Consider the following 57,019-nt stretch of genomic DNA (forward strand, 5'->3'; position numbering starts at 1 on the left):
AACTCCTTACCGTTGGAACTTTCATCGTGTTGCCGTACCTGAAAGAACAATTTTCATTTGAATTAATTTGTAAAAGGTCTTTTGAATAAGATGGACATATTCCATGTCTAATTTAAAAAAAAAGTTTAAATAGTAATTTTAGTAAATCTTTATACATATAGTATATTTCTAAGTGATTTTCGCAGTCATCATAGTTTAAATCAAAATCTTTGTACGTGAATTTTAGAGCTCTGTAATTTACTTTTTCAAACTTGTCTATGCTACCTCTATTACAAGAGAGCTATACTAAAGGACAAACATTAAATTTTGATTAAATAAATGCATTGCATATTGCTTTTCTCCATTTAAATGTAAGGTGATGCCCGATACGTTTAAGAACATTCATCTGCATGGACGCTTTATTACAGACATTTGAAATATGTTGTGAAAACTTTTGTAAATAGACATTTTCAACTTCCAGAAGTTTCACTGATTCCTCACCTGAAATTTTATTATCGCCAATACAAAAAAAGTTGGTTTTTGACAAAAATGCGTTTACCTATAGCTAGGACCTGAAATTTCTTAGGGTTTACCTACATTTGGCTCACATCGACATTCCTTTTCCAAATTTCTTTCGTTTATTGATAAGAATTTGCATCAAATAACGTATGGTCGTCCGCATAATTTAAAAGTGCAGCATCAATTATGGTAGAAAAATATCATTGATAAAAATATTGAAGAGTAAGAGTCCCAGGATTGAACCTTGGGGTACTCCTTTTACAATAGATTCATATGTACTATAAGAATGTCCTTTTATTACACATTGTTCTTCTGTTAACTATCTATCAATTTTGCAGCGTGTTCAGTAATACCATACGCTCTCAGCTTTTGGTGGATGATACATTGCAGAAAGAAGTCGAATGCCTTGGACAAGCCATAAACAGGAGCTCCAACCTAAACAGTAGAGCACGGCCTTAGCATAAACTGTCAAAAATCAAACGTGTGTATTTTTAAAACTGTTATCCACAAATAATTTACAAAAATATAGTCTTTATATTGCGTTTCCTGTTATATTAACACCTTAAAATGTGATTTGATATATATTAATCAGCTACATACCGAATTCGAGTGCGATACCAGTTTTGACGGTCAAATAGCCGAGGTGTTTTCACTTTTTTACAGGCCTGATTCAAATTCCTAATTCTGTGCACGAATAGAAAGAGAAATGACTTTATATCCGAATTATTGCAATATTGACTAAACAAGGAACATTCTCAGTAAGCAGACCTAGCACAAATTTCTCTCATCGTTGCGACGCAAAGCGCCATTTTCGTTGTGCCAGGGGAGAGCTAAGGCCGTGCCCTTCTGTTTAGGTTGGACCCCATGATAAGCATGGCTCCAATATAGTCATTTCTGTCCAGGACACGACGCCATTCCTCTGTTATTACAAATAAGACTGACTGGCAGCTGTAACCTCAAAAAGATGAGAGACCTGAATGGAAGACTTTGAAAGAAACCAATCAATTATTTAAGGATTTAATCTTGATTTGGTCGATTTCATGGGGTCATGAATTGAGTTGCTCCTGAGACAAATTTAATGAACTGCGAAGCAGTTCATGTTGAATTTGTCTCAAGAGCAACTCAATCCATGACCCCATGAAATCGACCAAATCAAGATTCAATTCTTATATTTCAATTGTTTTTTTTTCGAATAAAAAAGTCGGTCTAGATATGAATGTCTCGAAGCTTGTGCAAGTCCATTGCGGAAAAGCCCGAGGAGGTACGGATTGTGCATGTCTAGTCGGTCGAGTAAAATAGTCCGCAATTTTTGGATTGAAAATAGCATTATTTTGTCAAAATAGAAGTACCTAGCATATCTGGTCTTTCATAGAATACAAGAATACATTATAAATTTGATAATTTTAATAATTATTCCATGTTTATAACAACAATGTAGAAAAAGTGAAATCGTTCCGCGGAAGGATTTTAACCATGTATTCATACGCACTGATCAGTGTTAATCTGGTCAAATTCATGAGCAAATGAAACAGATTAAGTTTGGTAGTTTCATTGAGTCCAACTTGAGTAGAAATTGAAATATTCTGATATGGCTCTCTCCCAAACTTTTTGACACGGGTGGTAAGATACTAACTAGTATGTAGTATTTCTTACAGAGGGAGTCTTTTTTCTTATGGATTGGTGATATCCTGGTCAGTTTTGATTGGCCAGGAAAAGATCCCACAGTCAGGATCTGTTTATCAGAGAAGTGGTAAATTGTAGAAATTCATGTAGAATCTTAGGCAAGATAAAGTCAACACCAGTCGCCTATTTTGCAACATCGGTTTCTTTAACAGTGACGAAAAAGAAAGATTGTGACGGTTTTTGTAAAATTTTGTTTATTGCAATAATACTGTGATGATCTGGTCCAGAAGGGAGCAACGTGTTCAATATCACTAGCAATGTTTAAAAATAAGTAATTAAAAAGGAGCGGATTCGTGTGTGAATTCGATATGCAAGTCTGCGCTGAAGTATTTCTCGTCTGTACATATATTTCATGTTCCTCATGTTTTTGGAGTCGTTATCTATTCTTTAGCCGACCGATTACGTACGCTGTGATTAGCCCGGAGTCCCGACTCCTCCTACTACAGTTGCTCACCAGAGGTGTGCGACAAGATTAATTTTTCATCAAAAAACTATCAATATAGAAAGGACCATTATAGACTTAGCCTGTCGTCTAATGCATTTATTTATACTGTTTGTAATTGTACAAATGTATTATTTGATAATAAAATATTTTGAAATGAAAAATCAAAACAAAGATCTGTATGCTGTCAAATGATCGTACATTCACAAGAGTAAGATTTGCTGTAAACCAGTTCAATTATACAGATATATTTACATTTGGATGGCAAAGCCATGATATAAACAAACTAAACAAATTTGCAGTCTATGAGAGTATAACTGACACCCAAATCGTGACACCATTCTATGCATAACTGACACCCAAATCGTGCATACAGGTGTTATTCATACGCGACCGGATGTACGGACGGGATCCCCCGGAACTACTTGCAACCAATGTAAACAAATGGCATCTTATCATTGCTCATCATGCTATCGGATAGAGTACGAGAACAGAAAACAAATCTTAAAATGTAAAACGAAAACAAAGGTAAGAATGGTTAACAATCACGAAAATGGAAATAAAACAAGATTTAATAAACACATATGTTGACAGATATTTGTTCCGGGGCCAGAGTGGAAAATCATTACACACCACATTGTTTGCGCGCCACCGCCATCCAGTGTTTGAATGACAAAAATTTTGAAACCCGACACATCATGTTTATGTCAAATCATAAGAACGAGGCTTCTCTCCGGTCGTACAATAGAACAGTTTCTTCTTCTCAAAAGAAAGCATCAAGTGGTGCATTTTCGTGTCTAACGCATCCTAAACTTGAAACAGCCATGGTACCAGTCACAAGCAACGTTGTCGCTGAAGCTCGTCGAACTCCCTCGGCCACTGTCACTTCTCTCATTGGTCGTATCCCTGACACCGGTGCTGTTGTAGCTACTATAAACTGTAATCAGGTTTCCATGCAATCAAAGAACATGTTTACATCTGGTTTTTTGGCGAATTCCACTTTCTCCCACTGCACATTCAACTTTCATAGTTAAACTCTGTCAATGCTGTCAGCCGTTGCGTGCGCGTGGTGACGGGTGAAATTTCCATCCGCGTAATTGTTCCGGATGGTAAATTAAAAAAAAATCCGAAATCGTTAACAAACTGAATAATTCATCCGTATATGCTGAAATACTGACTACCAATATTATTGATATTGTTATTAAAATATCTGATGATGTTTTCAGTATTTTTTAAATTATTTCCACGCACTATTTTTTTTTTTTGCCAATCAGCACGTGAATCACAATAGGCTGTTTAATTTGTTGACCTCTGACAATGGAAACGTCGGTAAAAGTAAGATTTTAAATTATAATGAAAATTAAAGTTGAAATCGAAAAGAAACTAATATAGAAAACGTAAATATAAGCATTAAACTGTCTTTTTATGGATTATATGGTCTATATAGATGCCAGAGCTTTGCAGACAATCATTTCATAATGCAACGGATATGTAAAATAAACTTTTAGACAAAGCTTATTCAAATTTTGAGGCACATTTTTAGCTATGTCATTTTTTTTACGAAAGATACGCCCACTTTCGGATCTTTTTTACCAATTTGTTTTTGTAATCATTTGGCATATTTCAGAAAAGTCGGAACCAGTAAATTTGTCACCTAAACGTCAAATTACCGTAAGCCAATTTTAGAATTATCCAAAGATCGCAGAACTTAGTTTTTGTTTAATAATCAAACAAAAATATCGAAAAGATTAATTTCTATCGGTCTATGCTATCACCGTCCAAACGGTTGGACCGGTTGTTCGTTTATGAAATAAGAACGGACCTGGTCATTTTTCTTGTTTTCAGACGAGCATTGTCAAAAACTTTTCAGGCGTGAATTAATATCTACAGGTCCGTCAAGATATATGCCTGAAATATTACATTTAAAAAACAGACGAACCGGTTTGTCCACATAAACGAACAGGCCCCTAGATATTGTGAAATAATTGAGCTACGCTTTCTCCATAACGAAACATTGCAGTATGCGTATTTTAAACTTTCTCGTGCTACACCCAATTCTGGCTTTTGTAATTAGTTGACACATTATATTGATTACTGATGGTGAAACTTTCAGAAAAATCAGGAATCGGTAAGTTTGTCACCTTTAAACTCAAATTCTAATAAGATCAATTTCTTTAAACAAAATCCACTGACTCATATGACTGCACAAACCTGTGCTAGATTTGAAAAGCTGCTTATATAGTCATCAGTTATATTTACATGTTGACCCTCCAACCAAATATTAATACCCTAGTACAATTATAAAGGGGTTTACTGAATCAGATATATTTCAACACTTGCACGAAAACTCAACACTAGATTTAACATGAAAAGTCTACGTCCAAATTTTTTTTCACAGTTTTTTATTCCAACAATTATTCCTTCCGACTCTGGGCTGTTATAGTTGAATCCGACAGCAACCCTGAAACCAAATATAGGACCCAGTATAATTATAAATAAGTTTACTGAAGTCTTTCAACACTTCAACACCAAAAACGTAACATTCATAAACCAACGCTGACACCGAGTGACAACATCGGCTTCCCCTCTATTTGAGAAGCGAGCTAAAATGTGCATTTAATACAGAAATATTTCGTTATTGAAATTGCGTGACTGAATTATTTCAGAACTAGATATATCTAACATACCTGATAACTTTATGAACAGATTTGAAAATAAGTTACCCGTTTTTGTGTTTGTTCAGTAAACACAAGCATAGGTCTGTACTTATTGGATCTCTCTGCAATTTGACGTTTCGATGACAAAATTACCGGTTCCCGATATTTCTGTAATTTAGGCCACCATTACCCAACATAATGTGCTTAATAGTTAAAAAAAATGAAAGAAACGTAGCATCACATATACGAAATCGTATTGGAAATTATTAAGAAGAATTATGAAATCTAGTGATCACTGTAGAGATCCCTCGACTGACTAATTCTTTCTTTGTTTTGGTTTAACGGCCCAGCGACTGCTATGGTCGTCAGGGTGATTCATTTACTATCTTATCATAAACGGACATGTAAGTAGCGAAGACAAAATCAGATAAAAAGGTTCATTTTTAAAAGCCTTCACATTGTATACTTTTGTAGACTTTTAAAATGAAAAGGGGCTTTAAATTTTCATATCCGGTACGCAAAAATGTTTAACACGATTGTGCTTAAAATCAGAAAATGGAACTTAACTTGCACCGCATATTGGCAGGCTTATTATTTTTTTTTAAAGAAACGAATTAATATAAAATCAATGCTCAATACGGAGCCGAACTTACTGATACTCTTATGTGGTATGTTTTAATATACTAAAGAGTATAACTTTTTGAATTTTTATTTTTTGTATAGGGCAATCCCTGATTCTTTACCGAGACATATTAAGCTAACATATTGAAAAATAGCAGATGTATCAAAGTAAGGAAATTCTCGGTAATAAGTCTCAACATACTACGATACACAGTGAAAACATATGTAAGCCTCTGCAAAGATCTAAGGTTTTTGTAAATACAAAATGTATATCAATTAAAAAAAACAAAAAACAAACAAACAAACAAAAACAAAACAACAAAAAAAACAGCCAAATCCGTTTGTTGACCGCAACTTATAAATCTGATCTTCAGGAGCATATACCGTAACCGCTGTTTTCGTTTAGTTAGTTACTGGTTGAGCGCCCTCATCAATCCATCCACTACTAGGGTTTTTTCTCATCGACTTTGGGTAGTGTTTTGTTTGTGTGAGGGAGTGAATGTTTCGGAACTGTCCTAGCTACGGTAAGTTTATGAGAATGTTCATGATGTGTTTAGTTCTAGATCTTATACATAGTTCAACATGCGCAACTATTTTTTTTTCGAAAAAAATTCTACGCGGAAAAATCTGACATGTGCATATTACAATTTATCTGTATATATACATTATATGGTTTGATTCTTACAATAACCGTCCCTGAATCTTCTTCAGAAGTTCAACTTTGTAACAAAATGAGGGTCATTATGCAATCATTGCATAAGTTAATTATAACTTAATTGCAATTACATAAGTTCATTAGTACTTATTAATTTGTTATAGGAACTTTTGATAAATGTTCATTTAACTATAAGGTCGGATACAGGTTAGATCATATGCCTGTAAGTTAAATGTAGCACTCTAGAGTGACCAATATGTAATGCTTGATAATCCCTTGAAGAATTTTAACAATTGTTGTTTCTGTCACCATCTATAGTGATATGGCCACTTAAACCGGCATAGAAGTCGCCATCTTTAGCGATATTTGGTCACTTAAACTGGGATAAACTTGGGTCCAGATGTCGAATGGAAAGTAGATATGACGTGGTCAGTTGACCCTGCGAAAGCTGGAAAACGTGGCCAGGTATAACAAAATATGGTCATACCTGGGTAAGAGACGATAGATACGTGGTCATTTACCCTGGTGAAAGCTGCCAGGTATAACCAAATATAGTAATAATTTTGGGCAAGAAGAGCTCTTAAATACTGAGGACCGCCGGGTGTCGTCAGTAGGTTCCTGGACCAGCGAGCTGACACCATCTTGTTCGCGTCCACTACTCCGAAGCACTACACATTAAGGGACATTTAGTGAGTGCGGGATTTTAAGATCTTTATTTTGTGAAATTGGAGACCAAGATATTATCGAACTCAATTGGAACCTGTGGTTGAACTATTATTTAAAAGATCGATAGTAGCCGGAGAGTGACCGTGTTACAACTTACCAATTATTATCCCCGAGTCTGGTGATGGTTAACTAAAATCAAAAGATCTTTTCAAAATGTCGAATACTGTCAAATTTGCCAGTTATCTTTTTTAATTAACCTCCTGATTTAGTATAATTGAATTGATGCCATACCAAGAATAATTAATGCATTTCATTAATACAGTAAGTAATGCGTTCAAGTTTAGTTAAGCATTGTTCAACGTCCTATCAACAACTTAATGTAAATCGGCAAAAGTTCCGAATTATCACAAGGGGACTTAACACGAACAGACCTCAGCCTCCCAAAATACATATACGCACTCACCACACGCATGCATGTCGCACGCACGAGAGGCCGTCCTTAAATGATGTTAGCTGTTGATAGGACGTTAAACAAATACAACCAAATAGCTAAGGTCAGTTGAGGACGCTGACTCAATCACAGGCTCTTGCATAGAAAATATCACTTTCGATTTTTTTTTTGATATGACAGCGGTATGTGTAATGTGTAAGAGGGAAGGTTGGCAACTACGCCACGAGCGAAACGGCACCCCATCTCACTTCAATCGACTAAAAAACACATTTATTCAAACTGACACGGCGCACATTACATGCGACCGTCATCAGAAAACATTCATCTTTAACCTACCGTGCCACTCAATACGAATTGTTACATCCAAAACACAATAATCCGTGAAAACATCGCCGAATTCCTCGCTCAGAACGCCATTTCTCAAACTGCTCCCTGAGCCTGTCCAGATTCTTCATTTACATACGGGGTTCAAAGGTCATGCGATTATATGATCGTCAGTCGTCAGGTGTACTTTTGGGGGTCATCTCCGCATGCATTTTGTCCGGGGGGCATAAATTGATTCACACAGAACGTCACTATCGTATCGTTTTCTGAATAATGAAATAATTGTCACAAAGGTAGAACAAAATGCTTATTTATTAATTAACTTTTGTCAGTTTACTGAAATCTGGACGAACAAAAAGAAAAGTGAATCACGAATAAGACTGTCATTAGGTTACTGAAACGTATACATGTGTACCAACATTACTTGCTTCAGACCAGTTCATTTATTTCTGCACATTTTACAAATATCATGTCGTCGTCAAATACGAAAACCATACTTCAGACCTGCCAAGCGATTTGTACGTTGTGATCTATGATCCATCATCAATTTATTTTCATTTCTCACGATGTTAGATTTAATGTTTGCTAGAAGTTCTTCGAGTTCAATCCAAATTTTATGAGTACATCTATCACTGTATGATAATCGAAATATTGAGTTCCTTCAGTCATTTTGTTTTAAACCCCTTTTTATTCAAATTTTCGAAACACTATTACTTTCTTACTTGATTTCGGTTTTAATACACTCGATATCATGCAGTTTGCCCCTTAGTGTCTACAATCAGGGGCGGACACAGGATTTTCAAATAGGGGGCGTGCGAAATTAAAGGGGGGGGGGGGGGGGCTTTAAATCCGCCAGTGACAATGTCAAAGAGTTTAACGCATTGTAAAATGTATTCTTTGTAATACTCATTATCCATTTATTCCACTTTACATCGCTCGCATATATAAAATTAAAGTTATTGATGAATTACCTGATTAATTGAGTGTGTAAGCATCACGCTACTCTAATAATAATCAAGCTGGCTGAAGTGCTTACAGAATTATGAAACTGAATTAAAATGAGAAAGAAAAGAGAATACTTGAGGGGGAAGTAGTGGTTATTTTGTGTCAACGCCAGACTTTTATAGTATTTTAGGGCTAACGCCAGAATACCCAGAACAACCTCTTATTCTTATCGGTATTGTGTGTGGTATATACATTTTTAACTAGTCATGTAGGGGAGAAGAATGAAGATTGGCATAGCCCTAAATAGATGGCAAGTACAATAAAAAATCAAAATATCAAACAACTATCAGCTATTACCCCATCAAAATTTTAACTTCGAAAAATTCCAACTGATACTGCTTGTTCATGGTATACGTATAATGTCCCGGCCCTGTCTTGAACAAGTTATTGAGCACCGTTATATGCAATCTTTTTGATTGAAAACGAAGTTCAACAACTACCGAAATGATGCAGTTGAAGAAAAGGAAATGATGATCTCATCGCTAGCATTAAAACATGCTATCTTATTAGTCCGTGATATCGCATACGACGTCCTGTGCATGCACCTGTGAAATAAAGTATGCGGAGATTACCCAAAAAAGTGCACCTGGTGACAGTCGATTATATAATCGCATGACCTTTGAACCCCGTATGTAAATGAAGAATCTGGACAGGCTCAGGGAGCAGTTTGAGAAATGGCGTTCTGAGCGAGGAATTCGGCGATGTTTTCACGGATTATTGTGTTTTGGATGTAACAATTCGTATTGAGTGGCACGGTAGGTTAAAGATGAATGTTTTCTGATGACGGTCGCATGTAGTGTGCGCCGTGTCAGTTTGAATAAATGTGTTTTTTAGTCAATTGAAGTGAGATGGGGTGCCGTTTCGCTCGTGGCGTAGTTGCCAACCTTCCCTCTTACACATTACACATACCGCTGTCATATCAAAAAAATATCGAAAGTGATATTTTCTATGCAAGCGCCTGCGGACCCAATGTCTGCCGCGAGTGCAAGTGTGTTTTTTGAGACTGCGGTATGTATGTGTTTGTGTCCTTGTGATAGCGCGGGGCTGATATCGACTTTATAGTGCTACCTCACTGAAGCATACTGCCGAGGACACACAGCACACATCGTCACATTATACTGACATCGGGCAAGCCAGTCGTCCCACTTTTATTAGACTGAGCACTTAACACGAGTAACAGTTAACATTTCAAGGACTCAATGTCAAGAGAGACACCAGGAAGAAGGAGGAGAAAGATAAGATCGCAAATTTAGTCGCCTCTAACGATTATGCAATTTGAACAGCATGTACATTTCTTACGCTCTACCTGCATGACTGAATGCGTTCAAGTGTTTTGTTTTGTTCTTATTCCGGATCAGTTGGCTGTAATCACGTTATATCGGATACAGGGTTCTTGATATGTAAAATTCGCAAGCTCAACTTAGTGAGATAGCACTAAAAAGTCTACACCAGCATACGGTGATAATACCGTAACATTTTAAAAAAGTGAGGTATGACATTATATCTGCCTCCTCTTAATGAAAAAATCGTTATCTTACTTCTCTACTACCATCAGACAAATCTATTAAGATGTTTCATTAATAAGCTCTATATTTTGTTCAGAACGTGCAAAAGAACACGGGTTTCTTGTCTCAACCAAGGTTAATAGGATGAAAGATAATCTCAAAAAGGGGTGGTAGGGAGTGGAGGTGAAGACATCATTTTACGTTGAATAACCACGTGATAAATGATGACGTCATCAGTTTTGATGCACATTCCAGGGAGCATTGTAGATGGCACAAAGAAAACTGTCATAAGAACTTACATTTGCTTGCAAGTATGTGAGAAAAATGATCAAACAGGGGTCTGTTCCGCGAACAAGGATATTTCAACCCTCTGGTAAGAGTTTGGCTGGCCAGCTCTCGGCAAGCATCGTGCTGACTGACCAAACTCTTACAATTGGGTCCACGGAACATGTTAGATTCTATTACTCTCATCCAAGGGTTGAGACAAGCTATCTGTGCTTTTTGCACGTTCTCAACAGTATGACAATCGCGCCAATAATACAATGAAGTCACAGCAGCAATATACTGACGTCACGTCGACAATTGGACCACGTTGTCTTGCATTGAGGTAACGTCAATTTTAGATACATACCATGGTAAACAAGGACTCATCCCCTTTGGGGTGAGACAGGGGGATATCAACCCTCGTGGTAAGATTCTCAAGCGGTCTCGTTTTTGGCAACTAAAGTATCTTCCCTCAGGTTCAGAACCCCCCCATTAGTATTTTAACTTGTTCTGGCCAGTACTATATTTCAAGACTGATACAATGGATATAAGATGTCACAGGAATTTAAATAAAAAATATTAAAATGATATGTCAGAGCCTATGAAGCCTAAATATCCGTGAATATGTCATTTTATTTAATATGCATCTAGCATTGATTGAAATACACATAAAATTCAGATGTTTTTGGTCTGCATTGCTTGTTACAGTAGTGTCAATGACCAATACGCCTCCTCAATGCTTTGATGGATCATCCCATGTAATGTCATAAGTGTGATTCTAATTGTCAGTTAGCTCTACCTCAGTATAGTACAGCGTATACGCACAATATTTTTATGGTATGTATATATTGGTTTTATTAAAATCTTCAAGTATGTGTTTTGAAATATAAAATATTGATCATATCAGCACCTGCGGCTACAAACGATATCCGTATTCATCAATCACATAGGCCTCATTAGGGACATAGGCGTGGATAACATGTGTATATATGTGTGTTTAACAGGTGTGGGAGCATATCGCTAATAACAAAATGACTCAAAACAACGATATAAATTGTAATGTATACGTTTTACAACAAGCTTCAAGGTGTGAACAAGTGTTATGTAATATATACAGTTCCAGTCTCCTAACCTATCTTTTTTTTTATCCATTTCGTATAAAACCCGATTGCTCTCTGACACATCCACATGTGCTTACTAAATAAAGTGTTTTGATAAGACTGAAAATATATGGTTGGGCTGCAAAAGACATAAAGTCAAAAAGTTCAGGATTCCGGGATTTTATCTGGACACTCCAACACTGGAAAAAATGTTATAAATGATCAACATATCAGTCAGAAATATAAAATCAATCTAGATACGATAGCATAATATAAATACATACAACGTACACATGTGATCAAAGTAGAATAATAATAATAAAAAATACTTGTGTAGATACCTTTCTACGGTGGCTGATTTAGGATACCCAAAGGAATAAATTCATTTCCTTATAACGACCTAGCATCTTGTTATAACGACTTAGTATCTCGTTATAACGACTTAGTATCTCGTTATAACGACTTAGTATCTCGTTATAACGACTTAGCATCTTGTTATAACGACTTAGCATCTTGTTATAACGAGTCAGTTATCTCGTTATAACGACTTAGTATCTCGTTATAACGACTTAGTATCTCGTTATAACGACTTAGTATCTCGTTATAACGACTTAGTATCTTGTTATAACGACTTAGTATCTTGTTATAACGACTTAGTATCTCGTTATAACGACTTAGTATCTCGTTATAACGACTTAGTATCTCGTTATAACGACTTAGTATCTCGTTATAACGACTTAGTATCTTGTTATAACGACTTAGTATCTCGTTATAACGACTTAGTATCTCGTTATAACGACTTAGTGTCTCGTTATAACGACTTAGTTTCTCGTTATAACGACTTAGTATCTTGTTATAACGACTTAGTATCTTGTTATAACGACTTAGTATCTCGTTATAACGACTTAGTATCTCGTTATAACGAGTTAGTATCTTGTTATAACGACTTAGTATCTTGTTATAACGACTTAGTATCTTGTTATAACGACTTAGTATCTCGTTATAACGACTTAGTATCTCGTTATAACGACTTAGTGTCTTGTTATAACGAGTCAGTTATCTCGTTATAACGACTTAGTATCTTGTTATAACGACTTAGTATCTCGTTATACCGACTTAGTGTCTTGTTATAACGAGTCAGTTATCTCGTTATAACGACTTAGTATCTTGTTATAACGACTTAGTATCTTGTTATAACGACTTAGTATCTTGTTATAACGACTTAGTATCTTGTTATAACGACTTAGTATCTTGTTATAACGAGTCAGTTATCTCGTTATAACGACTTAGTGTCTCGTTATAACGACTTAGTATCTCGTTATAACGACTTAGTATCTCGTTATAACGACTTAGTATCTTGTTATAACGACTTAGTATCTCGTTATAACGACTTAGCATCTTGTTATAACGAGCTAGTTGTCTAGTTACAGCGACCTAGTATATGGATTGAGTCGCAATGCTCATTATTTTCATTTCTTTATCGAATTTTCAAAGATAGAAGAGGGAAATGCGCTCATATGGATGTATAGATATATATGCATTATTCATGTACAAAATATCAATCAAGTGTTGCTGTACCGACATGAACAGATCAAGCCATAACAAAGGAATTTTTTTGCTATGATAACTCAAGTGCCATTAGGTCTGTCTCTATTTTGTCAATCGAATGACATCAGATGCATTAAAAGAGACTCGCAAAACAATACCCCCATCCACTCACCCACCCACACACCCACCCACACCCCTACACCCCACGACCCCACACACCCACCCACCCACACACACCATCACACACCCACACACATACTTACATACAGCTGGTAATAATTTGGAGTTTGAATCATATCAGCAGAGTGAAGTTGATTATAAGGATGCGTTGTAAAAGCAGTATTTATATCTCGACTCTATTCTTAACACAATCAATATCTTTCCAGTATAATAAACAATGCATAGCCTCATGTTATGTATATATCCCTTGGGCGAACCCAGGGGAGACAAAACGCCTTCTGGTTAATAAGATTTCATTAAATGATGTTGTGTATTGTTTGGTTAAATTTGATCTATCCATTCTTATACGCCCTTGTTAAATTTCTCCATAGGACGAGGAACAACGTTTAGTATTTATTGTATATATCGGTGTTAGAGGAATGCGACCGTACCCTTCACAATACAACCTGTAGAAAATTGTTCACTTGACCGACCATGCGAGTGTTCTCCTAGTATCCCGGTTTCCTGCCATAGTAAGATATATCGCGTACTTCTAACCGGTAATTGTTTAGACTAAAAAATGAATGGAATTATTATAGGGGATTGAACGGTGTTTTTATTGCGTTTACGGTGGTATGAACGCATTGGGATTTAGACATATTCAATATATAGAGCGTAACGCAATAAAAACATCGTTCAATGCATATATTTACATCAAACAAATCGTTGAAATACCGTATGAAGAAAACAGAAGTCGTGAAGTGTTGCGACGTTGGTAACTACGGCAGTCGTTGTTGCTAAGATCATATAGTTCCAGTGAATCTACGTTAAGACACCAGTATTGTTTACAAAATGAAAAGAAACAACTTAACATTTTTGTTTACTACATTTTACGTTTTCAATTCATTAATATATATTCATAATCCACGGTTTCCGTCTCGCACTAACTATGGTTGTCAAGCACAGCGGATATTGACACAAGGTTAGTAGTGACGTGGTCGATTGTTCTGTAGGAATTGTTAGCTTCAGCCAGTTGTTGTTAGCTTACCTCGTGGAGAAGTTAAATATTCACTCATTTCCGCAATCTTCAGTATAGTTTTTGACAAAGCACTCACTTGACATTAGCTTTTTGTACAAAGATCATCGGGTAACAGGAGAAAACAGTAAAATTTCGTAGATTAGTGCTTTGAAAATGGCGCCGTCTAGTTGACGTTCCGGTAACGTCACAAGTGACGACGACATGATTATGTTACTGCGCATATTAATCCGCTGAGCCTTTTTTCACTGCTTTACGCTAATTTTAACGCAGTCAGAGTTTAGAAAGCTGAAGAAGGGAGAGATGTAAATATAATGGTATGAATTAGCATTGTAGGACCGATTTGTTTTCTGTTCATAGAAGGCTTTTAAATTTGGGAGGCGGAAGGACGAAAGGACGAAAGGACGACGTACGTACACAGACGGACGAGAGTAAAATTATAGTAACCCGGATGCAATAAACAGAAGATAGCACAAACAAAGGCATTCCTTTTAATTTCCATCAAATCTATACGACGCTAGTTGGTAGTCTGTCAGAATCAAAGGAAATTTCAATCCCCAAATTTGAGGCCACCATGCATTAGCTTTCTTTAAATATTAAACGGAAAAATCCTAATATTATTGAACAAGACAAACATCCGTGTTATGAGTACAGAATAACAAATATATGTGAGTATTTTGGGTGATTTGATGGTCAATTCTAAAAATCAATGATTTTTTACGTTCTAACCAAAAAGTAGTCCAAAGTAATTCAAATTTCTGAATGCGCTGAGATTTTCGTTGTGGACCCTATGATCTCTTTATATAAAACCTTTGGTTGCTACAGTGCTTATGATTTCTGAGTGAAAAACAGTTATAGTTTTAATAATAATCCATGTGCTCTTTTTATGTTTTTGTATAATCATCTACACGCTATGCATTTCAAATGAATACATTCCCTTTTCCTTCGTTGAAAATTATTAACCTGGTCTGTTGATTATGAACAAGGGTCAAGGAATGAGTCATGAACTATATAAACACCACCGTCCCCTTGCAAACATTTGTGTATAAATATGAATATTCGCAGGAGATTTATAATCGCGTTGAATTAAATGACCGCGAGTATAGCGAGACTACATCCCCGCGAAGAATACCAAGTATATACAGTACATTGCGAAATAGTAACAACGTTTGTATAATTAGGCTAGTTAAACTACCGATGACAATAATTGATGACAATAGGTAGGCTTTCATTGAGTGACTTTGCTAATTGTTCACAAAACGCATTCACATATTGTACAAAGTTCTGATGACGGTTGGCCTAGCCATCCGAAACATGTAAACGCATTAAAACCTACAAGTTTACGGAATCCTTTGTGTTGATGCTCCATCCCTTATCTATTTGTGATTACCTTTCGTCTATGGAGCTATGCTAGAATACTTCGGTATCCACCTAGGATTCCATCACCGAAACATCCACCTACCTTTACTGATAGGACGTTGGACTCCTCCGCCTCCTGTGTTGGTTTTACCACACTATCTTTTTACTTTATATTGTACAAACAAGTTAAAAAAGGAGACGGATAAACATTTGTACATTTGTATTTTTTTAATCATTTTTTGTATGTATAAGTGAATACAATGTTGTTTAAACCAGAAAAGAAAATTCACAGGAAAGGGGATTGTAATGAAGTCGCTAGACAGATACATTGTGAATAAAAACGACGGCGTGCATAAGTGAAGTGGATGCATTGAGTTTACAACAAAACACTTCCTTTCCTTCATCCGTTTAATGGCCATGCTCTTTCCGGAAAGGATAACTTAAAAAGCGCTAAGTGGTATGTTATGTATCAGCATCTTCACTTGGGCGTGTTTGGTCCAAATCTGAGACAACATATATTTATTTATTCATTTGTGAGAAGAGGATGATACAACTATTTGCTCCAGGATAAAATTGTATGCATAAAGATGAAACAAAAGCGTATAATTAATTATAATTTTGTTCAAATTTTCAATACGAATTTCTCTAATAACCGACAACTGGTCGACTATGAAGGTCGAACTGGATATTTATTATTAAATTTAGAAGATAACCGATTGTCTCTAGTAGAATTCGTGTATAGGGAACAACCAACCAATTGAAAAAATAGATTTTTGAAACAGCCCCTGTGTATAGAAAGTTGAGCCAAGGAAAAAATGTCTGACAGCCACTGATTGGCCAGTATGTTATGAAGCGAGACAATAAATATGTAGCCTGACAGGTAACTATCATTAAGAAATGTTGATATAAATTTCGAAAGTCCGATTGATTTTTCCCCCAAAAGTTCAGGTAATAACAATTAACAGGTAAACATTTAAGATTTTTGAAAATTTTTACTGCGAAATTTACCCATTTTCAAAATGGCTACCCTGGAGAAAATTTGAGCAGAAGGACCCAACTTTTTTTTTGATAAGGTGTTATATCAGACCCTAAACTTTTGTTAGGTTAGCATATGGCCGCTTAGAATATTAAAAACTGCGAGTATCATTGATGTAAAAGAAGCATTGGGGTCAGCATTTGGATGTTCAGGATATAAAAACCTTTTTTATTTTTATTTTGGATGCATAAAAAGTTCTGATGTCAGCATTTGGCTGCTCAGCTTATAGTAACTGCGAGCGTTTTTTATGTTCAATATAACTGATTTAATTATTTGGATGATTAAAAAATGTTAATATGTTTGTGCAATATATAAATACTGAGGAAAGACATGACCTAGGACCTAATCTTGCTCTATATTGTTTAAAGGAATCTATATTGTTACCTGATAATGAATCAATAATGTTATCCCTATAATGGATATATTTCCCGGTAATGTGCGTTACAGATTTGGACGTCGTGGAAAGAGCTCCATAAGATAACCGTGTGGCTATTTTTTCAAGATGATATTATATTAGTTTCTTTCATAGTTTCATAATCTATGTTGTTGCAATGTTCATGGATTACATTCTTAATCAAAATGAAATGGGGATTATTGGACAAAATCATAATTGGTACATGATGTTAGCCTTTGTGCCAATGTTTACAGATACATGAATTGTTTCAGTACTACTAGCTTGTAAACAACTATCGGCCCATAGCAGTTCGTTTGAGATATATCAGTGTTACACTACTTAGTTATTTTCCTGTTGCACAGGATACTAGTCCTTGAAAATATGTCTGTCATGAAAACAGTGCTTGTGATTATCTTCCTTGTTTCAACACGTTGAATCAAAGTAATAGAAATACTTCTTTTTTAATAGAGAGAGGACGCAAAAGCGATGTTACGATATGAATATTACTATCCTAACACAATAACACAAAAGGACGTAATAGTACAGTAACAGATTTTCTACTATGAACTTCTTTTCCAGAGCCTGTTATTGGGATCACTAAGGGCGTTTACCATGGCGGCAAATTCTCGAAGGAGGGCTATCATTATTGCTGTCGTTGCTGTGGTCTGTGTGGTTGTGTTATTACATCGACATCAAATGACAGATTTTGAGCAGAGTGTTAATTATCCCTTGTCGCAAAAGAAAATGTTCTTTACTTGGCCAGATGAAGTAAGTATCATCATCAACTTTAAACAAAATATATTTTTTTATTTATTTTTTGTTGTTTGTTTGTTTGTTTGTTTGTTTAGTTTTTTTTTACGTTTTTGAAATAATCACAAAAAATGTGAAGAACTATTATGTTCATAGTGTGCTCACTATTTATTTCACATTTTTTACAACAATTTATTATATCTCCTCTATTATGTCAAAAGTTAATTATGAAATTGATATTGGCCTTAAGATGTAATTCAACCAAGTTTGTAAAGGTGAGGTCAACGCCTATGGAGATTTAACAATTGAGTGTAGGGTGTACCCTTACAAAACGGTTAATAATTTTCAGAGGCTAATGTAATGTAGATTTAAAAATAAATCATAACAGTTTTCAGTCACACCGGCTGTAAATGTGAATTTCCTGGTTATTTTCCGTCGCCGTCTCCGGCCGGAAAAGTGTCGTCAAAGTCTAGCGTCGCGACTTTGTTACAGGGGAGACAAAAACAAGTACAAGATATATTGTAAAAATTGTTTAAATTCCACGTGGTAATATTTCGCGTTTGCACAGGTTGGAGCACAATTTGGCGGGTAATAGAATAGAAGGGAACGCACAGTAGGAAGTAAACAAAGTACTAAACCACTTGGTTAGGACGGTGACATATATAAGTGATTCACAGTAAATGGAACCAACTAATCAACCATACTGCAATACTATTCCATTTTATAAAATCACATTGACAACAACCATACTTTATCAAAAATATGTTCATATAATATGTACAGAAATACCACAGCCTCCCAAAACACACATACGCACTCACCACACGCATGCATTTCGCACACACGGGAGGCCGTCATTAAATGACCTTAGCTGTTGATAGGACGTTAAGCAAATAAAACCAAACCAAACCAAACTGTTGATATACACATTTTTTCTGCAGAACCCAATTCCGGAAACAACTGCCCTCCAGAAAATGAGCATTGAAGAAATATCAAACCTATATTTCAAGTAAGTTAATATATCGTATATATATATCGTTTTTATTATCTTTATTAGAAAGATAATTAATGATATCAATTTCATTGAATTGTTTGTATTCACACTGTGCTGTGTTGTTTCACGATATGGAGTTAAATACTAAGTGTCTTCAGTAATACGAGTGGGGCTACTATTTTGATATTGAAATATATTTGGTATTAATGAAGATACTGTTAGATATTCTGTTTATTTACATTTTCATAGCAAATTAAACCGGATAACCTTTTAATTTTTCCCATTGTCGTTTTGATTGGCCAAATCATAAAAGTGATATTTTTCACTAGTGAACAATATCAGAAAAAGTTGTATTTTTCTGATTTTTCACAAATGAAAAATACTGGAATTCTCGGATTAGCCGAGACAAAGCCCCATGGTGCATGTATGCATGTTTGTATAACCTGCTGTTCATAATTGAGGGTGTAATACTTTAATCTCCCAGTTGTAATGCTTATCGCATACCGTACTATATCTTATATGATTTCTGCAGTATTTTTCGATACCCAAGATCACTCTCCACAATGTTTTATTACTGATGTATATGTCCTATGTATGTTGTAAAATCAGAAATAAATGAATTGAACTCCATTCAAGTTTTGATGCTAAACCACATATGAATCAACACATCATGTTACAAATTATTGATCTTCCCTTGGCTACACATATGGGATCTTCGAGATATTCCCAATTATTCGAGGTAGAAAGATAAATCTTAAATTGATGTTTTACCGTCGGAACTGAATGTTAACTTAACAATTTAGAAAGAGTTGTAACATTCGAGTTAAGAAGGCTTGAATGTGTATCAAAAAATGCAGGCAGTTCAAAAAAGAAATCGAAAATATACACTTACCATCAAAATGTTTTTTTGATAAAAAAATAAATAAATTTGGCAGTTTTCCAGGCTATGTAGGGTCAAAGATTGAAAGAAACTGATATTTGGTCAAATAGATTATTTCAGAAAAAAATATCCCAAAAACGTTTGAAAAATACTAAAGCGTTTTGAGAGTTCATACACAAAGAAAATATAAGCTCTATATATTCAACAGTCATATATATGAGAAACTGGGAGGAAACATAAGTGGAAGGTATAAGGAAAAAATGAGAAACACTACATTTACCAACTCCATACAAAGAACAGACATCACCCCGTACAATATCCGCCAATGTAATGTATGTTATTTGTACTGATGAAATGTTAAGCAACAAAATCATTAAAATAATTCGATTTTATAACTCACGCTGACACCGAAAATCACATCATAGATTGAACAAAACATAAAATAGATCAAAGAAGCCATCAAAATTGGGGAACCTCAGATTATTAAGCAAACTGAGTTTTCTGGATGACCCTATCCTAACATTACAGGGAGGGTACTTCAGTGCATAAACTTGATGGGAAAATTCCATTCAGAGATTGGGCTGCCTATTACAGGCAGAACAACTGAGGGTCTCTTCACATTCTTGTTTTTTTCTTCGCATCCAATATATGATTGACATGACAATGTGTCTCCCTGAAAACAATTTTTTCTGAAATACGGAACGATGCTTTAAAAATGAACAAACTATCATTGCACGTGCTACACCCAATAATAGGAACACTATTTGTGTCTTGTCAGGTAGGTTGACCTAATCGCACTTTCTGTAGACGACTTATAGATTCCACGAAGAGTTTAAAAAGGTCACACATGTGTGAGGGTATCCAAGCGATTAAACACTGACATTTTAGTTTGGTTGAACTATAATTGGGTCACAGTACTTTCATAACCTTTATGAACTGACAAGGAAGCGTTGCATATTTTTACTGACAGTGGTGGTGGTCGGGAAAGGGGTTTCGGGATATTTTCCGTGGCCGGTGGCATTTGGATCATGGCTACAAACTTGGGAGTGTAAAGGGTAAAATATCACATTCTTGGAATGGTTCTGGTTGTAGCTATGGTAATATGTGGTGCGGATTTGAGCAACCGAAAGGATTTGATTTATATTGATAACGGGACTGTGATAAGCATAATCAATAAAACACGGCAAAATGCCCCCCTAGTAATGAAATTGTTCCGACGGACGATTTTATGCTTAAATTTAATATTTGGTTTAATGGTAAGACAAAACAAATTTATATTAATAAATTAATATAATTTCGCTCACAACATTTCCCATTGGGAAGATTTTAGGACATAACCTCTAGGAAGGTCACTATTGCCGGTTTCCCTTCCTCCCCAAATAGAATCTTATCACAATGATAGAACATTGTTGATAATAATCTTTTTTTTTTAATAATTAACTTCTTGACATTAACAGTTTTAACACCATGAACACAATGTAAAATACATAACTTTCTCACACATACACACACACATACCAAGGCTTAATCAATTACTGAATTTGTATAAATTAAAGATATTCCAAATTACCGTGAGAAGATTATATACATCAACTATACTATTGTTGCATATCATGTACAGAGGTTTTTACAGTAGTTCATTAATCACATACACACATTTATACACACAAACATATACATGTCCCATACAAACACATTAAATTATTATTAAATTAATTTTTAATTTTCGAAGACATTTTTAATACATAAATACAATAATCTTTGGCAAGGCACACTTGGGACACATAAATAGGACAGGAATAGATACGCGTTTTCACATAGATTGATACTCACAGGACAACGGGTCCCCCACCCGTTCAATATTTATCGCATTTTTATCATTTAACGCATTGGCTGCTTCAACAATATTTATTTACATTAGGGTTAGGGATGTAAGTTTTGTGAAAGAAGTCACAGATGCAAGAAGAAGCTTCATTGTCTCCAATTTATTAGAGGGCTTTCGCCAGGTGAGAAGGAGACCAGATACCAGGGGTCCAATCGCACTGCCTTTTCTAGAGCACAGGGACCTGAGAATTTGTTACTGTGTAGGTGTATTTGGACCTTCCCTAGTGTATATAGCACATATATGATAAATAAGTATAAATAATATAATACATAACTGAAATCCAGGCTCTCAGCGGCCCTGGTTTGAAAACAAAATGGCACCTTACAAACCTTACTAATTATTTAGTATAAGGTGTGCTATACTTATTTATCATATATCTTATTAGAAACCGGGTCTGAAAATGTGCTATATATCTTCAAAAACTGATCAAAGGGGGGTAACCTGTATTCTCCTTTCGAGACAGTCGAGAGTCCATTGGTATCTTTATTTCAATACTTGAAGCACTAACCCTCAACATCTTCTCATGATCGGTTGTTTCTCCATTATAGGGTTCTCCCGTCATGCTATTCGGTATTTCAGCTCTTCTTGAGTTCCTGTGACACATGCGGCCGCTTACTGTCCATTTCAGCCAGCTATATATAATTACGATGACTGTACATTCTCTGCATACACTTAAGATATGAAATAAAATCTAATATTGTCGGCCACTACTTTATCTTTGCATTGATCGGAGCTGCCGAGCAGATCGTGAAAACAAATGAACTTTCAAAGTTACTCCAGGATTATGTAATTCAATCGATGATATATGTATTTTTTACCTTTCAGTTACAAAAAATAGCCCAATATTTGTTGTGTATCTGCAATAACTTTGTATTACAATTTAACAAAAATAACCCTGGCTCTTCTTGGGGCGATAAACCTAACCAACAAACAGCAAGCTCATACAATCGTTTTTGAAACTTTAATTTTTTTGATATGCTTTTTATTTGAACATTTCAGATAAACTTATTTAAATTACTTCTCGAAATGCATTTCCTAGAACGAAAGTTGTAACAGTTTTGGATATTTGATAACAAATATCAGCTAGCTTAAAAAGAAACAACTGTTATTGGTGCTTACGAAGACCTTAACATGTATTAGCAGTGATATTTTGTAATTTTCCCATCTGGTCATACAGTATTATATATGTATCTTGTAATGTAGTACAATGAGGTAAATTAATTCAAATTAAAATGTTGAAAAAATATAATAATTAAATTCTACATAGTGCGATAGAATGAATGCATCATTAAGGGAAAGTCTTTGTTAATTTATATATATTTACATTTACACTACAGCCCCACTATATAGCTATACCAAGCTCACTTGAAAGTTATGAGTCCATAACTTCCAAATATTTATTATGACGTCATTAATATAGTGACGTCATAATTGTCACGTCGGCGATAACGAAAGATGGCTGTTTAAAAGCTGTTCCGTCTTTGACGATGATAATTTGTTCATTCATTGTCGGAGCAAAATTCCTGGATAAAGTCTTTAAAAATCGTTGTCAAATGTAAATATAAGCATGGAACTGCTTTAAGTTGGAAGTTATGGGCTGATGAATGCCAACTGGACAAAGGCAAATTCAACATGAAGCGCTAGCGCGCCTCATTAAATTTGCCTTTGTCCAGTTGACATTCATCAGCCCATAACTTCCAACTAAAAGCAGTTCAATGCTTAAATATTGTTTTAAGTATTACACATGATAACATTTCCCAACAACGATTTTTACAGTTATATTCGCTATAAATAGCATTGTTACCCATTGTTTACATTACTATTACAGATATGTGAACACGCTTCAGGTTTTCTGTCCAAGGAAAAAGGTTTACGGGGGAGTGAGGTCTGGTTGGTACACATGTGACGTCATCAGGAAAGGGACCTCCTGTGTGGCCTATTTGATAGCGTAAGTTTGTCAAAACCTACTGGTTAATATAATTGATAAGCTCTTCCTGGTTTTTTTTATAGACAGTCGATATTTGGATACTGTATCATAAAACACGCCTGATTTGATATGTCATAATTAATATGAAAAACGTGTAATAACACTAAATTCTGACGTTATTAAAAATTACGTAAAATAATTGTCGATGTCATCAAGAAATAACGTGTTATTCAAAACCGAAATTTATATAAAATCTCAACTTGATTTGAAACACTGACATCATGTAAACGCTATTCCTGATAACTCGTGAATTCAGATAAAGACTATACTTGGTATTAAACACCTATATTAAAAAAAAGCTACACTTGACACCTATATTCAGATAAAGACTTTTCTTGATAACACCTAAATTCAGATAAAGAATATAATTGATAACACATATATTCAGAAAAGGGCTATACTTGATATCAAACACCAATATTCAGATATAGCCGATATTAGATATGTAATACCTATATTAAGATAAAGACTATACTTGCTAACACCCATATTCACATGAAGAATACACTATATTACATTTAGTTACATGTACCAGGGGTTACTCTGAGGCGAGATTTGAACCATGCTTTCGTTCTCATTAAAATTGAATGGGTTATATCACATAGTAAAATGTCCATGTACTTTCTCCGAAAACCTTAATATCACTGATGAAAATTCTATTATGCTTAACCTTTTATATTGAAATGACATAATACTTAAATATTTAATATTTTTGTTACAACAACAAAATAAAGACTTAATGTAGTACCTCTCAGTAACTTACACCTTCATTTTTATACCATCACGATAATTTAATTATATAGCTCAGTGTCGATGAAGATTATCAGCAAATTCCTGAGTTGTCATCATGATCAAGTTTTTTTCTGTCCGATATATTAAATATTTGTAGAAATTTAGCGTTCTTGCTTCAAAATTCGAGTGAAACCAAGACAATTTTTTTTGCAATATTACAGTCATTAATATCAATGCTAACGTCAATGTCTTGGTGCCATCGTCTAATCTTATTTTTCATTGTGGTATATTCACCTCTATTTGAATAGACAATACATCACCAAGAATTTCTTTGAAGAACTCAAGCAAGACTACGGATGCGAGGAAAACGTGATCAGAAAAAGGTAGGTAAAATAATATGAATTTGAATCAATTTTATTGCAAGCAATACACAAATGGATTGACCGCAAGTTATCACAACTTATCAATGTCCTCTCCGTAATACAATTATACATATGCAAAGCTTAGCAATGGCATAATGATCAACAGCATATATTAATTCTATCATAGTATCTTAAACAGGGCAGTAAAGGAAAAGGAAGGATAGGGGAGGAGAAATAGAGAGAAAGAAGTATACTTGCAGGTGAAATGAGAATACATTGTAAAAGATAACGGGCAGGGAGATGACATTATGAATATCAAACATGCATTTTTAATTGTTCATGTACTTATAGAAATATTTTCGTTATCAACAATGAAGTTTTGAACATGTTTACAAATAGCCTCGTTTGATTTTAAATCTATGGAACTATCATCATACATAAGGCATTACTATGTAATATTTCTATACCATAATAGATGTTTAAGCATTGCATTTCTTTGTACAATATATAATGGGCATTTAAAAAAGATGTTTTCAGTCCTCTATACTATGTATAGGACGAACTCTCAGTTAGGTTGACACGTCATCAATTAATATCTGGATGGGACCATTTTCATCAACATTCCTTGATTTATATTTCAAAGTGAGATTGATCCCGATTAAATCTGCAAAATTTTCACAGGGAAAAAATCAAGTTAAGGAATATCCTTGAGTTTAGGAACTTTGATGAACCAGGGCCCCGTGTGTTGTACTCATCAGAATGTCTGAATACTGGTACTCAAGACGCACAGTTACCAATATCAGAGCTGGAATAATACTTCAAATATCTGTTCTGGTTAAAAGTCTGATGACAAATTTTTTAAATGTGATACCTCATTTTAAAGAAGAGAATACAGAGATATGAAATTATCAAGAAAATCATATGTGGGTGTACTCGTTTTTGAGGTATGGTGAATCAAAGATTAGAATTTGACATGGAATTTGATTTATGTGAATTCTGCTGTTTTGACAATACTCACAACAAATCAAAGCAACATTTGAAAGTATGCTATCGGACATGTATGAATGATTTTAGAATTGACAAACCTAGTATACTCTTTTTAAATTTGGAAGTTAGATTGACATACCCAATTATTTTTAATCCGATTAACAATTCATGCAACCAATACCCATAAATTTTGAAGTCTAAAATAACCCAATTTTCACCAATTTTGCTAGATTTAACGCTTATTATAAACAAGTTCTGCTGACTAACTTTTTAAGATATTTTGCGGATCGAATGGGAAAAAGTAGTTCATTCTAAAACAAATATAAAAATGGGGGGTCAGTGTGCTTTCTTTTTTTTCCCGAACTAGTATTTGTTATTTTTCAGCTTTTCGGGGATGAATTTTAGAGTGCCCCAGTTATAATAAAATTTGAAAATAAAATAAAAAAAGAGACTATTTTCCCACTTTATTGTGCATTATTTTCAATGTCTTGAACATTACAAAGTTTTAAAGTAAAAATGAATTAGAAACATTCAAAATTGCCAACAAAATGAGGGTTTAAGTGAAAAAAGTTATGTCCAAAAATGTGAAATTTGAGCCATGCACAAAATGCAAGAAAAGTACATTTTCAAAATGACTGCTAAATTGGCCGTCTTTTAAATTCTTCTAAAAACAAATCTACAAACGTAAGAAGTCTGAAATTTTGACACATTTTTCAGATTCAACGTTGCTCTAAAATTGCCAAATTTTGTTACATATTTCAAATATTTTTTAGGCAAGATCGAAACAAGACTTCAACGTGACTGAAACCTCAGAATAGCAGATCCTTAATGATGAAAGCAAAATGGTATTTTAATACAAAATGACGTCAGAGTAACGCACGCGTTCTCAATAAGAATCTTCGCTGCGTTTGATTCCTCTGTAGTGCATTGCGACACATTTCCTTGACGCTGAAACAAAATGGCGTAACAATCATGCTATGTAAATCTAGACTGCTTGTATGTGCTTAAATGTAATTTGCTGTATATCAATTGCTATATTGACGTATATATATAAATCCATTAAATTCTTCCATGAAATGTGATATTTACAGTGTATTGGATGCTGCAAAAAACACTCCTACGACAGAAGGCTATTCTCAATTCACAAATCTACAATTAAAGGTATGTAGATATTGGAATTTTTATGATTGTTTTAAATGATAGGTATATGTAGCTAGAAGGACAGTTGTAAAATGGTTATAAGAAGATTTCATTATGTCTGTAAGATGATTTGGATTTGAATACCAGTACTGGAACCAGAATCTCGAACAACAAACTAAGATGAATTATTAGGATATATCCTGCTTGTTTATAGAAACACAACGATTTGCGAAAATGAAAAATCTTATAGTTGTACATCATTTCTTCAGGGAGATATCGATTATATGGCGATCGACATAGGTGGAGGCGAGACACAGCTACTTTCCTGGATGCTTAAACAAGACCTACTAAGGAACGTGGACCAGTTACTGGTCAGCTTCCATGGAATTTCTGCCGACAGCAATGAAACTGTCTATATAGAGCATATGCAGGTCCTGCAAGCCCTTTATAAAGGAGGGTTCAGAACGTTCCACTTCGCCAGAAATGTTCAATGCCTCTTCAAACAAAGCTGGAGAAAAACTGGTTGCTATTCTCTTTACATGGTATTTATTTATTTGTTTCCATCTGTTATCGTATATTATTATCTAACAATATCTAAAGCTTATAACAAAAATAAGATGTCATTGTGTTACATTGCTATTAAAGTTGAATGTTAATTTCTCAGAATGTCGGAAATGTTCAGTTGTGTGTGTTTTCATATTAGAACCGCTATCCATTTGGGGAGACACACATAAATTTGCCAGACACTTCTGGCGAAAATGTCAACGTATAACGTACATGTAAATAGAATAGGTTACGTCATATCTGGCAACGCAAACCTGGCCTCAACAAAATTATAGCTATCACATACATGTGAATGTTTTTCCGTGTCATAAGATCACGTCATCAATTTCACAAGACACATGTATGTGTACTTACGCTGTTGTGAGGTCACAATTAAATACCCGATGACGTCACATTGAATCTGTGACGTCGCCCGATTGATGCCGTAGGAAAAAATAAACCGGCTGAGTCGAAATTCGTCTGTCTTATATAGAAATATTATATTGTCATTCATGGGTATACATAAGTTATTAGATAAACAAACTCTTACACGCGTGGTTTTGTGATATAGAGTGACATAAAGTCGTTAAATTATTTTTATTGCACCTAAAGGCTCGTGGCATATAAAACCATTGTTTGATAATTTCCTTATTATTTAGCCACTTATGTACCTTTGATATGGCCACATCTGAACATTTTGTTTACAATCACCTTTTAGGCCTATCAATTTCTAGCAATAAACATTAAAATGATTTTCTGCCTGTATTTGTAACGGTAAATCTATATGTTGTAATTTTGTATATTTGTTTCCTCAATTTTGAGTTAGAGTTACGATTTCAATTGACTGTTGATGATGTTTAAAAAAAAGACGCTATATGTAACAGTAAGATGTTCTTGTTCCGTATTTGTGCCCATTTGATTTAAAGTCTAATCAGGAAAACTAAATGGCCAACAGCTGGGCTATTGATTTCGACAGTTGATGTTTGTTATCGCTATTTCTCGAGACGATTTGGAAGCATATCTCGTAAACTAATGTGAAGGTTCCCCTCAGGCCCTTGTTAAGACCGTTTGATTTTTAGACCGATCAGGAAAACAAAATGGCCGACAGGCAGCCATCTTGGATTTTTACAATTTTTACAAAAAGTCCTTAGAAGAACTTGGGATATTTCCCAAGTTGTGCCTATTCAATTTTGATTCTTACCAAGGAAACTCAATGACGAACAGGTAACCATCTTGGATTTTGACATTTTGACAAGTTTTCGATTTTTTTTTTTTATTTTTACAAACGTCATATGTAGGTTCTTCATGGTCCATAAATGTGCCAATTCAATTTGGAGTGGGATCTTGAAATCGAAATGGCCGACAGGATGATGTCATCTAGGATTTTGACTGCTGAAATTTTTAAAAACGCTATGCCATGAAGTTATATAACATTTTTTACAGCCAATATTTATTCACTTAATCATATGAATCTGATTTTAATGTTTGTTTTATTTCATTTCTAGATACGAAATTTACCGATCAATAATCCAATCGAAGTTTATGACCGAGAGACTATCAATACCAAACCGCTCAAGGATTTAACTACTTTGTATAATAGGTGAGAATCACGGGAAATAAAATGACATTTAAAGGTTATACTCTTAAACAACAATTTTAAAATCATTTGTATTTTCAAATTTACTCATTCGTCATGAAACCATCACACCGCATTTCTTTGGGAAGCACTTGCTTTGTTATAGTATATTGAATAGTAGTTCATTCCCACTTTTTAAAGGGATTTTCCTGTGTCTGAAGATGGAGCAACATTCAAAGTCTTTTAAATCGTTGACTCTAGTAAAATCATTATTGATATACCTAGAAAATAAGTTCTATTGTGTCATCATCAACTGATTATATATGTGTTTTTACAGCTTGTTGTTGTCATCACAAATTCATTGTAAGGAAGTGATCCGTATCGGGAAGGTCGATGACGGAGGATGGGATGTATGTAATGACTTGGAGTACAGACCGTCCTCCCCTTGTCTCGTCTACTCGTTCGGAGTGGCTGGAGACTGGTCCTTTGATGACGAAGTGGCCAGGATTTATGGGTGTGAAGTTCATTCTTTTGATCCAAGGTAAACGTCATTATTTTTATAAAAAATGAAATGTATGTCAGTCAAAAATAGATAAAAACTTATTTAACTGTAGTTATATAATAGTTTTCAATTTTATCTCTTAAATCAATTCATTTCGAAGGCGAAATACACGTAACATTTACCGAGAGTAACTAGTGCATGGAGTACTATTTGGTGCTCTGGTTCTTCTGTTGGTGTCTTATTTGGCACCCGTCATCCTATAACCCTGATAGTTGGTGTCCTGTTTGGCACCCGTCCTCCTATAACCCTGATAGTTGGTGTCTGTTTGGCACCCGTCCTCCTTTAACCCCGATAGTTGGTTTCCTGTTTGGCACCCGTCCTCCTATAACCCTAATAGATAGTGTCCTAGTTGGCATCCGTCCTCCTATAACCCTGAAAATTGGTGTCCTCTTTGGCACCCGTCCTCCTATAACCCTTATAGATAGTGTCCTAGTTGGCACCCGTCCTCCTATAACCCTGATAGTTGGCGTCCTCTTTAACACCCGTCCTCCTATAACCCTGATAGCTGGTGTCCTCTTTGGCATCCGTCCTCCTATAACCCCGATAGTTGGTGTCCTGATTGGCACCCGTCCTGTTATAACCCTGATAGTTGGTGTCCTCTTTGGCTCCCGTCCTCCTAAAACCCTGATAGCTGGTGTCCTCTTTGGCTCCCGTCATCCTATAACCGTGATAGCTGGTGTCCTCTTTGGCACCCGTCCTCCTATAACCCTGATAGTTGGTGTTCACTTTGGCACCCGTCCTGTTATAACCCTGATAGTTGGTGTCCACTTTGGCACCCGTCCTCCTATAACCCCGATAGTTAGCGTCCTGTTTGGCACCCGTCCTCCTATAACCCTGATAGCTGGTGTCCTCTTTGGCACCCGTCCTCCTATAACCCTGATAGCTGGTGTCCTCTTTGGCACCCGTCCTCCTATAACCCCGATAGCTGGTGTCCACTTTGGCACCCGTCCTGTTATAACCTTGATAGTTGGTGTCCTATTTGGCACCCGTCCTCCTATAACCCCGATAGTTGGTGTCCTGATTGGCACCCGTCCTGTTATAACCCTGATAGTTGGTGTCCTCTTTGACACCCGTCCACTTATGACCCTAGCTGTTTGTGTCCTATATGGTACCCTCGTCCTCGAAATTAATAACCAGGGTTGTTAGTGTCACCTTTGACACTTACGTCCTTCTATGTACCTGGATATTGACTCCTGTTGTGTCCGTTTTAACGCCAGTCTTCCCATGACCCTGGTTGCTGGCTCATGTGCGTGCCTTTTGGCACCCGTCCACCTGTGACCCTGGCTGTTGGCCCTGATGGTGTCCCTTTAGACAACTGTCCTCCTGTGACCTTGATGTTGGGAGGACGTTAAAAGATCAATTCGGTAGTACGAAAATTAGTCCAAGGATTAACAGCAATATGCCAAAACTAATCAATTTAATCAACTATACAAACAGTGTCACGCGAACATCATTATTTACAGGAAATTCGTAACTACTCAAATCAAAATCTAATAAGACATTTATTTTCAATTGTAGCATTCATTTTTCTGCCTGTTGTCCATTTTGTGATTGCTTTTTTTTAAGTATCGGGAAAAATGACCATCGGCGATCGGATAAAATCACATTTCACAATCTTGGGCTGTGGGGAAAGCCGAAAGGAAAAAAAGGCAAATGGAACATGATGAACATGAAAGAGATAATCGAAATGCTAGGACACACAGAAGTGAGTTATAGTATGACAACGAAAGACGTTATTGAAAAAATAGTTGTTTTCGTGTTCTATTAACTTTTGGATATTTTTTCATATTTGTATGATGGTTTTGCTTATTATCTAATTATACAATCCATGTGTATCTGGTTATAGAATAACGTTAATAATATTTGTGCTCTTTCAGAAAATCATTGATATTATGAAAATGGACATTGAATGGTCGGAGTGGGAAGCAATTCCGGATATGCTTGCGTCTGGAGTGCTGAAAAATGTTCGACAACTCGATTTTGAATTCCATGGTGGCCCTAATTTCAAAGAAGAATTACGATCAAGATTGATATCTCTACGAGGCATTAATGAACAAGGATTCCGACTGTTTTGGTCACATCCGAATATAATGGGAGGCAACCCCACAAAGTCCTCACTCACAGGGAGAGAATTATCAGCTTGTAATGAAAACTACTATCTAAATATAAACCTTAGAAAATGAGAGGCTTTTAATTTGTATACAACATTGTACACTTATCCTGATTTATTACCCCTATTCCATGTAATTAAAAATATACATTAAGTCATTAAAGGTTTTATTTAACTATAGCTGTAACGGTAAATGTTTTAGGATCAGTTGATTAATATTTACGATCGTGAGGTCGTAGTATTTGTGGAATATAATACATTTTGGAGGGAAATTTCGGGAAAAGTTCAATGGATGCGTTCCCTTGTACCTTTTGAGAAACATGGAACACTTTAATTTCTAAGCTTGTTTGAATTTATTTGTCGAATGTCCTTTTTTTTCTTTTTTTTTTTTTTTTAACTGGCATGGATATTTTCTTCGAATTCAATGAATTGCAATGATTTATTTGTTACTTTCGGAATGATAGCTTGTTAATATCATTTTGTAATAGCTTAGCTTATTTCAATTCCTCTTTTCTGCAACCAGAAGTTGCCAAAACAACACTATGGTTTTACTTCTCCGGCGGCGACAGCGTCGTCTTCGTGATCGCAGTCAACATTTACTTCAAAGTTTTGCATTTAGATAAGTCCAACTTTTAACAATCTTGGTTAGTTGTTAGATCACATAGCAGACTTCTCAACGCACATTTTATTGTTCATTCTGAAAATTATGGATGCTGGAAATCTTGACTTTAAGATCTTTTCCCTAAAGTTTTATTTCAACTAAACATAGAATAAAGTTGCATTGTAGTATGGACATCAAAACACACCCTTTATGAATTTTTTTAAAACCTTAGATTTCGAAAAAATGATGTAAGAACTTAACTGCTTTCCAATTGACTAACACAATAGTTTATAGTTAAACTGGAACAGGTGTCGCATATATATTTTCTTCTCACTTCTCTGAAACAATAACTTTACTATTTTTGTTTGCATCAATATTTACACGTCTTTAACATATATAACTTGTATAAAACATATTTGATTGACGTGATGATTTCAACTTGTAGTGAAATTCATCTGTAATACTTATCCTGCTGTTAGGTATGGTTAAGTGTTCTTCTCTGTATATTAAGTACATACTTACCATAATGATGATAAGTAGAGAGTTTTGATAGACGGTTTAAATATACAATGTTGGGCGTGATGATGAACTACTGCCAGGACGAATAAGGTAGTTGTTCTGTCTCAAGACCAACCGAAGTCTATAAACTGGAACTTGTTAGCAACATAGACTGAATAGTCCGATATGAAATAACCTGGTGTGTTACACTGCATTGCTCTATCATGTACGTTTCAGTATGACAGCACTATAATAGCGTCCTTCAGTGACGTCATCAGTCATTTACATCATCTTCATATGATGTAGCTCTTGAGTGGAAAAAAAATTATTTCGTCGGATCATGGGGTGGCTTTGTCATGTAGATAAGTTTAGTATTGTTTAATGATATGCAAGTCGTATTTCATATACATGTTTAGTCGAGTCTCGTTATTTCAAAATCAATGGTGTGAACAAATCTTCATGATATTCAGTGTATTGAAGGTAACCGAGTATTTTTATAGAAATTGTTTACCGTCTGAACTGAATTTTTACCTCCAGTCTTACTCTTCGAAATACCATTGTTCAAGAAAACGGGGTTTGACTATACATATCGAGACACATATTATGAAGTGACGATACTGTGGGAAGCGATGTCAAGGACGTCTGCCATCTTGAATCAGTTGCTATGCAGCGGATTAAAATGGCGGCCTTCATAGTAACCCCCTAAACCTATAGCCTCTTGTATCGGATTTCAGCACGTGTTATCGTGTGTGTGTGTGTGTGAGTTGCGTAATAAACGGATTGCATCATTTCAATATTCACATTTCTAAACATTGTATTTATAGCCAAATAAATGAATTACATTTTCACAAGAATGAACGATGTTCTAGTCTTGTTTTCGTGAAATCTTTTTTCTTTCTCTAGATGATTTGTGACAAACATATAAGTGTGGAGATGAAGACGACTGTTCAATTTTCACGACGATCCACTAATACTTACCAAGAGTCAACATATTGACAGTATTTTCTCATGAATTAATACTTCTACATAATAATTTGCCAAATAATTCACATCAAAGAACACATTAACTAGATAAACGACCTAAAGTCCTATAAATGCATTCGATTGAATTGCAGGTAGGGCGTACCTGCTGCCCCAATTGCATGATCGTAAGAGGCGACTAAATTTGGGATCTTATCTTTTCTCTTCTTTCTTAACTTTCTTCTTCCTAATGTCTCCTTGACAATGCCTTACTTTTGGCCTTTAGTTGAGCGTTCGCCTCTGTGAGGAAGGCTTTAGGTTCTGTCCCGAGACATACCAGAGTCTGTAAAAATGGTAGTTTCAATTCCTGCTTAGTTTGGTTTGGTTTGGTTTATTTTGTTTTACGTCCTATTAACAGCTAAGGTCATTTAAGGACGGCCTCCCGTGTGTGCGACATGCATGCGTGTGGCGAGTGCGTATGTGTGTTTTGGGAGGCTGCGGTATGTTCGTGTTAAGTCTCCTTGTGATAGGCCGGAACTTTTGCCGATTTATAGTGCTTCCTCACTGAAGCACACTGCCGAAGACACCCAGCAGCACACCCCACCCGGTCACATTATACTGACAACGGGCGAACCAGTCGTCCCACTCCTAATATGCTGAGCGCTAAGCAGAAGTAGCAACTACCATTTTTAAATACTTTGGTATGTCTCGGCTAGGGGACATTCCTGCTTAGCGCTCAGCATATTTGTAGTGGGACGACTAGTTCGCCTGTTGTCAGTATGATGTGACCGGGTGTGGAGTCCTGCTGGGTGTCTTCGGCAGTATGTTTCAGTGAGGTAGCACTATAAATCGGCAAAAGTTCCGGCCTATCACAAGGAGACATAATACAAACACACCACAGCCTCCCAAAACACACATACGCACTCGCCACACCGTTCTTAAATGACCTTAGCTGTTGATAGGACGTTAAACAAACTAAACCAAACCAAACCGTTTGAATTAGCAGTATGTACAATTAATCCTATGCTGAAACTGATAATTTACAGCATATACAATTGCTGCTACAGTATGCAGAACTAAATAATTTTCAGCATGTACAATTACTGCTATGCTGAAATGAATAATTTACAGCAAGTACAATTACTGCTCTGCTGAACAAAAACACTTTCAGCGTATACCTTTACTCCTATGCTAAAATAATTGTCCAAAAATGACAGGGGTTTCTTACTAATAAAACGCCCCATAGACATGTAAGTAAGCTTTTAAATTATGCACACAAGTAAAACAATAATATCAAATGGCATAGACATACAAGTCATGTTTTAAATTATACATACAAGAAAAAACATTATATGAAATGAAAGTCACCCTACACCCTAAATTTAGGAGGACATGAAAAGAAGGGGAGGAGGTGGGTATTTGAAAATTACTTGGAGAAACCAAATCTTCGTGTGTGTAAAAAATTATCTGTAGTAGTCACGTGTTCATCTAAATCAAAACATCACGTGATTGCCCATTCTTGGTGATACTAAAACCCGAAACAGAAAATCAAATCTTATGAATCCGAAAACTATATCAAATACTATAACAACTGATAACAAAACTATATCAGACCGGAAAGTCAACTGATTACATACTAAACAGATAATATAAACGATTTTATGTTTTACATAAATCCAATTATACCATCGTATTTTGCATGTTGTAACAAATACATTAATCACACAATTACTCTGCTATGTCTTATGGCAATAGAACAACAAACACTTTGGTTTTCGAAAATAAAACATTTATTAAAATGCAGTTATCAGTTCACAAACCAAAAAGATGGGAGTTTCTTATTAATAAAACGCCACAAATTTGAAACTTAAGTAAAAGTGTACCCAGCAAGAGACCCCAACCTTTTTTAGTCACTGCATTTGTCTAATTGATGTAAATGTTCTGTGCTGTGTGAGAAAATCCGGAAAATTACAAAATAACACTGCTGATACTGGTTAAGATCTTTGTAGACAGCAATTACAGATGTTTCCTTTTGTGCTGATATGTGTTATTAGATATCCAGAACTGTTACAACTTTTGTTCTAGGAAATGCATTTCGAGAAGTAATTTATATAAGTGTTATCTGAAATTAAAAATGAATATTAAAAGCATATCAACAATTCAAAATTTCAAAAATGATTGCATGAGCGTGTTCTTTTGATTGTTTGTTTGCTTGCTTGGTCTATCAGTTTTATTTTTTGAATGAACCGCCTCTCATAAATATCTACAAAATGCTCTTTTGCGATCGCCTTTTCTCCGGCATCAAAGGTCGCAGGGATCAAATTAGTTAAAATCAGCATGTTTGGAGGAAGAGTTACCGTGATTGTTGACATTAATTATTACTTTGACATACAAAGTACTTTAAGGTCAAATGTGTTAAAAAGAGGCACAGAGTCATGCTATTTTGCCCAGTAGCACGCTGGCATAGAGGGCTACTCAGTTTCTTCAAATGAATGACATATAATTCTTGTGAATCAGTGGTTACCATCCTTTGAGTTATGCCTACCACCAACCACAGGAGTTTGACGTCCGACAGAACGACTAAATATTAAGTCATATATAAAAAATAAATAAAAAATAAAAAAATCAGATGGTTTGCTGACCAAAAATTTCACCAGCTTCGGTAAAAATTAGGGAAATCATAATAAGTAAACAATTATAATACCTATTTTTTAATGTAAAAACAAAATCCTGTAAATATCGCAACTAATTATGCATAATTATGATAATAATCTATAATGCTGGAGCGATTTGCTTCGCAATCTGCTCGGCAGCTCCGCGCAGAATAGATGATCAATGCAAAGATGAAGCAGTTGTCGACAACATTAGATTGTATTCCATAAGGTGTACAGACATCGTACTTATATATAGCTGGCTTGAATGGGCAGTAAACGGCCACATGTGTCACAGAAATGAGAACCCAGGTTATCCCTCTTTGATCGGTTTTTGAAGATATATAGCACATTTTTCAGGCCCGGGTTCTAATCAAATACTGTAAACGTACATATTTTAGCGGTAATTTTATTTTAGCGCTTTTCGCGCTGGAAGCCTTGCGCTAAATTATGATTGCGCTAATTACTTTTTGTACGTTCTATTTCTATAGAAAGTTCTGTGGATGCGCTAATTCATCATTGCGCTAACTGGCTAAAATCTGCAAATGCGCTAAAATTTGATTGCGCTAAAATAAGTACGTTTACAGTATATGAGAAATAAGCATAGCACACCCTCTACTAATACTTAGCAAACTTTGTAAGGTGCCATTTTGTTTTCAAACCAGAGCCGCTTAGACCCTAGATTTCAATTTAGTATTATATTAAAGAGGGTGTGCTATTATACAATTATAAACCCTGTTTTTAGAACGGGGGAAGTATCATTTTCGAGGGTTAATAAATAATCGTATTCACCTGAAAATTGGTCGATAACTGCTTTACTATTAACAAAACTGCAGCATATTCACATTACGGAGTGATTTTCATTACCTGTCATAGGACTGGGAAGAAAAAAGTGATCGAATGGAGAATGACAATGCATCAGCAATGAATTTAAACTTCGTTATTTATTATTACTTCAAATTCGACAAATTTAAAATATAACAACATTAATTTTAGCCTTCTAAACTCTGTCCGGGAGCAAAGACATACATCTATAAGTAAGCATTCATTTTTTATATTACGGATTTTGGGAAAGTCCCTTGTTAATATATTAGGGTACGAACTCGTGTTGTTGGATTATTATATCACTCTGTTACGGATATAATATTTGTGCAAGTTGAGGATGTTTAGAATTGGCCAATCAGGAAAAGGGGAAAAATACAGTCATATAATAAACTTAAAAAGGTCAAGGTCACGGCGACCGAGTCATTCGGCTTTTACATCGCTCCGACAAAAGCGTTATTTCTGGAACAGATTCACTATTATCGGAATTTCTTTTCCGGTGCATTATCTGGTTGAAATGCTTTACTAACTGTCTGTGCGTTTATGTAAACGAAATTTGATTGGAAAATACTGATTTTGTGAAAAAAACGACAGTGGACAGCATGGACCGATTTTCGTGAGTGACCACTACTCAGCATTTACCTATGCCCTGGACGTAGTTGGTATACGTAGTAATCACGTACCACAGACTGATACTTTGGACTTATATTTATATTCTTCTGTGTGGTGTACATGTGCTGTACATTATGTCTGGTAGAGGTAATAATAGACGACAAACTAGCACCAGTGCTAGTGCTAGGACTAGCGATATAGGGATTAGTAAATCTACAGATGATCGTCTTGACGAGATTTCTAAAATCTTAAAGACTTTAATCACAGAGGATGTTCACGACCGTAAACTTGAAAAACTTGAAAACGCAGAGCGTATAGAGACCCTGGAAGAGAGAGTTAACTCACTAGAAGAAGAAAACGACGAACTGAAGACAACTGTGTCGAAGATGGAGACGGAGCTAACTAATGTTAATGGGAAACTTCATGATATATATGAACATGAAAATAATCTCGAACAGCAGGGGAGGAAAAATTCTTTGCGGATCGTGGGCCTCAAGGATCACGGAGAAAAAGAGACAGTGGAAGACTGTGTGAAAACAATTGTTAGCTCTGTGAACAAAAAACTGAAAGTTCCCCTACAGGAAAGTGATATTGATATCGCCAATAGACTAGGTAGATTTACCAAAGATTCACCCAGGAACATAATTGTAAAATTTACCCATAGAAGGAAAAAACACGAAATCATCAGTGCCCGCCACGAACTGGCAGGAACCAAGATTGTGGTATATCAGGACTTGACGCGCATCAACAGGCAAAAACTGACGGAAGCATACAAACTGAACTGTGTGAAGAGATCCTACAGTATTGACGGGAAGCTATTCGTTCTTCTTCAAGACAAAAGGAAACGAAGACTATCCTTGAGCACTCCTCTCGAGGAGAGCTATTTATTAGACGATGCCAATTTCGTGATGAGGAATTAGACATAATTGATGATCGGTGCGGACATCAAACCAGTATATTATCTGGTTACCGATCAGTTATACATCTAACTGGCTGATTTCTATTTGATTATATTTGTGTTTCAATTCGTCTTTAAATTCAATTTGTGTGTGATTGGTTATTCGGTGCGCACGGATGTATAAATGGACCTTTAATTTTAATACATACAGGTAAGATCTATTTGTTAATATTATAACTACCATCAGTTCTGCTGGGTTATCTTGAGTTATTATATTATTCTACAAGCTATTTTAGTACTACTACATGTATATATATATGTCTGTAAACATCTTGAACATAGTTTTGTTAGGTATGTACATTGTATATAACTGCTAAACCCATATATGTAGCTTTATATAGGCTTACTTGAAGTTGTATTAGGCCTAGTGACAATTTTACATACAATTTATTTACCTATTTATTTGTATTTTTTTTTAAAGAAAAGTAGTAGTCCCCAGAACAAGTTAGATGGATACCTATGAATATATGTACAGTTTCTCTCAAACAGTCTCAATTTTTTTTAACGATTCATAAATAAGTAACATATATACTTGTAGTATCAGAAAGTTTTTTATCATAAATTTCCGGAAATATATATCATTTGGTGGAGGCGAGACACAGCTACTTTCCTGGATGCTTAAAAAAGATCTGCTAAGGAACGTGCACCAGTTACTGGTCAACTTCCATGGAATTTCTGCCGACAGCAATGAAACTGTTTATATAGAGCATATGCAGGTCCTGCAAGCCCTTTATAAAGGAAGTTTCAGAACGTTCCACTTCGCCAGAAATATTCAATGTCTCTTCAAACAAAGCCGGAGAAAACTAGTTGTTATTCTCTTTACATGGTATTTATTTATTTGTTTCCATCTGTTATCGTATATTATTATCTAACAATATCTAAAGCTTATAACAAAAATAAGATGTCATTGTGTTACATTGTACGGCAGCGTATTAGGGCCAATATAAAAAAAAATTAATTCGTACGTACGGATTACTAATTCGTACGTACGATTTACTAATTCGTACGTACGGATTACTAATTCGTACGCATGGATTACTAATCCGTACGTACGATTTACTAATTCGTACGTACGGATTACTAATTCGTACGTACGATTTACTAATTGGTACGTACAGATTGCTAATTCGTACGTACGAATTAGCAGAGACTTATGTAGAGAGATTGGCAGCTCTCTATTTGCCCTTAAGTCTACGTGGTGGCCCCTGACCTTCCCACAATCCATTGCGGTCACTCTGTTCAGTCTTCTCCTGATGCCATAATGGAGAAAACTTGAAAACCAGACACATACTTATCGATAATTTCTATTTGAAATCATAACCAAGATCCAATGATGTGCTTTAATTTCATTAATAGCAAAGTGCAGAAGTGTCATCAATATGAAATATATCACATTTGCTGTCAAAGTGTTCGTATTTTCAGTATGAAAGTCAAGCACACCACAGGGAAGATCGGCGGGAACCTCCAATTAACCTATGGGGTTTTCAAAAATACGGATTAATGACAACAGTGTACATAATCATAAAGACTATATCATATAAGTATTATAGTTTTTGGATTATGTAGTAACTTTTGTAGTGGCCTAAATAAAACCATGTGTTTTTTTTGTGTATTGAAAATTGACGATGTTTTGGTTTGACGTAATGGCGGATTAACCAGAACATGTCGAATAAGTTCCAGTACATCAATACACACATGCGCAAAGCCCGATTTACCTGTACTCGCGTGTGTTTGATAGGGGACAAGACGCTCTCGATAAGGGATATCCTTGATTGGTCACGAATAAATAGGGATGCTACTTATCTCTCTTGTATATGTCTCTGGAACTATTAAATCGTACGAACTAATTAGTAAATCGTACGTACGAATTAGTAATCCATACGTACGAATTAGTAAATCGTACGTACGAATTAGTAATCCGTACGTACGGATTAGTAAATCGTACGAACGAATTAGTAATCCGTACGTACGAATTAGTAAATCGTACGTACGAATTAGTAATCCGTACGTACGAATTGGTAAATCGTACGTACGAATTAGTAAATCGTAAGTACGAATTAGTAAATCGTAGTAGTCCCCAGAACAAGTTAGATGGATACCTATGAATATATGTACAGTTTCTCTCAAACAGTCTCAATTTTTTTAACGATTCATAAATAAGTAACATATATACTTAGTAGTATCAGAAAGATATATATAATATATATATATTTTTTTATCATAAATTTCCGGAAATATATATCATTTGGTGGAGGCGAGACACAGCTACTTTCCTGGATGCTTAAAAAAGACCTGCTAAGGAACGTGCACCAGTTACTGGTCAACTTCCATGGAATTTCTGCCGACAGCAATGAAACTGTTTATATAGAGCATATGCAGGTCCTGCAAGCCCTTTATAAAGGAAGTTTCAGAACGTTCCACTTCGCCAGAAATATTCAATGTCTCTTCAAACAAAGCCGGAGAAAAACTGGTTGTTATTCTCTTTACATGGTATTTATCTATTTGTTTCCATCTGTTATCGTATATTATTATCTAACAATATCTAAAGCTTATAACAAAAATAAGATGTCATTGTGTTACATTGTACGGCAGCGTATTAGGGCCAATATAAAAAATAAATAAATTCGTACGTACGGATTACTAATTCGTACGTACGATTTACTAATTCGTACGTAAGGATTTCTAATACGTACGTACGATTTACTAATTCGTACGTACGATTTACTAATTCGTACGTACGGATTACTAATTCGTACGTACGATTTACTAATTCGTACGTACGGATTACTAATTCGTACGTACGATTTACTAGTTCGTACGTACGGATTACTAATTCGTACGTACGATTTACTAATTCGTACCGACGGATTACTAATTCGTACGTACGATTTACTAATTCGTACGTACGATTTTCTAATTCGTACGTACGGATTACTAATTCGTACGTACGATTTATTAATTCGTACGTACGATTTTCTAATTCGTACGTACGGATTACTAATTCGTACGTACGATTTACTAATTCGTACGTACGATTTACTAATTCGTACGTACGGATTACTAATTCGTACGTACGATTTACTTATTCGTACGTACGATTTACTAATTCGTACGTACGATTTACTAATTCGTACGTACGATTTACTAATTGGTACGTTCAGATTACTAATTCGTACGTACGATTTACTAATTCGTACGTACGAATTAGCAGAGACATATATAGAGAGATTGGCAGCTCTCTATTTGCCCTTAAGTCTACATGGTGGCCCCTGACCTTCCCACAATCCATTGCGGTCACTCTGTTCAGTCTTCTCCTGATGCCATAATGGAGAAAACTTGAAAACCAGACACATACTTATCGATAATTTCTATTTGAAATCATAACCAAGATCCAATGATGTGCTTTAATTTCATTAATAGCAAAGTGCAGAAGTGTCATCAATATGAAATATATTACATTTGCTGTCAAAGTGTTCGTATTTTCAGTATGAAAGTCAAGCACACCACAGGGAAGATCGGCGGGAATCTCCAATTAACCTATGGGGTTTTCGAAAATACGGATTAATGACAACAGTGTACATAATCATCAAGACTATATCATATAAGTATTATAGTTTTTGGATTATGTAGTAACTTTTGTAGTGGCCTAAATAAAACCATGTGTTTTTTTTGTGTATTGAAAATTGACGATGTTTTGGTTTGACGTAATGGCGGATTAACCAGAACATGTCGAATAAGTTCCAGTACATCAATACACACATGCGCAAAGCCCGATTTACCTGTGCTCGCGTGTGTTTGATAGGGGACAAGACGTTCCCGATAAGGGATATCCTTGATTGGTCACGAATAAATAGGGATGTTACTTATCTCTCTTGTATATGTCTCTGGAACTATTAAATCGTACGAACTAATTAGTAAATCGTACGAACGGATTAGTAATCCAAGCGTACGAATTAGTAATCCGTACGTACGGATTAGTAAATCGTACGAACGAATTAGTAATCCGTACGAACGAATTAGTAATCCGTACGTACGAATTAGTAAATCGTACGTACGAATTAGTAAATCGTAGTAGTCCCCAGAACAAGTTAGATGGATACCTATGAATATATGTACAGTTTCTCTCAAACAGTCTCAATTTTTTTAACGATTCATAAATAAGTAACATATATACTTAGTAGTATCAGAAAGTTTTTTATCATAAATTTCCAGAAATATATATCATTTGGTGGAGGCGAGACACAGCTACTTTCCTGGATGCTTAAAAAAGACCTGCTAAGGAACGTGCACCAGTTACTGGTCAACTTCCATGGAATTTCTGCCGACAGCAATGAAACTGTTTATATAGAGCATATGCAGGTCCTGCAAGCCCTTTATAAAGGAAGTTTCAGAACGTTCCACTTCGCCAGAAATGTTCAATGTCTCTTCAAACAAAGCCGGAGAAAACTGGTTGTTATTCTCTTTACATGGTATTTATTTATTTGTTTCCATCTGTTATCGTATATTATTATCTAACAATATCTAAAGCTTATAACAAAAATAAGATGTCATTGTGTTACATTGTACGGCAGCGTATTAGGGCCAATATAAAAAAAATTAATTCGTACGTACGGATTTCTAATTCGTACGTACGATTTACTAATTCGTACGTACGATTTACTAATTCGTACGTACGGATTACTAATTCGTACGTACGATTTACTAATTCGTACGTACAGATTACTAATTCGTACGTACGAATTAGCAGAGACTTATGTAGAGAGATTGGCAGCTCTCTATTTGCCCTTAAGTCTACGTGGTGGCCCCTGACCTTCCCACAATAGATTGCGGTCACTCTGTTCAGTCTTCTCCTGATGCCATAATGGAGAAAACTTGAAAACCAGACACATACTTATCGATAATTTCTATTTGAAATCATAACCAAGATCCAATGATGTGCTTTAATTTCATTAATAGCAAAGTGCAGAAGTGTCATCAATATGAAATATATTATTTTTGCTGTCAAAGTGTTCGTATTTTCAGTATGAAAGTCAAGCACACCACAGGGAAGATCGGCGGGAACCTCCAATTAACCTATGGGGTTTTCGAAAATACGGATTAATGACAACAGTGTACATAATCATAAAGACTATATCATATAAGTATTATAGTTTTTGGATTATGTAGTAACTTTTGTAGTGGCCTAAATAAAACCATGTGTTTTTTTTTGTGTATTGAAAATTGACGATGTTTTGGTTTGACGTAATGGCGGATTAACCAGAACATGTCGAATAAGTTCCAGTACATCAATACACACATGCGCAAAGCCCGATTTACCTGTGCTCGCGTGTGTTTGATAGGGGACAAGACGCTCTCGATAAGGGATATCCTTGATTGGTCACGAATAAATAGGGATGTTACATATCTCTCTTGTATATGTCTCTGGAACTATTAAATCGTACGAACGGATTAGTAATCCATGCGTACGAATTAGTAATCCGTACGTACGGATTAGTAAATCGTACGAACGAATTAGTAATCCGTACGTACGAATTAGTAATCCGTACGTACGAATTGGTAAATCGTACGTACGAATTAGTAAATCGTACGTACGAATTAGTAAATCGTAGTAGTCCCCAGAACAAGTTAGATGGATACCTATGAATATATGTACAGTTTCTCTCAAACAGTCTCAATTTTTTTTAACGATTCATAAATAAGTAACATATATACTTAGTAGTATCAGAAAGTTTTTTATCATAAATTTCCAGAAATATATATCATTTGGTGGAGGCGAGACACAGCTACTTTCCTGGATGCTTAAAAAAGACCTGCTAAGGAACGTGCACCAGTTACTGGTCAACTTCCATGGAATTTCTGCCGACAGCAATGAAACTGTTTATATAGAGCATATGCAGGTCCTGCAAGCCCTTTATAAAGGAAGTTTCAGAACGTTCCACTTCGCCAGAAATATTCAATGTCTCTTCAAACAAAGCCGGAGAAAAACTGGTTGTTATTCTCTTTACATGGTATTTATTTATTTGTTTCCATCTGTTATCGTATATTATTATCTAACAATATCTAAAGCTTATAACAAAAATAAGATGTCATTGTGTTACATTGTACGGCAGCGTATTAGGGCCAATATAAAAAAATTAATTCGTACGTACGGATTTCTAATTCGTACGTACGATTTACTAATTCGTACGTACGGATTACTAATTCGTACGTACGATTTACTAATTCGTACGTACGGATTACTAATTCGTACGTACGATTTACTAATTCGTACGTACAGATTACTAATTCGTACGTACGAATTAGCAGAGACTTATGTAGAGAGATTGGCAGCTCTCTATTTGCCCTTAAGTCTACGTGGTGGCCCCTGACCTTCCCACAATAGATTGCGGTCACTCTGTTCAGTCTTCTCCTGATGCCATAATGGAGAAAACTTGAAAACCAGACACATACTTATCGATAATTTCTATTTGAAATCATAACCAAGATCCAATGATGTGCTTTAATTTCATTAATAGCAAAGTGCAGAAGTGTCATCAATATGAAATATATTATTTTTGCTGTCAAAGTGTTCGTATTTTCAGTATGAAAGTCAAGCACACCACAGGGAAGATCGGCGGGAACCTCCAATTAACCTATGGGGTTTTCGAAAATACGGATTAATGACAACAGTGTACATAATCATAAAGACTATATCATATAAGTATTATAGTTTTTGGATTATGTAGTAACTTTTGTAGTGGCCTAAATAAAACCATGTGTTTTTTTTTGTGTATTGAAAATTGACGATGTTTTGGTTTGACGTAATGGCGGATTAACCAGAACATGTCGAATAAGTTCCAGTACATCAATACACACATGCGCAAAGCCCGATTTACCTGTGCTCGCGTGTGTTTGATAGGGGACAAGACGCTCTCGATAAGGGATATCCTTGATTGGTCACGAATAAATAGGGATGTTACATATCTCTCTTGTATATGTCTCTGGAACTATTAAATCGTACGAACGGATTAGTAATCCATGCGTACGAATTAGTAATCCGTACGTACGGATTAGTAAATCGTACGAACGAATTAGTAATCCGTACGTACGAATTAGTAATCCGTACGTACGAATTGGTAAATCGTACGTACGAATTAGTAAATCGTACGTACGAATTAGTAAATCGTAGTAGTCCCCAGAACAAGTTAGATGGATACCTATGAATATATGTACAGTTTCTCTCAAACAGTCTCAATTTTTTTTAACGATTCATAAATAAGTAACATATATACTTAGTAGTATCAGAAAGTTTTTTATCATAAATTTCCAGAAATATATATCATTTGGTGGAGGCGAGACACAGCTACTTTCCTGGATGCTTAAAAAAGACCTGCTAAGGAACGTGCACCAGTTACTGGTCAACTTCCATGGAATTTCTGCCGACAGCAATGAAACTGTTTATATAGAGCATATGCAGGTCCTGCAAGCCCTTTATAAAGGAAGTTTCAGAACGTTCCACTTCGCCAGAAATATTCAATGTCTCTTCAAACAAAGCCGGAGAAAAACTGGTTGTTATTCTCTTTACATGGTATTTATCTATTTGTTTCCATCTGTTATCGTATATTATTATCTAACAATATCTAAAGCTTATAACAAAAATAAGATGTCATTGTGTTACATTGTACGGCAGCGTATTAGGGCCAATATAAAAAAAAAAAATTCGTACGTACGGATTACTAATTCGTACGTAAGGATTTCTAATACGTACGTACGATTTACTTATTCGTACGTACGGATTACTAATTCGTACGTACGATTTACTAATTCGTACGTACGGATTTCTAATTAGTACGTACGATTTACTAATTCGTACGTACGGATTACTAATTCGTACGTACGATTTACTAATTCGTACCGACGGATTACTAATTCGTACGTACGATTTACTAATTCGTACGTACGATTTTCTAATTCGTACGTACGGATTACTAATTCGTACGTACGATTTACTAATTCGTACGTACGATTTTCTAATTCGTACGTACGGATTACTAATTCGTACGTACGATTTACTAATTCGTACGTACGGATTACTAATTCGTACGTTAGATTTACTAATTCGTACGTACGATTTACTAGTTCGTACGGACGGATTACTAATTCGTACGTACGATTTACTAATTCGTACGGACGGATTACTAATTCGTACGTACGATTTACTAATTCGTACGTACGATTTACTTATTCGTACGTACGGATTACTAATTCGTACGTACGAATTAGCAGAGACATATATAGAGAGATTGGCAGCTCTCTATTTGCCCTGAAGTCTACGTGGTGGCCCCTGACCTTCCCACAATCCATTGCGGTCACTCTGTTCAGTCTTCTCCTGATGCCATAATGGAGAAAACTTGAAAACCAGACACATACTTATCGATAATTTCTATTTGAAATCATAACCAAGATCCAATGATGTGCTTTAATTTCATTAATAGCAAAGTGCAGAAGTGTCATCAATATGAAATATATTATTTTTGCTGTCAAAGTGTTCGTATTTTCAGTATGAAAGTCAAGCACACCACAGGGAAGATCGGCGGGAACCTCCAATTAACCTATGGGGTTTTCGAAAATACGGATTAATGACAACAGTGTACATAATCATAAAGACTATATCATATAAGTATTATAGTTTTTGGATTATGTAGTAACTTTTGTAGTGGCCTAAATAAAACCATGTTTTTTTTTTGTGTATTGAAAATTGACGATGTTTTGGTTTGACGTAATGGCGGATTAACCAGAACATGTCGAATAAGTTCCAGTACATCAATACACACATGCGCAAAGCCCGATTTACCTGTGCTCGCGTGTGTTTGATAGGGGACAAGACGCTATCGATAAGGGATATCCTTGATTGGTCACGAATAAATAGGGATGTTACTTATCTCTATTGTATATGTCTCTGGAACTATTAAATCGTACGAACGGATTAGTAATCCAGTACGTACGAATTAGTAATCCATACGTACGGATTAGTAAATCGTACGAACGAATTAGTAATCCGTACGTACGGAATTAGTAATCCGTACGTACGAATTGGTAAATCGTACGTACGAATTAGTAAATCGTACGTACGAATTAGTAAATCGTAGTAGTCCCCAGAACAAGTTAGATGGATACCTATGAATATATGTACAGTTTCTCTCAAACAGTCTCAATTTTTTTTAACGATTCATAAATAAGTAACATATATACTTAGTAGTATCAGAAAGTTTTTTATCATAAATTTCCAGAAATATATATCATTTGGTGGAGGCGAGACACAGCTACTTTCCTGGATGCTTAAAAAAGACCTGCTAAGGAACGTGCACCAGTTACTGGTCAACTTCCATGGAATTTCTGCCGACAGCAATGAAACTGTTTATATAGAGCATATGCAGGTCCTGCAAGCCCTTTATAAAGGAAGTTTCAGAACGTTCCACTTCGCCAGAAATATTCAATGTCTCTTCAAACAAAGCCGGAGAAAAACTGGTTGTTATTCTCTTTACATGGTATTTATCTATTTGTTTCCATCTGTTATCGTATATTATTATCTAACAATATCTAAAGCTTATAACAAAAATAAGATGTCATTGTGTTACATTGTACGGCAGCGTATTAGGGCCAATATAAAAAAAAAAAATTCGTACGTACGGATTACTAATTCGTACGTAAGGATTTCTAATACGTACGTACGATTTACTTATTCGTACGTACGGATTACTAATTCGTACGTACGATTTACTAATTCGTACGTACGGATTTCTAATTAGTACGTACGATTTACTAATTCGTACGTACGGATTACTAATTCGTACGTACGATTTACTAATTCGTACCGACGGATTACTAATTCGTACGTACGATTTACTAATTCGTACGTACGATTTTCTAATTCGTACGTACGGATTACTAATTCGTACGTACGATTTACTAATTCGTACGTACGATTTTCTAATTCGTACGTACGGATTACTAATTCGTACGTACGATTTACTAATTCGTACGTACGGATTACTAATTCGTACGTTAGATTTACTAATTCGTACGTACGATTTACTAGTTCGTACGGACGGATTACTAATTCGTACGTACGATTTACTAATTCGTACGGACGGATTACTAATTCGTACGTACGATTTACTAATTCGTACGTACGATTTACTTATTCGTACGTACGGATTACTAATTCGTACGTACGAATTAGCAGAGACATATATAGAGAGATTGGCAGCTCTCTATTTGCCCTGAAGTCTACGTGGTGGCCCCTGACCTTCCCACAATCCATTGCGGTCACTCTGTTCAGTCTTCTCCTAATGCCATAATGGAGAAAACTTGAAAACCAGACACATACTTATCGATAATTTCTATTTGAAATCATAACCAAGATCCAATGATGTGCTTTAATTTCATTAATAGCAAAGTGCAGAAGTGTCATCAATATGAAATATATTACTTTTGCTGTCAAAGTGTTCGTATTTTCAGTATGAAAGTCAAGCACACCACAGGGAAGATCGGCGGGAATCTCCAATTAACCTATGGGGTTTTCGAAAATACGGATTAATGACAACAGTGTACATAATCATCAAGACTATATCATATAAGTATTATAGTTTTTGGATTATGTAGTAACTTTTGTAGTGGCCTAAATAAAACCATGTGTTTTTTTTGTGTATTGAAAATTGACGATGTTTTGGTTTGACGTAATGGCGGATTAACCAGAACATGTCGAATAAGTTCCAGTACATCAATACACACATGCGCAAAGCCCGATTTACCTGTGCTCGCGTGTGTTTGATAGGGGACAAGACGCTATCGATAAGGGATATCCTTGATTGGTCACGAATAAATAGGGATGTTACTTATCTCTATTGTATATGTCTCTGGAACTATTAAATCGTACGAACTAATTAGTAAATCGTACGTACGAATTAGTAATCCATACGTACGAATTAGTAAATCGTACGTACGAATTAGTAATCCGTACGTACGGATTAGTAAATCGTACGAACGAATTAGTAATCCGTACGTACGAATTAGTAAATCGTACGTACGAATTAGTAAATCGTAGTAGTCCCCAGAACAAGTTAGATGGATACCTATGAATATATGTACAGTTTCTCTCAAACAGTCTCAATTTTTTTTAACGATTCATAAATAAGTAACATATATACTTAGTAGTATCAGAAAGTTTTTTATCATAAATTTCCGGAAATATATATCATTTGGTGGAGGCGAGACACAGCTACTTTCCTGGATGCTTAAAAAAGACCTGCTAAGGAACGTGCACCAGTTACTGGTCAACTTCCATGGAATTTCTGCCGACAGCAATGAAACTGTTTATATAGAGCATATGCAGGTCCTGCAAGCCCTTTATAAAGGAAGTTTCAGAACGTTCCACTTCGCCAGAAATATTCAATGTCTCTTCAAACAAAGCCGGAGAAAACTGGTTGTTATTCTCTTTACATGGTATTTATTTATTTGTTTCCATCTGTTATCGTATATTATTATCTAAAAATATCTAAAGCTGATAACAAAAATAAGATGTCATTGTGTTACATTGTACGGCAGCGTATTAGGGCCAATATAAAAAAAAATTAATTCGTACGTACGGATTTCAAATTCGTACGTACGATTTACTAATTCGTACGTACGATTTACTAATTCGTACGTACGGATTACTAATTCGTACGTACGATTTACTAATTCGTACGTACGGATTACTAATTCGTACGTACGATTTACTAATTGGTACGTACAGATTACTAATTCGTACGTACGAATTAGCAGAGACTTATGTAGAGAGATTGGCAGCTCTCTATTTGCCCTTAAGTCTACGTTTTGGCCCCTGACCTTCTCACAATCCATTGCGGTCACTCTGTTCAGTCTTCTCCTGATGCCATAATGGAGAAAACTTGAAAACCAGACACATACTTATCGATAATTTCTATTTGAAATCATAACCAAGATCCAATGATGTGCTTTAATTTCATTAATAGCAAAGTGCAGAAGTGTCATCAATATGAAATATATCACATTTGCTGTCAAAGTGTTCGTATTTTCAGTATGAAAGTCAAGCACACCACAGGGAAGATCGGCGGGAACCTCCAATTAACCTATGGGGTTTTCGAAAAAACGGATTAATGACAACAGTGTACATAATCATAAAGACTATATCATATAAGTATTATAGTTTTTGGATTATGTAGTAACTTTTGTAGTGGCCTAAATAAAACCATGTGTTTTTTTTTGTGTATTGAAAATTGACGATGTTTTGGTTTGACGTAATGGCGGATTAACCAGAACATGTCGAACAAGTTCCGGTACATCAATACACACATGCGCAAAGCCCGATTTACCTGTGCTCGCGTGTGTTTGATAGGGGACAAGACGCTCTCGATAAGGGATATCCTTGATTGGTCACGAATAAATAGGGATGTTACTTATCTCTCTTGTATATGTCTCTGGAACTATTAAATCGTACGAACTAATTAGTAAATCGTACGTACGAATTAGTAATCCATACGTACGAATTAGTAAATCGTACGTACGAATTAGTAATCCATACGTACGAATTAGTAAATCGTACGAACGAATTAGTAATCCGTACGTACGAATTAGTAAATCGTACGAACGAATTAGTAATCCGTACGTACGAATTGGTAAATCGTACGTACGAATTAGTAAATCGTACGTACGAATTAGTAAATCGTAGTAGTCCCCAGAACAAGTTAGATGGATACCTATGAATATATGTACAGTTTCTCTCAAACAGTCTCAATTTTTTTTAACGATTCATAAATAAGTAACATATATACTTAGTAGTATCAGAAAGTTTTTTATCATCAATTTCCGGAAATATATATCATTTGGTGGAGGCGAGACACAGCTACTTTCCTGGATGCTTAAAAAAGACCTGCTAAGGAACGTGCACCAGTTACTGGTCAACTTCCATGGAATTTCTGCCGACAGCAATGAAACTGTTTATATAGAGCATATGCAGGTCCTGCAAGCCCTTTATAAAGGAAGTTTCAGAACGTTCCACTTCGCCAGAAATATTCAATGTCTCTTCAAACAAAGCCGGAGAAAAACTGGTTGTTATTCTCTTTACATGGTATTTATCTATTTGTTTCCATCTGTTATCGTATATTATTATCTAACAATATCTAAAGCTTTTAACAAAAATAAGATGTCATTGTGTTACATTGTACGGCAGCGTATTAGGGCCAATATCAAAAAAAAAAAATTCGTACGTACGGATTACTAATTCGTACGTACGATTTACTAGTTCGTACGGACGGATTACTAATTCGTACGTACGATTTACTAATTCGTACCGACGGATTACTAATTCGTACGTACGATTTACTAATTCGTACGTACGATTTTCTAATTCGTACGTACGGATTACTAATTCGTACGTACGATTTACTAATTCGTACGTACGATTTTCTAATTCGTACGTACGGATTACTAATTCGTACGTACGATTTACTAATTCGTACGTACGGATTACTAATTTGTACGTTCGATTTACTAATTCGTACGTACGATTTACTAGTTCGTACGGACGGATTACTAATTCGTACGTACGATTTACTAATTCGTACGGACGGATTACTAATTCGTACGTACGATTTACTAATTCGTACGTACGGATTACTAATTCGTACGTACGATTTACTTATTCGTACGTACGGATTACTAATTCGTACGTACGATTTACTAATTCGTACGTACGGATTTCTAATTCGTACGTACGATTTACTAATTCGTACGTACGATTTACTAATTCTTACGTACGATTTACTAATTCGTACGTACGAATTAGCAGAGACATATATAGAGAGATTGGCAGCTCTCTATTTGCCCTTAAGTCTACGTGGTGGCCCCTGACCTTCCCACAATCCATTGCGGTCACTCTGTTCAGTCTTCTCCTAATGCCATAATGGAGAAAACTTGAAAACCAGACACATACTTATCGATAATTTCTATTTGAAATCATAACCAAGATCCAATGATGTGCTTTAATTTCATTAATAGCAAAGTGCAGAAGTGTCATCAATATGAAATATATTACTTTTGCTGTCAAAGTGTTCGTATTTTCAGTATGAAAGTCAAGCACACCACAGGGAAGATCGGCGGGAATCTCCAATTAACCTATGGGGTTTTCGAAAATACGGATTAATGACAGCAGTGTACATAATCATCAAGACTATATCATATAAGTATTATAGTTTTTGGATTATGTAGTAACTTTTGTAGTGGCCTAAATAAAACCATGTGTTTTTTTTGTGTATTGAAAATTGACGATGTTTTGGTTTGACGTAATGGCGGATTAACCAGAACATGTCGAATAAGTTCCAGTACATCAATACACACATGCGCAAAGCCCGATTTACCTGTGCTCGCGTGTGTTTGATAGGGGACAAGACGCTCTCGATAAGGGATATCCTTGATTGGTCACGAATAAATAGGGATGTTACTTATCTCTCTTGTATATGTCTCTGGAACTATTAAATCGTACGAACTAATTAGTAAATCGTACGAACGGATTAGTAATCCATACGTACGAATTAGTAAATCGTACGTACGAATTAGTAATCCGTACGTACGGATTAGTAAATCGTACGAACGAATTAGTAATCCGTACGTACGAATTAGTAAATCGTACGTCCGAATTAGTAATCCGTACGTACGAATTGGTAAATCGTACGTACGAATTAGTAAATCGTACGTACGAATTAGTAAATCGTAGTAGTCCCCAGAACAAGTTATTAGATGGATACCTATGAATATATGTACAGTTTCTCTCAAACAGTCTCAATTTTTTTTAACGATTCATAAATAAGTAACATATATACTTAGTAGTATCAGAAAGTTTTTTATCATAAATTTCCAGAAATATATATCATTTGGTGGAGGCGAGACACAGCTACTTTCCTGGATGCTTAAAAAAGACCTGCTAAGGAACGTGCACCAGTTACTGGTCAACTTCCATGGAATTTCTGCCGACAGCAATGAAACTGTTTATATAGAGCATATGCAGGTCCTGCAAGCCCTTTATAAAGGAAGTTTCAGAACGTTCCACTTCGCCAGAAATGTTCAATGTCTCTTCAAACAAAGCCGGAAAAAACTGGTTGTTATTCTCTTTACATGGTATTTATTTATTTGTTTCCATCTGTTATCGTATATTATTATCTAACAATATCTAAAGCTTATAACAAAAATAAGATGTCATTGTGTTACATTGTACGGCAGCGTATGAGGGCCAAAATAAAAAAAACTTAATTCGTACGTACGGATTTCTAATTCGTACGTACGATTTACTAATTCGTAGGTACGATTTACTAATTCGTACGTACGGATTACTAATTCGTACGTACGATTTACTAATTGGTACGTACAGATTACTAATTCGTACGTACGAATTAGCAGAGACTTATGTAGAGAGATTGGCAGCTCTCTATTTTCCCTTAAGTCTACGTGGTGGCCCCTGACCTTCCCACAATCCATTGCGGTCACTCTGTTCAGTCTTCTCCTGATGCCATAATGGAAAAAACTTGAAAACCAGACACATACTTATCGATAATTTCTATTTGAAATCATAACCAAGATCCAATGATGTGCTTTAATTTCATTAATAGCAAAGTGCAGAAGTGTCATCAATATGAAATATATCACATTTGCTGTCAAAGTGTTCGTATTTTCAGTATGAAAGTCAAGCACACCACAGGGAAGATCGGCGGGAACCTCCAATTAACCTATGGGGTTTTCGAAAATACGGATTAATGACAACAGTGTACATAATCATAAAGACTATATCATATAAGTATTATAGTTTTTGGATTATGTAGTAACTTTTGTAGTGGCCTAAATAAAACCATGTGTTTTTTTTTGTGTATTGAAAATTGACGATGGTTTGGTTTGACGTAATGGCGGATTAACCAGAACATGTCGAATAAGTTCCAGTACATCAATACACACATGCGCAAAGCCCGATTTACCTGTGCTCGCGTGTGTTTGATAGGGGACAAGACGCTCTCGATAAGGGATATCCTTGATTGGTCACGAATAAATAGGGATGTTACATATCTCTCTTGTATATGTCTCTGGAACTATTAAATCGTACGAACTAATTAGTAAATCGTACGTACGAATTAGTAATCCATACGTACGAATTAGTAAATCGTACGTACGAATTAGTAATCCGTACGTACGGATTAGTAAATCGTACGAACGAATTAGTAATCCGTACGTACGAATTAGTAAATCGTACGTACGAATTAGTAATCCGTACGTACGAATTGGTAAATCGTACGTACGAATTAGTAAATCGTACGTACGAATTAGTAAATCGTAGTAGTCCCCAGAACAAGTTAGATGGATACCTATGAATATATGTACAGTTTCTCTCAAACAGTCTCAATTTTTTTAACGATTCATAAATAAGTAACATATATACTTAGTAGTATCAGAAAGTTTTTTATCATAAATTTCCGGAAATATATATCATTTGGTGGAGGCGAGACACAGCTACTTTCCTGGATGCTTAAAAAAGACCTGCTAAGGAACGTGCACCAGTTACTGGTCAACTTCCATGGAATTTCTGCCGACAGCAATGAAACTGTTTATATAGAGCATATGCAGGTCCTGCAAGCCCTTTATAAAGGAAGTTTCAGAACGTTCCACTTCGCCAGAAATATTCAATGTCTCTTCAAACAAAGCCGGAGAAAACTGGTTGTTATTCTCTTTACATGGTATTTATTTATTTGTTTCCATCTGTTATCGTATATTATTATCTAACAATATCTAAAGCTTATAACAAAAATAAGATGTCATTGTGTTACATTGTACGGCAGCGTATTAGGGCCAATATAAAAAAAATTAATTCGTACGTACGGATTTCTAATTCGTACGTACGATTTACTAATTCGTACGTACGGATTACTAATTCGTACGAACGGATTACTAATTCGTACGTACGATTTACTAATTGGTACGTACAGATTACTAATTCGTACGTACGAATTAGCAGAGACTTATGTAGAGAGATTGGCAGCTCTCTATTTGCCCTTAAGTCTAAGTGGTGGCCCCTGACCTTCCCACAATCCATTGCGGTCACTCTGTTCAGTCTTCTCCTGATGCCATAATGGAGAAAACTTGAAAACCAGACACATACTTATCGATAATTTCTATTTGAAATCATAACCAAGATCCAATGATGTGCTTTAATTTCATTAATAGCAAAGTGCAGAAGTGTCATCAATATGAAATATATCACATTTGCTGTCAAAGTGTTCGTATTTTCAGTATGAAAGTCAAGCACACCACAGGGAAGATCGGCGGGAACCTCCAATTAACCTATGGGGTTTTCGAAAATACGGATTAATGACAACAGTGTACATAATCATAAAGACTATATCATATAAGTATTATAGTTTTTGGATTATGTAGTAACTTTTGTAGTGGCCTAAATAAAACCATGTTTTTTTTGTGTATTGAAAATTGACGATGTTTTGGTTTGACGTAATGGCGGATTAACCAGAACATGTCGAATAAGTTCCAGTACATCAATACACACATGCGCAAAGCCCGATTTACCTGTGCTCGCGTGTGTTTGATAGGGGACAAGACGCTCTCGATAAGGGATATCCTTGATTGGTCACGAATAAATAGGGATGTTACACATCTCTCTTGTATATGTCTCTGGAACTATTAAATCGTACGAACTAATTAGTAAATCGTACGTACGAATTAGTAATCCATACGTACGAATTAGTAAATCGTACGTACGAATTAGTAATCCGTACGTACGGATTAGTAAATCGTACGAACGAATTAGTAATCCGTACGTACGAATTGGTAAATCGTACGTACGAATTAGTAAATCGTACGTACGAATTAGTAAATCGTAGTAGTCCCCAGAACAAGTTAGATGGATACCTATGAATATATGTACAGTTTCTCTCAAACAGTCTCAATTTTTTT

The 57,019-nt window shown here is 35.5% G+C and overlaps 1 protein-coding gene across 2 annotated transcripts; it reads left to right on the forward strand.

Annotated features, from left to right (window-relative positions):
- Window positions 1–17,790: 17,790 nt before the first annotated feature.
- LOC117329691 lies at window positions 17,791–33,864 on the forward strand. 2 transcript variants are annotated; one of them, XM_033887768.1, is made up of 11 exons: window positions 17,791–17,844; window positions 17,983–18,171; window positions 19,095–19,162; window positions 23,741–23,860; window positions 24,940–25,014; window positions 27,072–27,141; window positions 27,390–27,662; window positions 29,169–29,263; window positions 29,577–29,780; window positions 31,368–31,506; window positions 31,679–33,864. In XM_033887768.1, exons 2-11 carry the CDS (start codon window positions 18,016–18,018, stop codon window positions 31,982–31,984), a joined length of 1,506 nt encoding a protein of 501 aa, XP_033743659.1. In that variant the 5' UTR covers window positions 17,791–17,844; window positions 17,983–18,015; the 3' UTR covers window positions 31,985–33,864. The 2 variants fall into 2 exon arrangements, with proteins under 2 accessions (XP_033743659.1, XP_033743658.1); XM_033887767.1 differs by having other exon boundaries at window positions 17,795–18,171.
- The last annotated feature ends 23,155 nt before the right edge of the window (window positions 33,865–57,019 follow it).

Source organism: Pecten maximus, chromosome 6 (assembly GCF_902652985.1).
Source record: "Pecten maximus chromosome 6, xPecMax1.1, whole genome shotgun sequence".
Classification (NCBI taxonomy): domain Eukaryota; kingdom Metazoa; phylum Mollusca; class Bivalvia; order Pectinida; family Pectinidae; genus Pecten; species Pecten maximus.

What these genes read in the sequence shown, in the direction of transcription:
- LOC117329691 (XM_033887768.1), top strand. Translation starts at nt 18,016, where the DNA reads ATGGCGGCAAATTCTCGAAGGAGGGCTATCATTATTGCTGTCGTTGCT. An exon ending in ATATCAAACCTATATTTCAA is followed by an intron (nt 19,163 to 23,740) that starts GTAAGTTAATAT and finishes TTACTATTACAG; the next exon opens with ATATGTGAACACGCTTCAGG. An exon ending in TGTGTGGCCTATTTGATAGC is followed by an intron (nt 23,861 to 24,939) that starts GTAAGTTTGTCA and finishes CTATTTGAATAG; the next exon opens with ACAATACATCACCAAGAATT.